Source organism: Dreissena polymorpha, chromosome 10, assembly GCF_020536995.1.
Source record: "Dreissena polymorpha isolate Duluth1 chromosome 10, UMN_Dpol_1.0, whole genome shotgun sequence".
Lineage (NCBI taxonomy): Eukaryota > Metazoa > Mollusca > Bivalvia > Myida > Dreissenidae > Dreissena > Dreissena polymorpha.
The window spans coordinates 80,731,094-80,789,757 of record NC_068364.1 but is presented as its reverse complement, the minus strand read 5'-3'; the positions used below and the strand labels follow the sequence as shown (position 1 = coordinate 80,789,757).

Genomic DNA, 58,664 nt, shown 5'->3' with positions numbered 1-58,664 from the left:
TTATTTAGATGACGAGTTTAATAAATTCAATACAAAATGACCACGAATCTAAGATTCTATTTATAACATGACCAACACATTTTCTCTTTATTTTATGCTAATTTCACCTTTTTATTCACATTGTAAAAGAGTTTAACTTAAGATATTTGCTGGAATAATGACGTCATTTCGTCACAAAATGACGTCATTTCACAGTTATATAACTAGTGTAATAACACCCGTGTTATAAACAAAATTGAGCATTACGTTATTTCACTCCTGGAGCGTAGGTCATGTTATCAAAACTGTTAAACAGACAACAGTAGCTAAAATAACAACTTAAACGAACACAAAAAGCACACTATATTTAGATATGAACTGTGGTTGTGCATTGAATTTTCCATTTTACAGTTGCTTTCGTATAAGACAAGTTTGAAATCACACGTACGCACACGTACAGGCACCAGCCACACACGCACGCACACGCGCAAACACGCACGACAGACACACATTCAGTAGAAGCTCACATCAGTTTAGGTGCATCATTGCACAAGTCTATAAGATTAAAGACTTATTCGATGCAGTACCCGATAATAATTATTCAATATTCAAAAGACATTGTATTGACAGTTCAACGGAAATTTATATACTATGTAGAGTCCCTAAACGCAGAAGAAAACCAAAGGTTAAAGTCCCAAAGTGTAATTTACAAATGTATTGCCATAAAATACAAGTGGTTGATCAATAAACAATAAGTTATGATTACTGTGAAACCATTTATTTTCGACAGTACAAAATTTCGTCATTTTTATAAAAATGACGATTTCGTCAGCACTTAAATTCGCCGATTTCCGATTTTGAATTTTAAAAAAATGCGTCAGTCAATATCTGATTTGTGTGTAATACATATTCGCGATCAATCGCAGTTGCGAAAAATCGTGATACGAATGCGGGAGCACACTTGAGAATCACTGCAGGAGGTGGGGCCTGTTTGTCACATGCCAATTAACTAGTTTTGTTTTCAAGGGACAGTCTTAATGTATGCCATTCACACGTTCATTGTTATGATTAGCGGACAAGTGGGATCGAATAACCGTTAACGAGTGTTTGTAACAACGAAGCCAATTGCCAATTAGTCTTATTCTATTATTATAATTGCCATACTGATAACAATCGTACCTTTATCGGCACCAAATAGGGAAGGTGCGAACAATATGGGTTATAACTAGTGTTAGGAAATTATTTTGTTACTTTTCAATAAAGTTTCAAGCGTTTTGCATCGTACTGTTTTGATAATTTTAAGAACAGTAATTGGTCTCAAATGTCACTGTTTTTTTGCAAATAAAATGCTTTTTTATTCTGATATCAACATTAAAATTATAAACTCTATGTGTGTGTTTGTTCCTAAAAAGTAAACTACCGGTATATAAATCAATAATGTCAATAATTTAAAAATAAATAAATTGATACATATAAAATAGTAATAAGTGTGGTTATGGGCAAACAATCAAACAACAAACAGCAATTAAAATATTCTTTATTAATTTGTGATAAATACGCATGTTGATCACACATCGTCATCTTTTCTTAGGTTTATTGTCTTTCATCGGCATTCGCTGCGTGATGGCTAATATGCAACACCCGTGAAAAACACAATGCACCTAATGGGTTATAAAGTTATAAACAATTAGCGCTAATTCATTACCATTCTACATAAACGAAGTCAACGCATTCGATACAGCTGTACTGCACACGCGTTTTAAAGAAGTGTAACGTGTCAGTTAAGTACCTTGTGTAATCTACATCCCTTTGTGTCAAAACCGGATTAATCTTGATTACGAAACAGCAGTGACTGTGTGCACGGATTATGTTGGAATTTAATGCCTAATGTATACGGTAAAGTTTTAAAATATTGTTCAACTTAGTGTTTGTTTTTGTTCAAACATAGAGCATGATTGTTCGCTAGGATCTTAAATTCGCCGATCGGTCGACTGACGAAATTTATGAAAATTAATGCCTGACGATTAACAATGGTTTCACAGTATTAAGGACACACACACTAACTTGTCGATTACTGAATCATTATGCCGCAGATAGTATTTTACCCAGATTTATAGTTTTTACATTTCGTTTGTTATTAAAAACTACTTTTCAACAATTTAAATGATTTTACAATATGCAAAAGGACAAAATTATATAGAATAAGAGACTATAAATGATAAAGAATAGAAATGTACTGTATAAAGTGTGAAACATGATAACACTCTAGATATAATTTTTGGCGTACGAATACAGCTTTTTATCAAATAATTTACTGGCAATAGAGTTTGTTTTCGTATTGTGAGATATGTTAAATTACAGATAACAGCAGTAAAACAAGATCTTTCATGATGAAGAGCTGAATAACGGGATTTACAGATTTACTCGGAGCTTAGAGAAAGAAATACCATGACCACCCCAGGAAACCAGAAACCTTGTGAGCACAGTTGTTTCAAATTTGACTTAGAACATTTTAATTTTTCCAATTTACTTACCCTATGTAAGTTTATGGTAAAATACCGAACACTGTTCCAATGGTTTTACACTGCTCACAAGGTTTCGGGTTTCCTGGGGTGATGACGAACAGCGTAACAGTAACGTTAATCCCGTGACATTCGAGCTGTTCAATTAGAACATTAAATGTTGGACATAAACTGCACAAAAAAGTTCAGTAACATTTATTTATAATTGTCTAACTCGAGTTCGCAGGTGATTCGTTTGATCTTCGACCGGGTGTTGTACAAGGAAAAGGAACTCGTTCGTAAACAGTGGAAAACTCTGAATGGCACACCACACTTTGTGAACGAGCAATTTCCTAAGGACATTGTCGACAAACGGAGGCAGCTCTTGCCGAAAATGAAAGAGGCCCGGCGCGATGGCAAGACGTCCTGGATATCGTTCGACACTCTCTATATCAACGGCAAACCTGTGCGAGACTAGGAATTCACCGGTGATGACCTGAAGATACTAGCATGGAAAGTTAATGGTTTAACGCGGAATAAACAAGACAATACTGACTTTGTAAATATTTTATCAAACCATGACATTATTTTTCTTTACGAAACATGGGCTTATAGTGACAGTAATATTGAACTTTCCGGCTATACCGTGCATAATTTATATAGAAAATTCCAGCATCGGAGATCAAGACGAGCCAGTGGTGGAGTTGCTCTGTATTATAGAGACGCACTTTCCAATGGTATTTCAATTATTAAAAATAGACATGATACTCTAATATGGATTAAATTAGAAAATGTATTTTTCAATTTAGACAATGATATCTATATATGCGGTGTTTATCTGTGGGGCGATGATTCCCCAGCATACAAAACAGTTAATATAGACTTGTTTGAATGCCTGGAATATGACATTACATATTATGAAAGTAAAGGTTCTGTCTATCTGATAGGCGACTTTAACAGTAGAATAGGTGATGAAAAAGATTTTGTTGTATTTGATAGTGTAAACCATTGTTTTAATGAATTTGATTATGTTCCCGATTATAATATGGAAAGGGCTTCAATGGATAAAAAATGTAACACTTTTGGAACAAAACTGCTTGATCTTTGTAGGTCAAACAATTTGCGAGTAGCTAACGGTAGATTAGGTAATGATTTTAATATTGGATCGTTTACTTATGTCGCCCAGCACGGAGCGTCTGTCATTGATTACCTACTCATAAAAGACACGAACTTCTCAAGTATACGTGACTTTACAATACATTCTGTAAATGAATAGAGCGATCATACCCCGATTAGTTCTCTCCTCTTTGCAATAATATTACACCTGTAGTGAATGAAAGCTCCCATGTTAGATATAATTGGAATAGTGATTATGTAAATACATTTCGAACCAGTCTGATCGCAAAATTGCCCGATTTTAATAGGATTACAGGGAATATTGATAGCACTAGTCGGTCGTCTATAAATGACGCACTGAATAGTTTTACCTTTATAATCCGGGGAGTAGCGGATCCGTTATTTTCAAAAAGAGTATATCACAAAAATGACAATACGTTATTCTCCGACATATCTCATGTGAAAGATGCAGACTGGTTCGACAATGAATGTGAAAATTTAAGAACAATATATTTAGATTCACTGAACGCTTATAATACATGTAAAAAGAAAGTTAGTAGAGAATATTTGTGTAAATATCACAAAAATGACAATACGTCATTCTCCGACATAACTCATGTGAAAGATGCAGACTGGTTCGACAATGAATGTAAAAATTTAAGAACAATATATTTAGATTCACTGTACGCTTATAATACATGTAAAACGAAAGTTAGTAGAGAATATTTGTGTAAATGTAAAAAAGAATACAACTTATTAGTACGAAAAAAGAAGAATTCTTACTTAAAAAAGAAATGCTCTGAAAAGGAAAAACTTAGGTTTTGTAAACCGAAACAATTTTGGAGTTATTTTAAAAAGAATAAGAAATCTGTTGGAAATGATGTTTCTGTAGATGACTTTTGTAACTACTTCTCAGCATTATGTAACGATGTATTTGTATGTAATAATGCAGAAGCAAATGTGTTTTGCCAAGAAAATAATTTTGATAATGATGATTGCCCCTTTGATGAGTTAAATATTCCTCTTACTGCTGATGAAGTTTTATGTGCTGTTAAATCTCTCAAAAAAGGCAAAGCTGTAGGGCCAGACTTCCTTTTAAATGAGTATTTTACTGAAAGTATAGACATCTTGTGTGCTCACCTGTGTGATTTATTTAATGCCATTTTAGAGTCTGATTTCTTTCCCGACAAATGGATAGAAGGAGTTATCGTTCCTGTACATAAGAAAGGCGATACAAAAATGCACAGAATTACAGGGGAATAACACTAGTTAGTTGTTTTTCTAAACTTTTCACAACTATTTTAAATAAAAGAATTGAAACGTTTTGTGAAAATAATAATGTTATATCTGATGCCCAATTCGGTTTTAGAAAACGGAAATCAACAGTTGATGCGATATTTATTCTCCACTCAGTAATACAACACTATATACTAGTAAATAATAACAAGCGTCTGTATGTTGGTTTTATTGATTTAAAATCTTGTTTTGATAGTATTAACAGAAATTGCCTTTGGCTTAAATTATACAAATGTGATATTCAAGGTAAATTATTACGTATTGTTAAGGATATGTATGAAAAGGTTAAGTCTTGCGTTCGCAGTTGTAATACGTACTCAGACTTTTTCAGCTACGCTGTTGGACTACGTCAAGGGGAGGTAATTTCGCCTCTGCTTTTTTCTTTATTCGTGGAAGACCTAGAACTACATTTACACAGTAATTTAGATTCAGGTTTATATTTTGAGGAGATGTTGTTAATATTATTGTTATTTGCTGATGATATGGCAATTTTGGGTAAAACACCAGAAGACTTACAAAATAGCTTAGATAGTTTATATGATTATTGTAACTGTTTGGGTCTTGAGGTAAACATCCAAAAAACCAAGGTTATGGTTTTTAGAAAAAGAGGCAGAGTACTTTCAAATGAGAAGTGGAGTTACCATGGGAACTTGTTACAAACTGTAGATAACTTCAACTATCTTGGTACAATTTTTAATTACACTGGCAATTTCGCTATGAATCAAGAGCATTTAATTGGTAAATCATTAAAAGCATTGAAATTACTTATGTATAATTGTAGAAAATATGATATTAAACCCAAATTACAATGCCAGCTCTTCGATTCCTTTATAGGTTCCATATTTAATTATTCTGCCGAGGTATGGGGCGAAACTAAATCTAAAGAAATAGAGCGTATACACCTCAAATTTTGTAAAAGTGTTTTAAAGGTCAGAATGAGTACTTGTAACGCTGGTGTATATGGTGACTTAGGAAGGTACCCGTTATATATTACTCGATATATTAGGATAATAAAGTATTGGTGTAAATTGTTAAATACTGATAATATTATTATGAAAACGATTTATCGACAAAGTATATCTGATTGTCAAAAGGTTATAATAATTGGGTATCAAATGTTAAACAATTGTTAGAAACATATGGCTTTGCTGACTGCTTTATAAATGGTGATAATCTTGGTTGTAAAACATGTCCACATTTATTTAAACAAAGATTGATTGATACTTATAAACAAGACTGGCATAGCTCTGTTGAAAATAGTAGTGTATTAGATTTGTTACAAAATTGTAAAGATTCTCTGTCATATGAACTTTATCTAAATGTATTGCCAAGTAGTTTAAGGTTCTTTGTCACTAGAATAAGATTATCTGCACATTCCGTAAGAGTTCAAACTGGTAGATTCGGTAGGAATAGAATACCAAGAAATGAGCGATACTGTCAATGTTGTAACTCCGTCGATATTGAAGACGAGTACCATTTCACTCTTATTTGTCCTTGTTTTAGCAATATACGAAGAAATATATTAAGAAACATTATTATGTACGACCATCAATGTTCAAATTTATTGAGCTATTGAAAACTGAAAACAAATCTGTATTGATTAAACTTGCAAAATATATTAAAGAAAGCTTGGAAATTAGAAACGAAATTACAAATGTTAACGAAAACTGATCATCCTCTTTACATGCTGTGTTATGTTATATTGAAATGTCCATTGATTCGTGTTTATATATTATACTGATATACGTGATGTTATAAATTATCATATAATAATATGTGTATATGATGATGTACTATGTACAAATCAAATAAAATATCTGTTCTGTTCTGTTTTCCAACACCCGAATGAGAACTGTACCATCAGCAGACCTGGCGCTTTCATTTTTTTTGCTTTTGCCAGCCCACGCGCGGCAAACAACAAATTTGCACGATACTGGGTAAGGTCATCATTTATGAAAACCCGAGAGTGTTCGCTGTTGGGAATACACTTTCTGTCTTGCTCGGAAACTGACCAATTTTACAATGATTCGACGAGGCCGCCGCCCTCCCGGTTTTACGGTTCTGTGGGAGCGATCGATTTTGTCTATAAAAACGTCAGCTCCCATAGACTTACATAGGTTCATAACGAAACCATCAGTACCTTAATTCGGGTTTTCAGTTTCCGGCATACCAAAGATACGCAAGCTGTTGCGTCGACTATACTGTTCGCTCGCATCCAACGTATTTTCTATCTTAACGGTATTTTAGAATGCATTTTTAACTTTCAAGGGATTTATTTTTAAGTTCAATTCATTCTACTAGTATACACTTGGAAAGCCCATCCACTACCTCAGAAATGATTGTTTCAATCATGCTTTTCATTTGGATAGAGAGAACTTTATTGATTGGACGGTTAGTTCGATGGCCTTCGTGGTTGTGTCACTAAGGACAGCATTACTAGGATGTTCAACTTCGGCCATACTTTCAAATATGTAGTTGAATTCACAATTTGAAACGTTTGCACTCGCAACTCGGTATTGCTCATCCTGGTCCTCTGGAGTTGACAACAACGAAATAGTCCTCTTGGTTTTTGTAGCAGTATTGCGGGTTGAGGAAGTGGAGCTCATTATAGGCGGCGCTTTTTCTATTTCGAACACTATAGATTTGGAAAATGGTGTGAGAGACAGCTGTATATGCTGCACGCTAGGTTTATTGTTTGTTTCACGAAACAAAGAAAGCTGTTACGTCTAGATATAGTTCGTAGCTATAGATATTTAAAAAAAAACAACAGGTTTACTCACTACGTTAATTGCTGGTTTCCATCCTTATATCCACTGTTTTCATCAAATTGAAATCATTAAAATAATTATAGGTAACACACTCAACCTTTTCACACCCAACACATATTGTAAAAACGTCACATCATTTGTGAAAATAATTAAAAGCCAACAGTCGATTTCAACACAACCAATATGTCCTCCACCGGAAGTATCTACTGTGGCTTGAATTAAAACCAAGTTTTAATGTCAACTAGTTACATTTCGGTACATTTGGAACATACATGTACTTAGTAATGGATCACCTAGTATCTGAATTATTAAACCTAATATAATCTAAATAAAAATGTGCTTTCAAAGATAAGAATTGTTGACGCTATTTTGAATGTAAGGTAAATGCAAAAATACCTTGAAGGAGTAACTTATTTTGACAAGAATGGCATGATTTGAGCAGACATAGTAGAGGGCAACTAGTAAATGATCATTTAATATTGCACGTCTGGCGTTTGGCGTCATTCATTTGAAGTGCTTTGACAATTCATATTGCGGTCTGTTTGTTATCAATTAAAACAAACTCTAGACAACTGACTCATCAAGAAAGACGACCAACGTCGACAGCCTTCCACCATATTAATAAATTATTTAGGAATAATATGTTTTAAAGCATAACAACCAGCTTCCTCCAAGCGTCTCGGTTTGGGCGAGTCACACCAGCTGCCCCCATGTTTGGCCTATCTGCTTAGCAAAGCATAATCCATGATAAGGTGTAAGAATGTGTGATAATGAATCTCTTTCACTGCACATGGATTTTACAACAGGTCTTTTTGCACGGCATTATTAATAGAAAGCGAGAACCTGTTCTCTTGCAATATCACAGAAATCCACTGTTAATAAGAAATTCACCGATGCTAAACAAGACATGCGGATATGTATTCCATTTAATATATTATCACAAAACAAATGCTAGCTTAGTATTCAATCAATTATTACGTCGCTAGTTTTATCTCCCGTTGATATGAGAAAGAAGATGTGGGAAAGAAGATATGTGTGTGAGTGTACAACGATGTATTCGAGATGATTCTGGGTCTTACCGAAAACTCGGGTAGTTGACTTGGATATATAAGCTCAACTTCTCAATTCGAAAGTTCCCAGTGGACTTAACAGAAAATTGTAAAGGCAGACGAGTGTTATACGCAGCATGCCGTCTCTTCATGGTAGTAATTTGTGGCAAATCATTTTTAAATTGCAATATGAATGATACAGTTTCAAGCTGGATAAGCCGTTAATTGGCCAATATGATAACCGACCTCTCCGTTTTATATAGACCTTTAATGTAAGAACATAGACACACGCGACACACTTCCTTATGATGATAGAAATTTGTAGTAAGTGATTTATAAAATTGCACGACGAATGAAAATTACAAAAAGTTACAATCCGGACACACTCGGATGCAAGCAAACACGCACGCTCACACGTAGGAACGCAAGTACACTTGACCTTTCCGCAAGCGGGTTCGACACAATAATGAAAGTGGTTATACGAATGTATTACCAGCAAAATTAGCAAACGTCTCCGAGCAGAGACCTTGTGGCCACTGTTGAAACAACGTTCAGATAGTGCATAATTCACCACCAAAATTATATATTCATTATGTGAATGACTTATTGATTCTATACTTTGAATTATTTTGACATGCGTTTTTTTCCTTTTGTTTTACCGACTATTCGTATTCATCGTTTTGTGTTGTACTTCCCAAATACATGTACCATGTATTTGCTATCTCACAAACACACACCACCGTGTATAGGCTATACATTTGCAATATGCTGTTGCATGCCTAATAAATGTTATGTTATGCTACAATAGCCTCACATTAAATAAATCAGCTTATTGCGACTGTGTTTTTATATCGTTTAATATCTGATGCACGAAATGCCATAAACCATCAGTCGTGGTAAACAAATCGCCAATATCAAGATACTCGCAAGTAACATGTATTGACGGCGCTGTGAGGATTAAATAAAACAATCACAGATCAATTAACATGTGTTTCCAATAAAAAACTACAATAAAACAGTATGGTCTTAACAGTGAAAGTTTCTCATAACCAGGCAACCGTAGAGTCACCATTCCTCCGTCACTTGGCCCACATGTTGTTTTTAATTATTATTTATTAACAGCTTTTGATATTCCGATAAAGTGTATGCTTGTAAACAGAAACCACATACCGATCACTTTTGTCGGTCGATAGTTTAATCGCGATCAGGTATTTTTACCTTAATTAATTATTAATTATCGCCATGGCCCATTTAGCTGTATTTCAGTGAACGTTGTTGATTTGAATTTATTATTTTTAGTCTTCCCAAAGTTAATAAGGTACTCCCAAATCGTTGTATTGCTCTGATCGAAAATGCGAAGTTAAAGGATAAATTATTTTTAAAGTCATTGTTTAATAATGACTATTACAACAATTTAGATGAGCAATGATCTATAAGCGTTTTAAAATAAAATGTTAAAGGCTTTTACCGTATGACCACATCCATATCAACCTAAGTATTTTCAGATTTAATGCGCTTTTTCAGGTTTCCGCATAAACTTGATATTTACCTTTTTTTAATTTATACTAATATTCGAACTATTAGTTAGAATAAAAACAATGGGAAACTTTGGTAGATAAAATTATATTGTCAGCGCGAGATCCTTCATTTACAGAAAAGAAAAGTGTCACACTTTTAACTTGATCGGATGCAAAATATGTATAGATGAAAAAGAATTCAACTGGTTAAAAAAAAATAGTTCTCTGAATCTGAAAGTATTGTATAGCTCCGTAATCAGAGAAAATAATCTCATAATGGACAATATCTTGCTTTTATCTGCTAAAACATATTATCTAGATGTAGATTCGGGCGTTTATGTTTAAACACAACTCATAAAAAAGATTGTGTAGCTGCATACGGTCAAATAGATGTTTTAACCCTTTGCATGCTGGGAAATTTGTCGTCTGACAAAATGTCGTCTGCTGAATTTCTAAAATTAGCATTTTCTTCCATTGTTTTCAAAGAATACTTTAAGAATAGCAAACAGTTTTGATCCTGATGAGACGCCACGTTCTTTGGCGTCTCATCTGGATCCAAACTGTTTACAAAGGCCTTTTAAATTCGGTTCCAGCGCTGAAATGGTTAAAATGCAGAATGATTTGATAAAAAATCTATACATGAAGGATTTTTTATGACTAGTTGTACGAAAATAGTAGTAATGTTTTTCAAACATGAACATGTTCGCTTTGCGATGTCAATCTCTGTTCAGTCTGAATTAATTACTACACAAAAGTCATATTTAAAACCTACATGTGGATGACTCGTAACTGTATGTACCTTATCTCATTTGCGCACTATCAAGTACCGTGTATAATAAACGCATGGGCATGGATATTTGCCGTTAAAAGAACTTCATCGCGCACCAGGTAAGCAATTTATTTCTTTTGAACCACACTTTCGCAGATTGTTTTTTTATTTATATTCCGTAACTTGTGTATTTTTGATATTAGTGTGTACATTCAATATCTATAAATTCTACTTAAGTTTTGTGTGCACAAAAATAATTTTAAATTGATTATTTTATATATAAAAATTTCATTAAATATTAAATTATTTATTTCAATTGCAAGATGCCGAACTCCGTTACATTGAAGTAATGTTTTACTGAAATTCTGTTCAAATTGTATTTGTTGAGTTGATCAATCGTTTGTTGATAATTACAGCAACAATGTATAATTGAAATATTGATAAATTTAATAGTTGATATTTAAAAAGAGACTCCTCTATGTATTTTGTTTCCCCAAAATACCCTGCATTTTGCGTTTTTTTGTTTTGTTTTGTCGTTGTTTTTTGTTGTTGCTGTTATATGTACTTTTCTGACGAGCAGAACATTAAAATTGCGCGTATTAAATTTCTTAATTGTTTGAACGTGATCATGTTGTCAACATTCTGAAAATCCTGTGCATGGTACCGTTTATCAGCTATACAATAGATGCGCGAACGTTCAAACTCCTCCAATAAATCAGTCAGAGGACACATTCTCTCATATGAAGCTGAAGTTCAAACAAACAAAAAATATGCAAAAAACATATTTATGCATTATGAGTCCGCCATAGTCACAAATAAAGAAAATTATTTTACATGTACTCTTCATTATTCTAAGCCAGCGAATTTTAAATGTACAAAATGAAAAAAAATGCACATAAAATCCCGGATCGAATTTTAAAATAATAGAAGGTGTTTTTGGATGTTTTCACGCGTATGCGTGTGCTTGTGTTTGCGTTTATGATCGAACTTAAGTATTTTTAGTGTAAACTAAAATCAAAGTTAAAATTTACCTTATCTGAATCAATTTAAATAAATGTTGAAGTGAAGTTGTTATTGGTAAGCAACTGTTCTTTGATCTTTATTCACAGAACTATCTTCTAACATTTACTTTCTTTCATGTTTGACGCATGTTTAAAGATACAAATATCCATAACAAATTAAGTTATACATACTTTATATACATGGCTGAATACCTGTTGCTAACTTTTTACGTGCATTTTACTTTTTGATCGTCCAAGTTGATTCGTTCAGGCTACACGTATATGTGTTGTCCGCCTGCAATAGTTTGAGACGCGATTAGATCTAAATGTGTTTCCCATTACATTTCAGACATGATTCGGAAACTGTTCATGTTGTTTCCAGTGTCTATCAACATTGATTTTTAGTTAAAAAAAGCCGTTTGTATTATAGCATTTTGTTTGCAAATTTTCTGTTACTTGTAATAATATATACTTAGTTTTATTGCAGTGTTACAGTAAGGTATGAACATGTACGTGTAATAATGTATACTTAGTTTCATTGGAGTGTTGAAGTTTAAATAAGAAACTAAAACTGTCATTATGGTATGCACTGTTTTAACTGAGAACTAGTACTTTTTAAGGTACACTTTCTGCAGAATAGAAAAACGTTTTTGGTCATTGATATCTATGTTTAAAAAACCTGATTTACCTCCTAATATATTTTAATCTGTTTCAACGACAAATAAAAAAAAATAAAATGTCAAATGTTGAACATATTCAAATTTCGTAATTAAGTAACAAACTCATTACTTTTAAGCGCATACTTCACAGACGGGAAATGTTTGTTATAAAAGTGGCATGCATTTACTCTTTATTACAAATTCGACAATTTGCTATGAAAATACGTCAACTAGCTTCAATTTCTTTTATAGACACATTGCTAGGTATCATCTGACTGTGTTAATAACGGGATGAAATATATGAAAAATAAAGGTCGTTAATTTATTTATTGTACACTTAAAGGGATCTTTTCACGCTTTGGTAAATTGACAAAATTGAAAAAAGTTGTTTCAGATTCGCAAATTTTCGTTTTAGTTATGATATTTGTGAGGAAACAGTAATACTGAACATTTACCGTGGTCTAATATAGCCATTATATGCCTCTTTTGACGATTTTAAAACCTAAAAATTATAAAGCGTTGCAACGCGATACGATTGAATAATTTGGAGAGTTCTGTTTTTGTCGTTAAATTTTGTGAAACTACGAAGATTGCTTATATAAGGTATAAAATACGTTAAGTTTGTGTACTCGGCGGAATAGCTCAGTAGGCTAAAGCGTTTTTACTTCAGGACTCTGGCAGGACTCCAGGGGTCACTGGTTCGAACCTGCTCCGGGCAATGTTCTTTTCCTTTTTTAAATTGTATTCTTGATTTTTTTCTGGAGCTTTTACGATCCAATGTTTACATTTATCAATATAAAGCATTTAATGAATAAGTTAAAAAATGCCAAAATCTGTGAAAAGGCCCCTTTAACTGACGAGAATTTACTTCAAAACATATTTCTTCTATTTGAATTTGAAAAGCGATCTATTTTGAAGCTTTTTCTTTGAAACTAACATGCATTTTATTTCAACATCGGTCATGATTTACCGTAAAAGTAAATCAAAAAGAATCCGGAGCTGAAATAACTAATAAACAGATACTGTTTTATTTCACAGGACGCTCCTTGGCTCACGAACATGTTTTGGATACCCTCGGTCTTGTTCCTCGTAATATTCGAAGCAAGTGCTACAAATGACACGTGTGGTTTGTGGTCTTACAGTTTTAAAAAGAATTCTGGTTTTGGAATGTGTCAAGCAGAAAAGGAAGTTTCTTCTTCGCCATCCACGCTTGATTGTTTACACAAATGCGGCGCGAAAGAGTCGTGTGGTTCTTTTGCGTTTACTACGTACGACAACACTTGTCATCTCTGTAGCTCCAAAAACTTATTGCAGAGCATAACACAGTCTGATGCATACATAAAGGTATATCTCAGAGTAGGGAGGGAGAGAGAGAGAGAGAGAGAGAGAGAGAGAGAGAGAGAGAGAGAGAGAGAGAGAGAGAGAGAGAGAGAGATAGAGAGAGAGAGAGAGAGAGAGAGAGAGAGAGAGAGAGAGAGAGTAGAGAGAGAGAGAGAGAGAGGAGAGAGAGAGAGAGAGATCTCTAGAGAGAGCTAGAGGAGAGAGAGACTAGAGAGAGAGATAGAGAAGAGAGAGACAGAGAGAGAGAGAGAGACACAGAGAGAGAGAGAGACAGAGAGAGACAGAGAGAGAGACAGAGAGAGAGAGAGAGAGACAGAGAGAGAGAGAGAGAGAGAGAGAGAGAGAGAGAGATAGAGAGAGAGAGAGAGAGAGAGAGAGAGAGCTCGAGATCTCTCTAGAGAGAGATCTCTGTCTCTTCTCTTTAGATCGATTCTCTCTTTCTGATTTGATTCTTCTCTTTCTTTCTTTCTATTTATCTAGCTCTATTTCTCTATCTTCTCCTCTATCTACTTCTAGCTATCTCTTAGATCTCTCTCTCTCTATCTTTCTTCTCTTTCCTCTTTTCTCTCTATATTTCTTTTTGTCTTTATTTTTTTTTTTCTTATTTTTCTTTTTTTTTTTGCTTTGCTTTTCTTTCTTTTCTTTCTTCTTTTTTTTTATTCTCTTTCTTTCTTTTTCTTTCTTAGGGAGGGAGGGGGGGTAATTGCTGTACAACTTATGTCCTGTATTAAATATGATATTGCAACATGTCATTTCATGGTATTTTCAGATATGTTCATATGTTCCTACGGAGTACGTCCTTGTTAACCAAAGTTTAACTTGGTCAAACGCACAGGTGTTCTGCGAAGAGCATCACAATGGTTTGGCCATAGTGATGAATGAGGCCGACTTTGAATCCCTCGTACAGATATATGAAGCGTATACGGCTTGGATTGGAGGACAAAAGATCATGGATACATGGCAATGGATAACTCGAGAGCGAACCCAAATTGAAATGGAATATCAGCACTGGAACCCTGGTAAACCTGTCAATTACACCGATGCTTGCATTGCAATGTGGACCTCAAGTGGTTGGCAGGACTATCCGTGCACAGGGAATATGTGGTTCATATGCAATTCAAAATGACAAACACTATGTGCATTACTTTGATATAAATATGGGTCTTGCTTTGTGAAAAGGGGGTTTCATGCACGTGCGTTTCCGCTTTTACACCAGTTTCCGTTAAAATAAAGTATCTTCTTAGCAATAATCCAGTTCAGGCGTAAAATGTAGTCCTTGACTAGTCTGGGACGACACTTTACGCACATGCATTAAACCCTTTTTTTCACAGAGCACGGTCCATATAATGTTCTTTACGTGTACATGTTAGAAAATTGCATATTTTTGTTTTGCGCATGGAGTAGGTAACGCACATTCGGTACCCCTCGCAGATTATCAATAATCGGTACTTATCCGATGTTTGACGGAAAGGGCCGAGAATGTGCGATTGGGTAACGCATTCGGAAGTCCTGAGCAAAGAACAGTTATATGTAAAGACAATATATAAGGAAAAAATTATGCAATTATTTTTAGTGATAAAATGTTTTTAAATGATTCCATATAAATTAAAAATAACAAAAAATTTAAGTAACTTGTGACCATCGTTGTAAGCAAGTGTATGCTTTTCAATCGTTCTCTTGAGGCTTTGGAAGTTATGAGAAAAAACAGCAAATGCGCCAATCAGAAGTCCATGTTGTAATTTTTCTATGGATAAAAACATGAAAAATGAAACAGACTTTTTATTGGTATTCTTGTTTGCGTTTTGATTGCATCTTAGCATGCACGATTTTTCAACAGAATGCACCAGTTGATATATATTATAATGTAAATATCCGTATGAATATTTATACATACATGTATATTTGAACTCAAAATACGTTGTGCACTCAGTACATTTATTAGTGTTGTAACACATTAAATACACATGTAGTCCTTTGTTGTTCGTACTGACCAGGAAACAATAGCGAGATATTCTCACCACACGTTCAAAACGTTATTATCTTAAAGGGGCCTTTTCACAGATTTTGACATGTATTGGAGTTTGTCATAAAATGCTTTATATTGATAAATGTAAATACTAGTACTGGATCTAAAAAGCTCTAGAAAAAACAAGAATAAAATTAAAGAAATAAAAACAGTAATCCTCAACTGGGCTCGAACCACTGACCCCTGGAGTAAAAGTCTAACACTTAGACCACTCGGCCATCCGTGCTCATACAATGAGGGATGTATTTTATACTTTATATAAGCAATCCTCGTAGTGTTACAAACTATAACGACAACAGCATAAGTCTCCCAATTAGTCAATCGTTTCGCGTTGAAATGCTTTATAATTTTCAAGAGGTCGATTTTTTAAATAGTAAAAAGTTGTATATAATCGATGTTTTATAGCATGGTAAATGTTTGAAGTATTACTTTTTCCTCACAAATATCATAACTACAACGAAAATTTGCGAATCTGAAACAATTTTTTTATTTCCTCAATTTACCAAATCGTGAAAAGGCCCATTTAAAGGGTCCGTCCAACAGATAAAGCGTCGTATCGACGCGATTCGATATTTTGGGAAACTACGAGGAAACAATACAAACGGTTTGAATATGAGCATGGAAGGTCGAGAGGTCTAGGCGAGAGGTTTTTTACTCCAGGAATCCAGGGGTCAGTGGTTCGAGCCCTGTTGAGGATGACTTTTTTTACTTTTTAGCACACCTGATTGCTCAGGTGAGCTTTTGTGACCGGTCTTTGTCCGTCGTCCGTCCGTCGTCCGTCCGTCCACATTTGTTCGTAAACACTCTAGAGGCCACATTTATTTCCGATCTTCATGAAACTTGGTCAGAACCTTTGTCCCAATCAAATCTCGGTCGAGTTCGAAACTGGGTCGTGCCGGGTCAAAAACTAGGTCACTAGGTCAAAAAAACGAAAAAACGTATAAACACTGTAGAAGTCACATTTCATGCCCAATCTTCATGTAACTTTGTCAAAATGTTTGTCTTAATGATGTGTTGGTTGAGTTCAAAAGTGGTTCCGGTCTGTTGAAAAACATGGCCGCCAGTGGGCGGGGCAGCTTTCCTTATTTGGCTATAGAGAAACCTTGTAAACACTCTTGAATTCACATGTTTGGCCCAATTTTCATGAAATTTGGTCAGAACATTTGTTTCCTTGATATGAGAGTTGAGTTCGAAAATGGTTCCGGTCAGTTGAATAACATGGCTGCCAGGGGGGGGGGGGGGGCAGTTTTCCTTATTTGGCTATAGAGAAACCTTGTAAACACTCTAGAAGTCACAATTTTTGCCCAATCATCATGAAAGTTGGTCAAAACATTGGTTTTATTGATATCTCGTACGAGTTCGAAAATGGTTCAGATCGGTGAAAAAACATGGCCGCCATTGGGCGGGGCATTTTTCTCTATATGTATATTGTGAAAACATGTGAACATTTAGAAGTAACATTTTTGGCCCAATTTTCATGAAATTTGGTCAGAACATTTGTTTCCTTGATATGAGAGTTGAGTTTGAAAATGGTTCCGGTCAACAACATGGCTGCCGGGGGGGTGGCAGTTTTCTCATATTTATATAGTAAAAAAAGCTTGTGAACACTCTAGAAGTCACATTTTTTGCCCAATCATCATGAAACTTGGTGAAAAGATTGGTTTTATATATATCACATAATTAATGCCATAATTATTGCCTTTACATTGTCGAAATATTCATTATATTATACAAAATCTTTGAAACACTCTAGAGGTCACAATTTTGTTTCAGATTTTATGAATCTTGGTCATAATATTTATTTTTGTAAGCAAAGTTTGATGTTTGGTAAGGGCGGTCAACTCAAAATATAGGTCACCAGGTCAAATCTTACAAAAACAAAATCACTCTATATGCCAGAGTTTTGGTTCAATAATGATGAAACTTTACCAGGATTTTGTCCAGACAATATCTAGGTCAAGTTTGACGTTTGGTAAAGATTGAATGAACCGACTCCTCTCTGGTGAGCGAACTAGGGCCATCTTGGCCCTCTTCTTTTTAAATTTTATTCTTGTTTTTTACTGGAGATATATAGTTCAAATGTTAAAATTTATCAATATAAAGCATAGCATTTAATGACAAGCTTCAATACATGCCAAAATCTGTTGGACGGCCTCTTTAAGATACTATAATATCATCTGCCGTCGGTCCAATACTACAAATAGTAAGTGGTAAATGCATATAGCGCATTAAACAACTGTTGCATGAGCTCAACAATATCTTGCCTAAAAATTATTTTAATGATCAATTCTGAGTTTATGTTAATTTAGTTTGTATGTTATTAGTGTGTTACTTGCAGTTAATAGTGTTCAAGAAATTCAATTGGCAGTGTAACGCCGTACAGTCGTCTATTCTATACATGTTATTGTCACCGTATGGACACGCCGGTTTAGTCTATGTAAAGAAACGCAAGTCACATACAGGTGGTTTTGTCCGAGGCCCAGTTCTTTTATTTTTGCCGCATAGACATGTCTTGCTAATAGAATTCTTCAAATTTTTAAAAACTAACGGAGTAAGTCCTAACTCCAAATTCGGAAAATACAGAAAAATACAATTTGGCTTACCGTATGACAAATGGCCTTTAATGACTTTTTTACACGGAAACACAATTTAGCAGAAAGAAATGAAGATTTTGATTTCTTGACCGATCTTATAACAAATTAGTGTGATAAGACTGTTTAAACAATTATGCATTTGAGACAATAATTCGGTATCACAAGGAGGGGATTTCGTTCTTTGCATAAGACAAGTGACTGATGGTCGAAACAACACTGCATAATCAGCACAAAAACAAAATAATGAGCAATTCTTGATCCGCGCATCATAACGTTTATTGTATTCCTGGTTTCAATTCATACCGTATCCAGGACTAAGTACAGATGAACAGTTTATAAAGGTCAATATAAATCAGCCTCATAACTCGTGTGGATTTTGGTCAGGAAAATATTTGATATGACATTATTATTCCATAAAATGTAATTAGCGTCCACCCGAGCCCATCGATATATTGATCGATTTCCTGTGGAATACTGTCTTAAAGTGCATGATTTCGCGTGTCGATACAGTGCATTAAGATATATCGGTGAATGTGTTTGAATAAAACGTGAATTAAGGCATGTTTACGTTTGATGTAGCCCGAACCCTTTATCTCTTTACTTTACTTCCGGTCAATTGTTAGCCGTATTTTTTATAGCGAAATAATTAATAATTCATCTTAGCTTTTGAAATCATTTCTTAGGTCACTCTTATGTCAAAGCAACCAGAGGTCTAAGTCTTCAGATATTTATTAGAAGTAATTAAAGCGAGCGAGAAATGAAATATACGTACAAGTTTATGAACTTTGTTTACAGTTTTGTTTCGAGAGGTTCATTTTTATTGGAGAGATAAACCCTATCGACCAATTTGATCGGTATTTTGCGGAATTTGTGCATATGAAAAAATGTAAAAACGACAAATGGCAAACGTAAAAACGACAATATTTCAGTGGTGTAGAAGTGTTAGCCTACCTTAAAAAACATTCCAATTTTATGTGACACGCAAAGCGCAACAAGTTAATGAACATAGCACAACAACAATCAGTACAACTGAACTGTTAAAAACTCGTTATATATGTACTTAATGCTTGGGGCGGTGTTCATCGGATAATCAATTGTCCAACCGAAAAAGCGCGCTGGAATTCTACTTGGAGTAGTGGAACATTTCGTGATTGCTATTTGAACTGCGAGTACACAACTTTCAATGCCATTAACCTATTTATGCCTGTAGACTCTCCCATCCTTCTAAATTGGATCATTTTATTTCCAAAATTAGGGATGTCTAGTATATATATTTCTTTATTTAGAATATTTCTTACAGAAATTCCTTTAAGCAAACAGCGCAGACCCTGATGAGACGCCGCATCATGCGTGTGCTTGTGTTTGTGTTTATGATCGAACTTTAGTGTTTTAGTATAAACTAAAATCAAAGTTAATATTTACCTTATCTCAATCAAGTTAAATACATGTTGAAGTGAAGGTGTTATTGGTAAGCAATAGTTTTTTGTTCTTCATTCACAGAACTATCTTCTATCATATACTTTCTTGCATGTTTGACGCATGTTAAAAGATCCATAGTATATGTTTTTCTATATTTAGAATATTTCTTACAGAAATTCCTTTAAGCAAACAGCGCAGACCCTGATAAAACGCCGCATCATGCGGCGTCTCATCTGGGTCTACACTGTTTGCCAAGCCCTTTTTTCTAGACGCTTGGCATAAATGAGTTAAAGATACAAATATCCATAACAAATTAAGTTATACATATTTATATACATGGATGAATACCTGTTGCTAACTTTTTATGTGCATTTTACTTTTAAATCGTCCAAGTTGATTCGTTCACGCTACACGCATATGTATTGTCCGCTTGCAATAGTTTTAGACGCGATTAGATCTAAATGTGTTTTCCCATTACATTTCAGACATGTATCGGAAACTGTTCTTGTTGTTACCAGTGTCTATTAACATCGATTAGTAGTTAAAAACAATAGCCATTATTATATTATATCATTTTTTTTGCAAATTTTCTGTTACTTGTAATAATATATACTTATTTTTATTGAAGTGTTGAGGTATAAACTTGTACGTGTAACAATGTTTCTAAGACTAATTAAAAAATAAAAATGTCAATTGTTGAACGTATACAAATTCCGTAATTAAGTAACAAACTCATGACTTTTAAGAGCATACTTCAAAGGAGGGAAAATGTGTATTATAATAGTGGCATGCATTCACTCTTTATTACAAATTCGACCATTTGCCATGAAAATACGTTAAATAGCTTCAATTTCTATCACAGACCCACTGATAGGTATCATCTGATCTGTGTTAATAACGGGACGAAATGTATGAACAACAAAGGTCGATAATTTATATATTGTACACTTAACTGATGAGAATTAACTTCAAAACACATTGCTTCTTTTTGAATATGAAAAGCGTTCTATTTTGAAGCTTCTTCTTGGAAACTAAAATGCATTTTGTTTTAACATCGATCACGACACAGAACGTTTGTTCCATATAGTGTTATACAATGGTGCCGAAATAGAACATTTGACAATATATTTTGCTGTATTATATCTAAAGGTAACAATTTGACATAAGTACAAGGATATCAAAAAGAATCCGGAGCTAAACGAAACAAATAAACAGATACAGTTTTATTGTTTTATTTCCCAGGACGCTCCTTGACTCACGAACATGTTTTGGATACCATCGGTCTTGTTCCTCGTAATATTGGAAGCCAGTGCTAAAAATGACACGTGTGGTTTGTGGTCTTACAGTTTTAAAAGAATTTTGGTTTTGGAATGTGTCAAACAGAAATGAAATTTCTTCTTCGAAATCCACGCTTGATTGTTTACACAAATGCGGCGCGAAAGTGTCGTGTGGTTCTTTTGCGTTTACTACGTACGACAACACGTGTCATCTCTGTAGCTCCAAACACTTATTGCAGAGCTTATTACAGTCTGAGACATACAGGAAGGTATATATCTCATATGAGTGAACTACGCTTTTAAAACCAATTCTTCATAAACCTTTTTTAGTCATATATTACATAAAATATGTTTTACTTTTCTTTCCACTTAAGTTAACTTTGTTTATGCCAATGCTAAAATTAATTTTTAATCGTTTTTAAATATTTATGACATGTATTTTGCTTTATATGTTATATATATATATATATATATATATATATATATATATATATATATATATATATATATATATATATATATATATATATATATATATATATATATATATATATATATATATATATTTGTATATGTGTATAACCAAATTTAATTTAAAACATAAACCTTTAACAGAAATTCACGTCACTTTGGAGACATGGAATTAATTATCATAATTTGTGTTAACCATTTAAGCTTTTTTGTTTGGTTGGTTGGATTCTTTACCGTTTAAACATTATTTCGTTCATATCACGGCGGTCGGTCACCAGTTTACATTTTTTGGGGGTAGCTGGTTACCAGCGCTAAGTGCACATACTGATGCCAGTAACTGACTATTTAGGAATGGAAAAATGGTCATAGAAAATAGTGCATGACCAATCACCACACACGTTAAGTAGCCGTGGTGAGAATCGAACTCGCGACAATCTGATTTGTAGTCCTGCGCTCTACCAACTACTGCCGACAGCAATCGGGAAATGGAAATATTGATATCAACACTCGACTTTAAACTGTTTAACTTGTATGTAGTACATTGTCACTCCAAACGTAGTAATCTGATACTTTAAATCAAAGTTAATCGCTTGACTAAAATTTGCACTTTTTTTTAAACAATTGCGGCCTAGATTTTGTTTATACATAAGCTAAAGATGTTAGTTTTTCGACCATTTTAAGGTGCGTTCATTATCTGTGGAAACATAGTTACAATTCAGATTATTTCATATTCAATTGGACAAAAAGATAAAATTTGATTTAAGAAGTACACTTATTTCTCAAATATCCTTATTCACCTTGTTTCATATAGTAAGAAAACAAAACTGTTGGAGCAAACAACAACAACAACAAAAATGGTTAAATTCATCTTACCTGTTATGGCGTGCAACGCGAACAAGACAACAAAGTTTGCTGTGTTCTTCACATAATAGCTTTATTTATCTTGTCGCTTTGCTCCGAACACTTCCTTAGCAAGTCTAACGTTGACTTGGCAATCGGCCATTTCTCCATTTGTTTTCTGCCAAACACAGGGTGAGTCTTGTAAAGTTGGTTGTGCAGTTTCAAACAGCTGTGGCAGAAACCCTTAAAGCATTTCTCACAATAAAACTGAGCCTCCTCTCCTGGCAGGCCGAGCAAGTATTGTCCCATATCGTATCTGATCCTTTTGGTACAAGCGAAGACTCCAAGCTGGAAGCCATTTTGTTCGCAGTTAAAGCAGAAAGTGTTTTTGTTTGGACACATATACATCTTCCCAATGCGTTGCTACAAACAAAGCTCTCTTTTCTTAGTGTTAAAGGCTTTTTTTACAGTCTTTTGCACAGACTTTTGATATGGGAAATACGATTTAATTAAAATAATGTTATGTTCCATATGGCTTCATACCATATTTTTAGGTTAAGATAAGATTGCTTGGGCAAAGTTTGTATTTTAAGGATTTATTTTTCTTTTTTATCTTAATGATATACTCAAAGATTAAATTCATTCTTTAAAAGTTGTCTGTAAATATTGTATGATAAATAATATGTTGTAAATGTTCGGCTGTTGAATACGTGTATCGTAACAAGCTGAAATTATACGCAAGAGAAAAGAAACACATTAAAACCGAATTATTAAACTTAAAGAAACAATGACAGTCAATGAATGCATCAATTTTGAGACAAACGGCGCGAAAACAAATAGTACAAACTAGGGTACCAAACATTTCTTAGCTTCAAAACAAACTTATACATATCATTTATACATTTCTATACTACCAAAGTATTTAAAGGTCATATTCAACTGTACAACGAAATACTTGAATAAGTGTTTACACGGTGAGGGGTAGAAAAAATAAAACTGTATTCTGTGTTAATGCTGGAAAAAAACTACGCTTCAAGTAAGTAATGTTTTAATATCGGAACGATAAGAAAAGCGATTCCAACGCAGGGCGTCTGCCATATACCCAAAGAACCCAATGTTTTGCATCTTAGACGATAAACTCTTTAAATACTCATCTCATGTATTTACATCAAGTGCTCTTAGGCTGTGATCCAAATACTTTTTCTTATATGTCACTTTTTCTTATATGTCAAATCGTCGTGTTGTTTTCCAAAACTTAATATACATCTGCTTATAAAAAAGATTTAATTTGAACGTGTTTATCTTTATAAATAAGAATACATTCTTAAAACGAAAACTAGGAATTAATCGTGATTATTGTAGCATATATCTTCAAACAGAAAAAACACACTGTCCAACTATTATTCAGCCTTTCACATAACTGTTTATTCTGCATTTTAAGCGTTTTCAGTTCTTCTATCAGCCCATTTACAGTACGTTAAGCCACAAGACGTCTGACAAAAGGCAAACGATGAATTGATCACAACTAACACACATTCTGGACTGCCATGTCGTGTTCGTGGACTGCTAAATGATTTTTTATTTCCTCATAATATAATGCGTGCGTCATCAGCATATATATAAGTCGGTAATAAGACCATGCGCGAAAATTTATTTTTTAATCATAAAGAACGAGGCTAATATCTTTAACGCGAAGAATATTTTTTTTCATTTATAAAATTCATTTTATCATCATCGTCATAAATGTGCTTGGCGGAGTACATTCAGAAAAATTTATTATTTTGTCGAAAAATAATTGTTGCAAATTTCATATATTTAAAGCAATAGTTTGATGTATAAGTGTTTTAATCGTGTGGAATTTCTCTCGTCACACAGGCAAAGAAACATTGATTTGCATAAACAAATCCACCATGTCACAACTTAATGTACTGACATTTTCAAACTGGTTGTGATTTTATGTGTGTCTACATTGGTTGAATAATACACTATAGTGGCCAATTTTTAAACTTATACGAAGCATGTTTAAAGAAATACCCAAATAAAACCACATCACCGTGTAGATTTCTGAATGTATTTTAAAAACGTATAGTCCTTTTTGCCACCTCGGAAGTATATTTGGCTCGTTTATTCATATAAAAACTAGTTGGCGCCATTGATTAAGGTCCGTGAATAAAGTGGTGTGTGCAATTAAAAATATCAAATCAAATATATGTATATGTAGAAATATTGGATACTGTCCAAAAATTATCGAGCCAATTAAACAAAAACCTTGCAGATGTTGCATTAATGTATAGAATGATATCGTAAACATAAACTGTATTTATTTAACTGCTAATAACATATAATAATAAATATGCATCTGAATAGTCGTGTTTTTGTATGTGTCGATAGACTCACTTATCGTTTAGTTTGGTTTGCTGCATATACACATATATAACTGGTACTAACGAAGAACTAATTACAAACTAACGAGCTTCTTAAATTGCGGTCCTAAGATGAGTATTTATATTTCATAATACCGATAGTACCATGTGTGTGGCTCAATTCATCAGCCAGCAATCGCCATTAAAACCAAAGTACCATAAAATTTGAAATAAAACAACGTGCGTTTCCAAATGTCTTAAAATATGCATAGGGGAATGACTATTAATCAGAAAGTTGCATGCATCAAAATAGATGAAAATTGTCTTTTTAACAGGGAAGCAACTTAAATAATAACACGACTAATGTTTGCCGAGTATTTAAAAATAGCGTGATTTATCGAACATATAAATTTCCTTATTCATATCAGTCAATCTTGTTATCTTTATCAATTATTTCCTCATGGAACGTCTGTCGCATGATACTTTTGATTCTGTTTTGCAAGAGAATAACTTGTAAAAGCCGCATATGCAATGTTGAACTGACGCTGCAGACAGGTATGTACCTAATGTATGTCTGTATATTATCTTAACAATGATAATGAATGAATAGTTGAAACATAAGGTCAATGCTTGAAGCCCGTTAAATTATTTTTCTTATTATTTTCCTCCTTATTGAGTATCTCTTGTCTCCATAACTGTTATCAAATAAACGGCTGTGTTGATTGAGATAATCACTGAAACGATGTGTATACTTTGCTAAAGTATAATATGTTATACATTCGCGAGTGTTTTGACACTTGCTTTACAATAGAACAAATTCGATCACTTAGTTTCGATAGAGTTCATTCCTAAGGTGTTAACATTTAATTTTTAACAATCATGTTAATTGCATAAAACGTAAAGCAATCGCTTGAATAAGGAAATGGTTACTTACTTTCAGACCATGTCGATTTTCATGCTGCTGATGATTGGGCTGCCCTTGACCCCTCTAGCCGAACGTATTGATGATATGTGTTTCCCGTGTGTGTGTGTTTCAAGCGATGAACGAGGTTTGTACAAAGTGGACTGTAGATCCAAGACAAATCTGGAAGGGAGATTGCCACAGTTCAGGACAATTAATGACAGTCAGATTAGATCCCTGAATATGTCTGGTACAAGCCTCTTTAATTTGGAGAAACAAACACAAACACCTTTTGAAAATTATCGTAGTTTACAAGAACTTGATTTGTACAATACTTCCATTAATTTGTTGAAGAACAACAATGCAACAGTTACTAGTGAGACTTTCAAAGGACTTGATACTTTGGAAGTTCTCAATATCGCGCATAACGATTTCCCAGTTACAAGTGAAACTGACAGTAACGTTTTCGTACGTTTAACTTCTCTGAAAAAACTGTTTATGTATCAAATAAATGTGATATCAAGCGGTAATACTAGTTATCCAGGGCAGATCTTGAAAAATATTTCAACATTGGAAGAAGTATGGATTGATGGATTTTCAGTTGTTCCCTTTGGAACGGAGTTTCAGAATATGCCAAACTTAAAAGTCATTCGAATATCAGGGGACTTAATCAGGCCAATATGGCAGTACAAAGATTACTGTGACATACAAATTGTCGATGAATCCACATTTGCAAACTTGTTGTATGTCAGAAATTTATCGATCCTTAATTGTGGCGTGACCGCAATTTTGAGTAACGCCTTTACAAAAATGGAGCATCTTCGAATGTTAGATTTGTCTATGAATTATGAGTTGGGCTTCGACAATCTCGACGGTTTGAGTAGTCTTAATTCAGAACTAGAAGTCCTCATTTTGGACAGTGTAAAAAACACGAACAAACTAGAATGTCCGACCCAAATTATGAAATCGACGGTAGAATTGATTCAGCATTTAAAAACTCTAAAAATGCTGTCATTAGATAATAATAAGATATCAGAAATCGACAAAGATGCTTTTGAAAAAACTCCAGCAATTCTAGAACATCTACGAGTAAGAAGTAATAAATTTGAGCTAGGATATTATATGCTCTATGCATGTCAAATGAAAAATTTAAGAAAACTCGAGGCATCATTTTCCCACATGGATCTCCAGTTCACTAGTTTAAATGACAACTTAGAGCTTTCCCATCCTCCAATACATCTATATTATAATAGCACATTTACTGGGATAACCCATAAACATGTTAATACTTTATTTCTTCCAAAGGAGAACACAACACATGCAGGACATACCAATGATGTAGACTGCCTCAAACGTCCATTATACTATATTCCACCTGTTGCAATTACAGCTTTTCTTCCACCAAAACTGGAATACATCGATATAAGTCACAGTAAAATAGGATTTCCAATATACGGTTTTTATATCGATTCAGAAAACTCACTTAAAACAGTTATTGCTTCTAATTCGCTTTTGTACTGCTGGGCTGGGCCGGTACATGGCGTACACAATATCGAAACTATTGATCTCAGTAACAACTTTTGTTCAAATGTTAATGAAAATTTCTTTACCAGCTTTCCAAAACTAAAACGTTTACATCTCCAACGAAATTACCTTTACATTGTTGTTGCATATAAGAAGATTTTTATGTTAAACAACGAACTTGAATACATTGACTTATCTATCAACAGAATCAATAAAATCCATCCAAAACTATTTACAAATCAGACCAAAATGAAATGGATAAATTTATCATCGAATAATTTAATGGGCTTTGATTATACTATACCTCAGATGAAATCGCTACACGTTTTAAATCTATCAGCTAATCATATAATGACACTCAGTAAAGAATTGCGTTCTGATCTTGAAGGAATTGTGTCATCCAGAAACAATATAAATTTGACGTTAGACCTTACTGATAATGTCTTAACCTGTTCATGTGACAACCTGGAAGTACTAGAGTGGATCCTTGAACACACACTTCCAACTTCAAATTCTTTGATCGTGATTATATCTATATGCTATTACACTCATAATGTCTCTTCGGAGCTTCCTTCACCTGTATTGATCAGTGGCAAAGAGGATTTGTACTTCCAAGTTGCCTTTCTTCAAAAGTTTTGTCTTTCATACACACCGCTTCTTATTTCATTAGTTGTCATACTCTTTGTCATCTTTAATATCATCATTGGGGCTATCATACATCGGTTTAGATGGAAGATTAGGTACTGGTATTATGTTGGAAACAACAAAGATGTTAGTTTCAATGACTACATATCTATCGAAGGTTCGTTACGATTTCAAAGATTCAAATACGATATATACCTGGCGTACGAGGAAGACGCTCGAGAATTTGTGTTGGAAATACTAAGACCCAAACTTGCAGAACTGGGATATGGTGTGTTTGTACATGACGACATACTGGAAGGACTACCGCTTTGCAACGTTCTGACAAAATCTATCCATGCGAGTCGCGTTGTTGTTTTTGTGCTTTCAAGGGGGTCCAGAGAAAGTTTGGAATGGAAGATCGCTGCACATATGACGAATGAAGAATCAAACCACAGAGGAAAACCGATATCATTGGCGATGTTCTACGATTCCAACTCAACACGAGGACTCCCGGAGGGTTTACAGCTCATGAGAAGGGATGCGTTTATCGATTACCCTGCCAACGGTAATGAAGATGAATGTACCGCCTTTTTTGAGGACTTCAAAGATAAAGTGAAGTTTATTATGAATACCAAAACAGTTAACTCATAAGTTGTGATGTTTTCCTTTAATACCAAATAAAGTTTCCATATGTTGATCTTGATAGAATGTTTGTAATATTCAGGATAGCCCATAAGATATTTTCTGTCGTAAAATTAGTAAGGTCGATATTAATGTCTACTTGTTATGATTGCCTAAGTTGCATTTAAAATATTGAGTTGTGTTACCTGTTTATAATTTCGTTTGTAGGAATACTGTGTAATAATGTAAATTGTACAGAAGCATATACTTGATTTACTTGGATTGTTTCAACCAGCACTATCTATGAATAACAGGTTTCGTATGATGATAGAGGCGCTGACTTGTTTCAAAACACGCATGTTTATTATTAAACTCGTAAACACATGACAATTGTCGCGATACAAATACTAATTGTAAGAGACCTTTTCACAGGTTTTGGAATGCTTTGAAGATTGTCATTAAATGTTTCAAATTGATAAATGTGAACAACGGAACTTAAGATTTCCATAAAAAAATATAATTAGAGAAAGAAAAAAAGTTATCCACAACTGGGCCCGAACCACTGACCCTTGGGGTAAAGGTCTAGCGCTCAAACACTGACCCTTGGTGTAAAGGTCTAGCGCTTAAACCATTGACCCTTGGAGTAAAGGTCTAGCGCTTAAACCACTGACCCTTGGAGTAAAGGTTTAGCGCTTAAACCACTTAGCCATCCGTGCTCACATTGCACTCGTGTAGTTAATATTTTATATAAGCGATCCTCGTAATGTCACAACATATAACTATAACTTTCTAAATTATGCAATCGTTTCGCGTTTGTAATGTTTTACAATTTTTATGTATTTTTATTGTCAAAAGAGGAATATAATGGATATTCAAGAGCATTGTTTATGTTCAGTATTACTGTTTCCTTGACAAAAAAAACCACAACAAACATTTGCAGGTCTGTAACAATGTTTACCAAACGTTAAGGGTCCCTTTAAAATGTTATTTGTAAAAGTGCATGCGCATAAAAATCGCGTTATATTAAGTTGAAATAGTATCGCATCACATTTACATTTGCCAGATCGTATAACGTGTTGCTAACCGTCCGGTTTCAGAAATATGATCGCTTATCTTTATTTGAATAATTCCCCTCACAGTAAATCATCCTTTCGTGTTCTTTCATAGCCGTTTGGCATTTTTCGCCAACGAAGTGAGTATAAACGGTAATAAATTGTGAAAAGTATATGAGAAACATCTTACCGATTCACAAATGTATGAGATGCATCATTAAATTGATGCGAGCAATATCCAGATAGGTATGCATTTGCGCGCCATATTCCTGGGTTAAATAAAATGTGACAATTGATTTGTCGAAGATATTTTCCTATGGTCGTCCATTTAGTAAACCCTCCTACCTCGTTCGTACCATGCGATGTAGTAGGAATTAAAGTTTTCAATTTCCAACTATTTACTTTTTGAACGACGTTATTACTTTTAAATGCAATTGAAGATTGTATATAAGCAATCCTCGTAATGTCAAAACATATAACTATAACTTTCTTAATTATGCAATTGTTTCGCGTTTGTAATGTTTTACAATTTTTATGTATTTTTATTGTAAAAAGAGGCATATAATGGATATTTAAGAGCATTGTTTATGTTCAGTATTACTGTTTCCTTGACAAAAAAACTACAACAAACATTTGCAGGTCTGTAACAATGTTTACCAAACATTTAAGGTCCCTTTAAAGTGTTATCTGTAAAAGTGCATGCGCATAAAAATCGCGTTATATTAAGTTGAAATAGTATCGCATCACATTTACATTTGCCAGATCGTATAACGTGTTGCTAACCGTCCGGTTTCGGAAATATGATCGCTTATCTTTATTTGAATAATTCCCCTCACAGTAAATCATCCTTTCGTGTTCTTTCGTAGCCGTTTTGCATTTTTTTTCGCCATCGAAGGTAGTATAAACGGTAATAAATTGTAGAAAGTATATGAGAAACATCTTACCGATTCACAAATGTATGAGATGCATCATTAAATTGATGCGAGCAATATCCCGATAGGTATGCATTAGGGCGCCATATTCCTGGGTGAAATAAAATGTGACAATTGATTTGTCGAAGATATTTTCCTATGGTCGTCCATTTAGTAAACCCTCGTACCTCGTTCGTACCATGCGATGTAGTTGGAATTAAAGTTTTCAATTTCCAACTATTTACTTTTTGAACGACGTCATTACTTTTAAATACAATTGAAGATGTAAACAGCATACGTTTTTGTAAAAAAAACTATACATTGAACAAGACTATTGCCAAGCAATATATGTTCCCTACCGGCTCCACCATTGTCATAAATAATTTTTTTTAATATATTTGTTGCCAAAGCAACCATAATTTGTGACGTAGAAACAAAATGAAATGACGCGCATAATGCCTTTATTGCCATCTATCCATGTTTCAAGTTTCATGAAAACATATTAAGAACGTTTAAAGTTATCGCAGGATCCAGAAAAGTGTGACAGACTCACAGACTGACAGACTCACAGACTCACGGACTCACAGACGGACGGACTCACGGACTCAAGGACACACAGAGCGCAAACCATAAATCCCCTCCGGTGAAACCGGTATGGCACAATTATAATGAACTTGATACAAATGATTATACGTGTGTTGTTGCTTTTCAAGCACACACCGTCAGTTCTAGTAGTCCTAGTATGAATTAATTCTGAATGGGAGGACGCACATGGCAATCCCGTTTAAGCTAATAACACAAGTCGTATCTGCAAATTACGATTGTAATGCTTCGACTATGCGGAATGCAAATGTATTAAAACCAAACCAAATTAAAGCCAAAACTAGCTTGTATTAAAACGCACACGATACCCATATACAAGGGCTAAGGATAAGGAAGTTATACTAAATATGTGATATCGTGTTCATATCAAAATAATACACATAACAGATATTCCACAAAAATGAATAAATTACTTTCAACCAAAAAAATAATCGCTTTAAGTTCTCACTGAGGTACACTATATCACAGCATATCCACCAAATTTAGCAAAGCAATTCGATTATTTACTATATTTGTCTTAAAGGCACGTATTAACCACTATGTTAAGTATTTGTCAACTCTAATACTTTAAGGAAGAGCTATTGGGAGCGCCTCATGTGCATATATATTAATTGGTATACAGTGCAGTTAAGTATAAAATTTCCTTCAAACTGAAAACCAAATTTGTCAGCCGGAAGTAATTATTTTGATAACAAGATTTTAATGACGAGATGAAGGAAGAAAATGATGATTAAAAAAAGCAGATATATGTAATATAAACGATAACACGCGGCAGAGCTGGGCCGATCGTCTATTATAGGCCCCAGCCGCAAAATGGCCATCGGGCCGTTATGCCGGCAGCGGGTCGATTATAGACGTTCGACCAAGCTCAGCCGTGTGTAATTGTCTAATTAGTATGATTAATTGTTGCCCATATAACTTATTTATTATGATGTACGTTTTCAAGTCCATGCATAGATTTCATATAAAATTAAGGACAATCGGCGTACAAATTAAAGAAGTTAATATAATATCTCTTATAGCTTAACATCATGAGCGGTTATATACATAATGTTTTAATGTGAATATGTGTCACTGTTATAAATATGTAATGTATGTATATTAATGAGAATAAAGAATGAACCCTATATAACTGGCACTTTGACATAAAACACAAAATGACCAAACTGATAGGGAACGTGAGTCATCGGCCCCCGAAACTTCGTTTCCAACTATGGTGATGTGTCGGCTACTTGATTTCACTATATTGACAACATAAGAACACGTATAAGAAAACTTGAAAAATTTCCGTACGTATTTTGGACGGAACAAGCGTTATCTATAATCCATTGTGTATTACCGTGTCGAATTCCTGTAAGAAATAAATATGATAATTATTCAATTGTGCTTCGATTATCTCTAAAATCATATATATATATATACTCGTTGTTATCCCATCTTCACCACGACATTGACGGTATATAACACCCCATGGAATAGACTAGCCTCTATCCAACCTTGTTGATTATACTTGTAAGATAAGTATTTGAATAGTTGAGCCTTCCTCTGGGAAAAGTGTGCATAATGTGCTTATTTGTTATTTTCATTGTTTACTAGAAATGCGAGGGGATAAATAGAATACTATGATAAGCGTTGAATAGAGAGAAGTAATTGATGCACGGCTCGAACACCGAAGCGCTCGCCAAGGCTCGCGCTCACGGCGTTATAAGCATCGTAACATAAACTTCTCTTTATTCAACGCTTACCTAGGTGGTCCGTGTATATACCGTCTTTTCCATTTCCATTTTGTATTTGACACAACGAAAAACAAAAATCAACGTATATTAGTTCATATTCCGATTTTCTTACAACCAGAACAAAAACACAAAAAAAAGTTGAGTTCTTTGTATCGTTTTTCGGTGAATTAATAACAAAACAAAACAAAACAAAAATCTTATTTCTCTATTCATATTTCGTTTCAATTTAAATTATACAAGAATCAATATATGAAAATTGAAACACAGTGCCTGTTTCCATTTACCGTTCTTGAATTGATAAAACGGTATACGAAAAACGAGGCGCGCTCCGCTGTTTTGGAGAGATAAGTCGTGATTGATCTTTTTGCGCAGTTTTCTCCCTTAGATTTTATTATTTTTGAATACAACATGTAGACAATTTTAGACGAAGAATAGTCGAGTCTTTGGACAGCTATTATTGGCTACTCTAATGGGAAAATAAATAGATCTAATAACATTATATTACAAGACAATTACAATATAATAATAGAAAAATCAACGCTAATTAAAGTCCATTATTCAAAATACCATATAAGTTACAACTTTGAAATTGTTACAAATAATTTAGTTTATAAATAACATTTTCTAGGTACGTTTTTTCCACTTTTTGAATGATTTTTTACATGAACTAGATGTGTATAAAAGGAATAAAATAATACATTTTTCGACTTTTCATGCACTTTAACAGATCACGCAAGCCAACGCTTGCTTGCATGCGCGTTTCTCTTGGCAAATCATACACGTATAGTTACAGATATACAAGCTTTCCTATAATGGTATTCGAGATCAATTTTAGGAGACAACCAGGGTCTAAAACGGAACATTTCAACGCGTGCAAGTAGTTTAATAGGCGTTACGCATGCTATTCGCCTTCTTTATGAACCGTAACGTCTAAAGTCATTTTAAGCGGCGTTATATCATTGGAAGGTAAATATTTTGTAAGCATTAACTTCATCTTGAGCGCTCTTTCCGGAACATTAGATATGTTGTATAATAAGATATTAAATAGGCACAGTTATTAATGTTATTAATAATATTAAATATAATTATTTCAAGCGCAAAACGGTTTCATATTAGGTGTTTGGTTATAACTCTTTCAGAGCTAAAATCACTAGACATATCACAGTTCGGTTGTGAAATGTAACATGTATTTGTACTAAATCGAACGAATTGGAATGCCGCCGCCGATTATTGTGCTTCTTAAAACATCATTTGGGTCTAAGGGGTAATAATTATTGGAAAACGGGACTCAGGGGGAAGGGATAATACAGCTTTTAAAATGTAAGGATCTCTCCTTGATTACAGGACTTAAACGAGCTTTTTTTGTAAAATTAGTACTGAATTTGCATAGTATAGGGGCAGAGAAAAAGAAGTGTCATAAGATGCTATAGCCTATCAATTCGGTTGGATCGACATGAAATACCGGAACGTCGGAAAACATATTATGATCATTAAATTTGGACAAATACATAAATGGGGAAAAAACAACTGAAAATATCCACGTCTTCTTCCCTTACTACGTGTCTTTCCCTCCCCAAAAAATGCATGTAAAAAGCCATCCTGATCGAAATAAGTGATGTATTCTTATGTAAAGAAAAAAAGCACGCGCAACAGCCACGAATGAGTTACCTCCCCAACACAGCAGCACAGAGCTAAGATCTATAAATACTTTTTTTATTTATAGATTTCTGAACAGCGCCACTCGTTTTTTTGTTTGTTTTTTTAAACCAAGAACGGTAAACGGGACCAAGTTTTAATCTTTGATTTTCGTTATTTGAAGATTGAAACGAAATTTGAAGAGGGAAATACATTTCGCATTACGTTTTGTATAATTATTACAACGAAAAACGATAAAAAGAAGTAAATTTTATTTTCGTACTTTGCTTTTGTTTCGGTTATTAGAAAATCGGAATATAAACTAATATGCCTTAATTCTCATGTTTCGTTGTGTCGAATTCAAAACGGAAAAGGAAAAGACGATATATACACGGACCCAGATAAAGATAAGGTTTATCTAACAGGTTAGCTTTATCCAACGGGTAGTACATTTACATAAGGACTACTTTTTTCGGCCTTTCACCTCTGGTTAAGGGTAAAACGCAGTGAAAACTTTTAGAAGATTTAGATCTAAGTAGATAAGGTGTGTCAAGAAATTTAATTTGCTCTTAAATTTTGATTTACATATGAATTGAATGTTTAATTGTCAAATGGATATACCGTATAATTCGAGTACTGCGTATCGGTGGGTACGACGTATCGATGTAATCTAAAACATGCCGAATATCTCTCCCTAAAACTGCTTATGTCCGGTACCGAATGTTTCCAAGTTTTTTTCTTACTTAATTAAAAACCAAAAATAACCGTTAAGTGGCCTGTCTTTGGTTAAGTATGTTCTCGTTTATAAAAAATACGATGTCAGTGTTAAAATCGTGCACAGTTGCATAAGTTTTTTTAAGGATTGAGAAAGTATTTCGATTGCTATTTTACCGAATAGAAACATCCCATAGTAAAATGACGTCACATGGTGATGCGCGTGTTAGACGGTGCTGTATTTCTACATATATGGGCATGCTGACACGATTTCTATTACTCGCTCAAACTTTATATCATTCAATTGAAATAAAATGTTGCTTTTTTTCTCGTATATTTTTTTTTGTGTTTCCAATAAATATTGTTTATTCCACTTTTACAGCGAATTCGGTTGATTAAAGCCCCGGTTTATTACATTTCTGCTTTAAACCACGGCACGAAATGACGTCATTTTTTCGATAAAATGACGTCATAATTTCAGCGAAATTATCAAGTTAAACTTAATGTTTAAATAAAAAAGTTTACTGAATAAAAAGTGGAATAATAAAGTAATTGATAAGTGGTGATTTTAGATCAGGTTCATCATGCTCGGAACGAAAACGAAAAAGCACTCGCCAAGTCTCGTGCTTTTTGTTGTGTAAGCCTCGCATGATGAACTTCATCTATAATAAACACTAACCTATTATTCTCTTTTTTTTTCTTTTCAATTGTACACTATCGTCAAATATTATCAGAAGAGAAGTCGACTAGAAAGTTTTAATTTATTGCTTATGTGTTGTTGTTTTTGAAATACACTTCAACACCGTTATTTCGAAGTCGTCGGGACCGTTAAAAAAACTTCGGATTAACGATAATTCGAAATAAACATTTGACAGAAGACTTCTTTGGTTCTGTAAAAAATGAAACGTTGTGGAATTCACATGGTTCGGTTACACGCTTACTGAAAAGCGTAAACTAGTCAGATAGCAATAGATTTCCACTTGTAACAAACGGAGGAATAAAATGATTATTGTTCTTGTTTTTATTTTTGTCTTATTACAGAACATATAAAATATAATGAATAGCACAAATTATCAGACATACATTCATATTAATACATTGTCGGAAATTAATTAATTTTTTAAAACTAATATGCGATGTCTCTCTGAACACCGGCGTTCGCGCAGACGACAAAGGTGTAATTATCGGCTTTTGACGAGCCACGACAAAGGTGTGAAATTACGCTCAGTATTTTGCAGTTTTGACTTCGGATTAAAGATTGTTAATAAGGTGCGAATTATAGTGTTGGGACCGACTGAATCACTTCGAATTAACGATTTCTTCGGTTTAACGAAGTTCGGATTAACAATGAAATTTTACATTAAACAAAGAAGAACCAATATCGGGACCCGAAAAATACTTCGAAATAACGGGGACTTCGGATTATCGGTGTTCGAAATAACGGTGTTGAAGTGTATGTAAAATGTTTACCAAATATTATAATACATGTATATCAGAATAAATTCAGCGTCAATTCATATTTAAATTATATTTATTGCGTATTTCTTTGCAGCATGTGCTTGCAACGCGTCATAGTTGATTATCTGAACGACTTCAACATGTTCAAAACATAATTACAAATTAATAAGCTTGTTAACACGCTAATTGCATTATAAATTATGTGAGTCACGTTCTGAGAAAACTGGGCATATTGCATGTGCGTAAAGTGTCGTCCCAGATTAGCCTGTGCAGTCCGCAAAGGCTAATCAGGGACGACACTTTCCGCTTTTATGATATTTTGTGTTTAAAGAAAGTTTCTTCTTAGCAAAAATCTAGATAAGGCGGAAAGTGCACAGGCTAATCTGGGACGACACTTTACGCACATGCATTATGCCCAGTTTTCTCAGAACACGACTCATGCTATAAATTACTAAAATAATTGGAAAATTTCGTTCCAGAGTGTTTTAAAACGTGAATCGTTTAAAAAGGTAATTGCGGTACAACTCGTGTATTAAACATGATAATTATTGTATCATCTCATTCCATGTTTTTTTTTTCAGATATGTCCATATCTTCCTACCGAGTATGTTCTTGTTAACCAAAGTTTATCTTGGCCAAACGCACAGGAGTTCTGCGAACAGCATCACAATGGTTTGGCCATAGTGATGAATGAGGCCGACTTTGAATCTCTCATACAGATATATGACGCGTATACGGCTTGGATTGGAGGAAAAAAGATTATGGATACATGGCAATGGATAAATCGGGAATGGGCCCAAATTGAAGCGGAATATCAGTACTAGAACCCAGGTTATCCTGTCAATAACGCCGACGCTTGCATTGCAATGTCGACCTCAAGTGGTTGGCAGGACTATCCGTGCACATGGGAGATTTGGTTCATATGCAATTCAAAATGACAAGCACTATGTGCATTACTTTGGTATAAATATAGGCCTTCCTTTGTGAAATGGGGGTTTAATGCATGTGCGTTTCCGCTTTTATAATATTTCCGTTAAAATAAAGTCTCTTCTTAGCAAAAATCCAGTTCATGCGGAAAGTGTTGTCCCTGCACATGCATTAAACCCTTTTTTCACAGAACATGGCCCATAGAATGTATTTTACGTGAACATGTTTGAAAACTGCATATTTTTGTTTTGCGCATGGAGTAGGTAACGTATTCGGAAGTCATGAGCAAGGAACAGTTATATGTAAGGACAATAATTATAAAAGGAAAATACAGTGAAATTGTAGTGATAAAACGCTTAAACGCTTGCATATAAATTGAAAATTACCAAAAATTTAAGTAACTTGTGACCATCGTTGTAAGCAAGTGTATGCTTTTCAATCGTTCTCTTGATGCAGTGGAAGTTATGAGCAAAAAACAGCAAATGCGCCAATCATAAGTCCATGTTGTCATTTTTCTATGCATAAAAACATGAATAATGAAACCAACTTTTTATAAGAATTCTTGTTCGTGTTTTGATTGCATCTTTGCATGCATTATTTTTCAAAAGAATGAACCAATTGATATACATTGTAAAGTAAATATTCTTATGAATATTTATACATACATGTATATTTTAACTCAAAATACGTTGTGCACTCAGTACATGTATCTGTGTTGTACCACATTAAATACACCTGTAGTCCTTTGTTGTACTTACAGAACATGAAACAATAGCGAGATATTCTCATTACACGTTTACGACTTAAATATTTTAAAGGGGCCTTTTCACAGATTTTGGCATTTTTTTAACTTATTCATTAAATGCTTTATATTGATAAATGTAAACATTGGATCGTAAAAGCTCCAGTAAAAAATCAAGAAAAAAAAATAAAAAAAGGAAAAGAACATTGCCCGGGGCAGGTTTCGAACCAGTGACCCCTGGAGTCCTGCCAGAGTCCTGAAGTAAAAACACTTCAGCCTACTGAGCTATTCCGCCGAGTATACAATGTTGACGTATTTTATACCTTATATAAGCAATCTTCGTAGTTTCACAAAATTTAACGACAAAAACAGAACTCTCCAAATTATTCAATCGTTTCGCGTTGCAACGCTTTATAATTTTTAGGTTTTAAAATCGTCAAAAGATGCATATACTGGCTATATTAGAGCATGGTTAATGTTCAGTATTACTGTTTCCTCACAAATATCATAACTAAAACGAAAACTTACGAATCTGAAACAACTTTTTTCAATTTTGTCAATTTACCAAAGCGTGAAAAGATCCCTTTAAGATACTTTAATATCTCATGCCACCGGTCCAGTACTACAAATACTAAGTGGTAAATGCAAATATCGCATAAAACAACAGTTGCATGAGCTAAACGATATCTTGCTTAAAAATTATTTTAATAATAACTGCTGAGTCTCAAAGTTTATGTTCATTTAGTTCGTATGTTATACGTGTGTTACTTGCAGTTAATACTGTTCATGAATTTAAGTTGGCAGTGTAACGCCGTACAGTCGTCTATTGTATACATGTCACCGTGTAGATACGCCGCTTTTGCCTATGTGAAGAAACGCAATTCACATACAGGTAGTTTTGTCTGAGGCACAATTTTTTATTTTTGCCGCATAGAAATGTCTTGCTGATAGAATTCTTCATATATTTAGAACTAACAGAGTAGGACCTAACTCCAAATTCGGAAAATACAAAAATGCAAATTGGATTAACGTGAGACACATGTCTTTTTATGACTTTTTTAATACGGAAACACTATTTAACAGAAACAAATGAAGATTTAGATTTGTTGGTCGAACTTATAATAAATTTGTGTGATACGACTATTTAACCAATGATGCATCTGAGACAATATTTCGGTCTCAAAAGGAGGGGATTTAGTTAACCACGGGTCCTTTGTATAAGAAAAGTGACTGATGGCCGAAACGACACTGCATAATCAGCACACAAACAAAATAAGGAGCGACACTGGAACAGCGCATCATAACGTGTATTGTATTCCTGGTTTCAATGCATACCGTATCCAGACTAAGTACAGAAATATTTTATATGATTCCATAAAATGTAATAGTCGTCCATCCGAGCCCATGGAGCCAATCGATACACTGATATATACTCTTAAAGTTCGTGATTTCGCGTGTCGATATGTTGCATTAAGATATATCGGTGAATGTGTATGAATAAAACGGGAGTAAAGGCATGTTTACGTTTGATCTAGCCCTAAGTCTCTTTATTTTACTTCCGGTAAATTGTAAGCCGTTTTTTATAGCGAAATAATTAATTATGCATCCAACCTTTTGAAATCATTATACACTGTTAGGCCAAAGAAACTTAAGGTCTTAGCCGTCAGATCTTTATTAGAAGTAATTGAACTAAAAAGCGAGCGAGAAATTAAATGTATAAGTACAAGTTTATGAACTTTGTTTACAGTTTTGTTTCGAGGCATTCATTTTTATTGGAGAGATAAACCCTATCGACCAACGTCATCGGTTATATGCGTTATATGTACATATGACAAACGTAACATGACAATATTGCAGTTGTGTAGAAGTGTTAGCCTACCTTTTAAAAACATTCCAATTGTATGTGGCAAGCAAAGCGCAACCAGTTAATGAACAAAGGACATTGATTATCTTTTTTTTTTCAATTATCGATATACCCAAATCCGCATACATCAACCGAAAACGTTTAGTATAGCTCGAACCACTGAGCCCTGCAGTAAAAGTTTATTGCTTAGACCATTCGACCATCCGTGCTCATTCAAAGAGTGATGTATTTTATAATTTATATAAGCAATCCTCGTAGTATCACAAAATATAACTACAACAACAGAACTCTCCAAATTATTCAATCGTTTCGCTTTGCAACGCTTTTTAATTTCCAAGTTTTTAAATCGTCAAAAGATGCATTTATGGAAAGTTTAGATCATGGTAAATGCTGAGCATTACTGTTTTCTAACAAATATCATAACTACAACGAAAATTTGCGAATCTGAAACATTTATCTTTTAATGTCAATTTACCAAAAATTTACCAATTTACTAAAAGGTCCCTTTAACAATACACGATATATTATGTTTGGCTGTAAATTTACATTTGTCATGTTAGTGTAATTGATGTTTGTGAAATTAGTTTTGTTTGGCATATTTCTATGATTGTGTTTGTCAAGTGCATGCGACTGTGTTTAACGGCATATATACATTTATAAGTATTGCGTAATGTTCAGTGAAGTATACAATTTTGGGCATAGAAAAGTATACATTTGAAATCGCGACCAAGCCAATACTGAAAACATTTTGTTTCTATAACCACTATTAGTTTTAAGATAGAGCGTCACTAGACTATGATTGACAGCCCACCAATCACATATTCAAACCGGTCGTTATGCAAGACAAATCATAATCTAGAAACCAACGATACTGCATTTGTTGCGAATCGACCGATATTTAAGATCAATTTCACTTTATTTGTATTTTCCCGGCGTTTGGGAACATAAGAAAAAAATACATAAAAACATGTTATTATAAATATCATGTATATATAAATGTTTATGTTTACTTCTATCGAATACGAAAAAAACATTTGTAAAAGCATACTTTTTGTAAATAAATCACTTACAGTACGAACATCTATACTAAATGCAAGTATGCGTTAATTGTTGATCCTCTGTTGTGTTGGCGTTATACATTATTCGTGCTTACATCACTTAACTCGCTAAATAAATGATTAATTAATCTGTATTACACTTTATTCCTATCACAGCTGACGAACTGTACGGTTTTCATTGTGTATTTTCGACGAAGTACATTTACATTGTACAAGTCGAAATAACTGTCTGTCTTATAGCGCATATCCAACCATCTGCCCGTCGACCGTGACGACATATACCCAGTCTTTGTGTTGGTAAGTTTGCCAACATTTTCGCATGTGTGTGTATAACTGATCAGATGAAGTCACTTATTATGAGCAAGAACCTCTGTACACTAGGAGATGTAAAAAACTTAATGACAGTTTACGCTAGGTAACACGTGTTTTCTTTTTCAAATAAAGAGTTGTTCTGTTCTGTTGTGTTCTTTTCTGCTTTCAATAATGTTAATGGTCGATTTAAAAACGATTCCTGCAAACGTATTAAAACCAACGCACATAATTGCTGACTGCATAAATATCACTAATTATTGCATTTAACGCTACGACTTTAAACAGAATATATTATATAAATATAGTTATGTTTTTTAATTCATCGCATATACAATGTATACTTATGTTTAAATAGTTAATATACGAATTTGTATAATCCATGCCACATTATGTTAACTAAATCTGCTTACATAATTTATGTAGCCCCCCCCCCTGCTTGAATGAAGAAATACATGAAACACAAGTCACATACATTTAGACATGTGAATTCAAACGAAACACACAAGTAACTAAACTATTATCCTCTTAACAAGGCATATTATAACTACCCCGTTGCTTTGTTTCTTGGTGCAAATAATATACGGCATTTGCCGCTATTTTTTCCATAGAATACACATTGATTATATATATGCAGAGTAATTTTGTTAAAAGCCCCTGTTTTATGTGCTTTTACGATCTGAAAAGGCGCACATGTGCACTTATAACTCGCCATGCATCTGATCAGGCATTGCCCCGGGGTTTGAGAGATCGGAGGCTCAGATATCGCGATACACAGTCACCATTAATGATGTTGATTTGTTATCTCGAGGCCCGTCGATAACGCCGATGTGTATGTTACACGATTACTGTTACAGTAAATTGATCCTTTAAACTATCATATATTATATTTTGTCATTTGTGGAGTTGATGATGGTGGTGGTGTGGTGACGGTTGTGATGTTGGTAGTGTTGGTGGTGTTGGTGGTTATGTTGTTGGCACTGGTGGTGGAGATGTTGACGGTGATGGTGGTGTTGATGGTTATGGTAGTTGTTTTGGTGGCGATGGTGCTGGTGGTGGAATGGTGGTGGCGATGGTTGTGGTGGGGTGGTCGCGATGGTTGTGGTGGGGTGGTGGCTGTAATGATGGTTGCGGTGGTGGAGGGCGGTGGTTGTGGCGGCTCTAATTGTGGTGGTTCCGATGACGTTGGTGGTATAGGTCTTAGTGGATGTGGTAATGATGATGATTATGTAAGTGGTGGTGATGGTGGTGATGGTGATGGTGGAGATGGTATTTGTGGTTGTGGTGGCGGCGGTGGTGGTGGCGGTGATGATGGTTGTTAAGATGGCGTTGATGGTGGTGATGATGTTTTTGGTTCTGGTTGTAATGGTTTGGATGGAAGTACTGTTGGTGGAAGTGGTTTTGTTTGTGGTTGTTGTAGTGGGGCACTTGGTTGTGGTAGTAATAGTGGTGTTGGTGGTTGTGGAGGTTTTGGAGGTTGTGTTGTCGTCCCATTTCCGTCTCTGATGCTAATGATGTCGTTTTTTATGTGTTAACGTTTATGCGAATGTGGATTTTGTGAAAGTCAACGCTAGAAGGTTAAACGTCATGTTTACGTTTTTATATACAATGTTGTCTACAAAATCATTAAAATGGCCTAAACGCAAACATTCTTGTTTTTCCTGTTGACTTTAAACTTGTAACTACTGCCCGAGCAGTTTCGGTTGAATCGGGCCTAGGTAAATGTGTATATTATTCAAACTAGAATTGTCTCCAGGCTAAAACGTGAACAAAGTATTTCTAGATAGCATCTTGCATATCTTTGAATGAAGATATGAATTCAGAGCACGTACAATCCGATCCCACACCAAAACCAGTGCAAATATCGTTCTTAATGCACGTAAATGGAAACACCCGAAACACCTAAAAATCGTTCACTAATTAAAGAATCTGTATACAGTTAACAGAGGATTTTACATGTAGTTCGATCAAAACAGGAATATTAACGCCGAAAATGGAAATTCTTTAACTTTCGGAGAATGAACTTATATTGTTTCATTCACAGTTGCCTTGTTTTTGTCTTTTTTCTACGCGCCAGTCCAGCGGGTGAGTGAGCATTTTTGTTGTTGTTGTTTTTTTCTTCTAAAAAAAACACACAACAAGAAATATTTATTTATTTATGTATTTATTTATTTTCTTTAAAGTATGTATATTAATAAGTCGGTCATTCATTCATTCATTCATTCATTCATTCATTCATTCATTCATTCATTCATTCATTCATTCATTCATTCATTTATTCATTCATTCACTCATTCATTTATGAACTAATTCATTCGTTCATATATTCATGTGTTCATTCATTCATTGGTTCATTCATTCATTCATTCATTCATTCATTCATTCATTCATTCATTCATTCATTCATTCATTCATTCATTCATTCATTCATTTATTCATTTATTCATTTATTCATTTATTCATTTATTCATTTATTCATTCAATCATTCATTCATTCAGCATTCCATCATACAGCGTTCATTAAACATTCATTAAATAATCCATTAATTAATTTAATCATATCTTTATTATTATTTAGCCAGGAACTTAATAATAACCTTATCGTATACTCGAGTGTGTTCGTTAAATCGTCTATTATTTACCGGTATCTATGATGTCAAAATCCAGGCTTTTCCATTACCGTAAATGTATATACTGAGAGGGGGTAATCAGGTGATAATCAAGATAGCGACGTCCATGACGAGTCAGATATTTCTTGCCGTTTAATACCATTTATTTCTTTTATTAGACGTTTAAATGCCGCTCACTTTCCAGTCATATCAGCAAGAAAATTATTAGCGTTTATTTCGTATTAATTTCCTGTTTATATGTAAAGGAAATAAAACGGCGAAAAAAAACTGTTTCGGTAGGGACGCCGCCATCTATGTTTTTCACGTGACTACCCCCTCTGATGCCCGGGGCTTTAAATCCGGCAAAATTTGAGGGAAGGCGATTTGCGCAAAGTAATTTCATAGAGTATTAGTTCACGAAAAACTTCGTGACAAAGGCTGCTTTCTGGTGTGTGTATTATCATTTTGGTGCACATTTTTAACATACTTTTTACGGAAATGCATTTTTTAATAGATCATTGAAGTTACAAATATAAGTTCCGTTTGATTAACTGCAATATGCAAGACTGTGAATAGGTCAATTACGGAATTCTAGTGTTAATGTTAGAGCTGAATTGTACGCGTACATCGCAAAAAAACAGAGGTTTTGAGAACGATTGCACTAACCAAAGAGCCACATTTGTGTTTGCGCATCGAACGTTGCTACCTAGCAAAAAATATATATAGGAGCTGGCACGAGCTGTCATATCATACCATATTTTATTAAACGAGTTCAGGAATTTGTAAGTAAGCGAGCCATTGGCGAGCTTACTTACGAATTTCCTGGAAGAGTTTAATAAAATTTGGTATGATATGACAACGAGTGTCAGATCTTTTTTATTACATGCTTTTAAATGAGGAAATTAAATAAATATTTACGCAAACATAATGATAAATCCCGAATGTTGTTTACATTTCGAGACGGCATTTGACGTTGCAACGTCATTTCAGCAAAATAACAAAATGCGATTGGTCAATAAACGAAAACTAAGTCAATGAAAACGCTTAAAGTGTATTACACATGTGTAAGATAAAAATAATTTATTATGTAAGGTATATAGTACAGGGGAAACAGGGTATGACATGTGGTAAAATTATGTAAAACAATTCTAAGTGTTGTTATACATGTAAATACATAGAGCTCTGCTTGTATACCAACAAAGTTTTGTAAAAAAAGGAACAATACTTATTACTTTTAAATATATCACAAAACACAATACACAGAATAATATTTAAAATACGTACCTTATGTAAACTTTAAAAATCAACGATTTCTATTTCGCCATAGATGCGGCAGAATGCGGTACCGGTCTTTGCGTGAACAACACAGTCTGCTGCCCTGGTGAACGGGAATGCTGCAGCGACATTGACCTTTGCTGCGGCCAGCACTGCTGTCTCCATGGTTACGAGTGTTGCCAAGGAAGTTCACGCTGTTGCCAATCATCAGAAAGCTGCTGTGGGGATTCCCTGTGTTGCCCAAATGGAACAAACTGCTGTTCAGATAAAAAACGCTGTTGCCCGGCCGGATATACATGTTGCACCGGAAGTGACGGGTGTTGCCCCGAGCAAGCGCAATGCTGCGGCGATTACTGCTGCTCCAGTGACATGCTGTGCTGTCCGGACGCCTCTGGGTGCTATAAGGAGGGGTTTCGTTGCTGTGGCAACGGACTGGCGTGCCTGGAAACCACGCAGTGCTGTGGGCTGGAATGCTGCGGGGACGGGTTCGAATGCTTTGATGGCGGTTGTTATGAAATGTAGGTGTTAAATGGATAGCCTTGTTTGTGTTGTTGATTGCTCCTGATATATTGTCGAATATTATGATCTTACGATTCGCATTCCCGTATTTTCAGTAGACAAACCTAGTTTTCCACTTAAGACCCATCAAGATTACTTGACAATAAGTATCGTATAATTGTTTCCTTCTTTATTCAAATTATTAATATGGGGTCAAAGTTTAAGACATGTTTCTGTAATAAAACCTAGATATTGTTGTTTATTGTAGAAACATAACGACATCAACAACAGCAGAAACAACACCAACATCGTTATCAACATTAACTACAACAAACGCGACGACAACAGCCAAGTCCTCCCCGTCACCGACAGTGTATCCATCAAGTACCGACTTTACGGAAAATCCCGGAAAATACCGAACGCCAATTGCAGAGACGATGATTGCTACGGCCGTGACGGAAATTAACGTTACATGGGCTTACGTCGTCTTCCCATTGGTTGCGATTGGAGTCATTCTTATTCTACTTGCCGTCTGTAAGTCATGGGATCTCGGCTCCTTTTCATGTTCTTCTATTTGATTAGATAATCCACTAGAAATTTATCATTTATGTTCTTAACCTTTCAGTTCAATACACGTGCTTCATGAGAGTTAGGAGTACTTGTTCAATATAGGTTATGAACATTTAAAAACGATCATAGATTAAACAACGATGTATATTTTATATTCATACAACCCGAAGCACACTCATTACTAAGCGGATTACACAAAATCGTTATCCTTTTGTTTACGGAAGGTTCAATCGAAATTATTAGTTTAAATAGCATCAATAACAACATAACACTTTAGAGAACGCAGTGTTATTTTTTGTAGCGCAATAGTTGTTTTTACCCCAACATTAAAATGTAGACAACCATAGGATTTTTCGTTATTCTATTACTATTTTTAATTTTCCGAATAGCTCTATTACCGTTTTGAATAATACGTACATAAAATGTTTGAAACATTTACGTAAATCTCTCAATCAATACCTCTAAAAAAAATACATTATTAACCCATTTAAGCCTAGTGGACTCTCACATCCTTCTTAATTTAATCAATTTATTTCCAAAATTAGGGATGTCTAGTATATTTATTTCTATATTTAGAAATTCCTTTAAGCAAACAGCGCAGACCCATGATGAGACGCCGCATCATGCGTAAATTTTAAATTTCTCCGGAAAAAATCACACGTTATCGCGTGTATATCCTACCTAATACACTGTCTTTATTATTCGACCGATTTCAATGCGGGATTGTTATATAGTCGGTATGATGTTCATCAGATTTACTTTCTTAAAGTTTTTTTCAAATGTTCGTGCGACAGGACTTTCAATTTTTTTTTTATTCAAGTTATACTCCACATCAACGTTGCGGAAGTCTTTTGCAAAATAATGGAAATATATTATTTTATATAGAAAACGATAAGTATGGAAAATGTCCTTTCTGTTTTTCTAGGTTTTGTTATTTCATCAAGGACCGGGTCATACTCGCCAAACGGCTTCAGTAGTAAGGTGAGCGCCTACGTGATCAAGATGAAGACACTTGTGTACGGACCTGCCAAGGAATAGTATGGGAATCGTATGGCATGGAAACATCCGAGTGCTAATAAAAAACGCTATTTAACTATGATTAATTGTGTCTCTTTCTGTTAAAAGTGGGCTTTATTCATAAGCGTAAAGTGTCGTCCCATATAAGCCTGTGTAGTTCACAGAGGCTAGTCTCTGATGACACTTTCCACATAAGCTGGATTTTTGTTTAGAAGAGACTTCCTTTAAACGATAAATTTTAAGGTCGCCGTGGTGTAATGGATATGGTGTCCGCCTAGCGACCGGGAGGTCACGGGTTCGATCCCCGCTGTGGGAGCGTTCTTTCGATCTCCCATATAGACACCAAGTACTGGTTCTAGGCCCAGGAAACGGACTCGAGAGCATTTCAAATAAGTAGGAACTACTTTCTATGCAATCGAGCTAAAATAAATAGGTTTAAACTAAACGATAAATTCCATTACAGCGGAAAGTATTGTCCATGATTAGCTTGTGCGGACAGCACAGGCTAATTTTAAACGATACTTTACGCACATGCATCATTTCCCGTTTTCCCATGGAGAGGCGCCATCCTGTATTCTTTACAAGCACTGCTGGACCACGTAAAAGTACCCACGATTACAGTTTGCAGACAAAATTGGATCTCGTTTCAATAATAAATTTATTAAGGATGGATAAATTCTTAGTTTATAGTTTGTGCTGCTTTTTAGTTGGAAATTCACAAAATTTTATCAAAATGCATGTGTTTTGGAAAATGAATCATGGTTATCAAAAACAAATGGCGAATTCGTTGGGATGGGAACATGCAAATCTAGTATTGAAATAATGATCATAAAACTAGTGCTGCATTTAGTACGAACATGCGGTATTTAAAGTAAAGCCAATATTTAACAGCTAAGTAGCTTCATGATTAATTAAAAGCGCCGGCTTCATAGACATGTAATCAAAATCATTAATTAAAAATGATAACTTTGTTTGGAACTTACATATAAACGGTGTGCTAGGTTTTTCACTTTCGAGTTCAGTTTTGAGAAATGGTGCGTCTTAAAATTCTAGTTATCGCTGGATATACATATAAATGCTCTGCTAAATGCAAACAACATTATATTTTCTTATATATCTTTTGTTGTTGTTAAATATATATGTATACATAAGGTTTCTCACATGTGTAATCATTTCAAAAATAATTATATGTTGTAGAAAAATTAATTGTATTCTTCGGTGGATCACTCTGAATTCCAATATGTACAGTTGCCCAATATAATGGGACCTATTATACTTACGAATGTAAATTGTTAACTCTTTGAATGTAATGAAAGTAACCACACATTAATTAAAGTGACAAATGTTTTGTTTGTGAGAAATGAATGGTTGCGTTAGTCTAGATGGTTTTGTTGTGAAAGTTTCAAATATCATTTTAAAACAAAACAAGCATTTGAGGAAATTAGCTTACACGTCCTTTTATATTATTTGTGTGAATAGGTAAAACTGATTGCGTTATTTTTTATACAACCATCCTTGATAAAAATGGTCTTATCTAAGACGTATCTATGACGAAATATTTCACTATTGTTTTTATCGCATTTCTGTGTCAGTGTTTTTTGTTTGTTAACATAACTGTGTGTCAATAATGCTTAAATATTGTTTCACAACTGATATAATTGTATTAGTGATTAAAAAAAATATCAATTTGCCCATGTTCTGTTTATAGTATATAGGCAGTGTGCTATGTATAACGCTTACAATATAATAAAATAAGCTGATATGAATACCGTGCGTAATTGCGTTGCAGCTGCGTTTGTTGGGGAAAACCCTACAACAACATCAAGATTTTTGTATGTGCATACATACGACGCATTTATTAAATGTTTATCATATCTGACATTTGTATGTGTACAACAAAAAGTTCTTCTCAAGTCAATTATATATTTGGTATCATGAAATATGTGCTCCTAAAATTAGCATTATTACGTTTGGAATCATGTCTTTATCAAACCTTAGCAACGTGTCAACTTTTCGTAGATGGAATGGATTTCACATCCATTTTGTCACAAGTCTTTCACATAAGACAAATGTGACGTGCTCTGTGAACTGTGGGTTTAATTTAAACCTATTTATTTTAGCTCGGTTGCATAGAAAGCCTCAGGGTTATTTGAAACCCTCTCGAGTCCGTTTCCTGGGACTAGAACCAGCACTAAAGAACGCTTCCGCAGTGGGGATTGAACCCGAAACCCCCCGATCGCTAGGCGGACACCATATCCACTACGCTACGGCGACCATAACAAAACAGTGGGCTTAATGCATGTGCGTAAGTGCCGTCCCAGATTAGCCTGTGCAGTCCGCACAGGCTAATCAGGGACGACACTTTCCGCTTTTATGATAGTTTTCGTTTCAAGAAAATCTATTTTTGGCAAAAATCTAGTTGTTGCTGAAAGTGTCGTCCCTGATTAGCACATGCATTAAACCCCCTTTTCACAGAGCACGGTTCAAAATGTATGACGTCAACCAAAATGTCTAACGATGTATATGTTACTAACAGAAGTTGTGTATGGTTCACTATATTTAAGTAAATAATGTAAATTGTATATCCATACATTGCAGTCGACAAATATTAATATTTCAAATAAAACAACACAACAACAGTTTTTACTTCAAATATTTACAATGTTTGCACAACTGGAACGTCTAACGCGACTATAAGTTGTACACGGCTGTAACCGTCTTTGAAGAGTCAATAAAGAGATGACAAGTAAACGTGTGAATACAAATAGCCGATAATATAAAAGAAACACCAGATTAAATGAAGGGCACAATTTTAACTAAATATTTTATATTAATATATTAAAATTATATAATGATAATTATCATGTATGCATATATATGATGCATATTTGAATCCATGGATTAATATTTAGCGGAATCTCAAATACCGTACGATATTATTGCAACATTTCTTACACAGGATGAGTAGTTTTACGATACCAAAATAACTATATTCAGTGAAATAGTATTTGAATAATTGTTTAAGTAATACAAATATGTCATAATATTTTAACACTGGTTCGATTTAAACCGAAAGAGAAAATATCACTATCATAAATAGCCTCTGTATCAATGCGTTTCTCAGCGCCACGGCTGATACAGCTGCAACATCTGTGAAAAGAGGCAGTAGACTCAAAAGTAAACATCGCAGTGGTAGATGATTGGTTAACATATTGGTGTTTTATTATCTAATGTGTTTTCCCCTTCAAAATTTCTCAATGTGTTACGGTATAACCAACCGTGTGTCATAAACAAAAACATTGTGTTATAATATAGTCGCCCTCAGGTATGTTGTGGGGTAATTCGCAACTAAATCGTTAGCAAGTTAATTCCGCTTTAATGATATTAGTGTATACGTATAAACCGTGTTTGTGCAGCGTAATTTAAACACAAATTCGTTAAGTAATATAACTGCATTATACGTTTATTAACCGTATCATTATACGTTTATATTTATTAAATCACAATTTTCTGAAAACAATATTTTCGAATTTACGAGTCACGCCGTTATATATCACCATCAATAAGTGAATAGGTAAAAAGCATTCACATTATTGCAAATTAAACTGGCACTGTTATGTTATGATACAAGAACTATCCGTCAGTTTATACATTTATACAGTACCAATTTGCCTGGTTCCGAGGTTGCTCGCTATCAAATCTCTGTCGTTAAAACCAACCACGTGATGATAGCCGAGCCAAGCGGTATAATATTTTTCCCGTTGATATTTTTATGTCCCCCACCACTATAGTGGGGGACATATTGTTTTTGCCCTGTCTGTTGGTTGGTTTGTGTGTTTGTGTGTTTGTTTGCCCCAACTTTAACATTTTGCCATTTAATACTTTTGCAATATTGAAGATAGCAACGTCATATTTGGCATGCATGTGTATCTCATGGAGCTGCACATTTTAAACGGTGAAAGGTCAATGTCATCCTTCAGGGTCCAAGGTCAAATATATAGTTTCAAAGCGGCGCAGAAGGGGACATTGTGTTTCTGACAAACAAATATCTTGTTCATTATGAAACTTAACATATAAACTTTGTCAAAATATAACAGAAAATGCTACTAGTTTTCATAATGTTATACTTAAAAACAAGAATGAAATCCTTCCAAATCTGGATGGGCTTTCTTGTGATGGCAGTGGTAATCGCCAGTAACCGGAGGGAGATAACTGCTACGTGGAGTTTGAACAAGTACATGGCGGAAACATCAAAGTAAGTTAAATAAATACAGTAGTAGCCCATGGATATGTATGGAGTACGAATGAATCAACTGATGCAATATATGTATATTTCCTTAATTGAAGCAATAGCTTAAGTTTATGCAGTGTGACTAAGTCACACATTGCTCACTCCATTAAAGAAGATTTTATATTTTTAGAAATATGCATTTAACATATATAATACTGCTCAATTAATGTGCGAATATCCTTGATATAAATCATTTGCTAACGGTTGTACGAAACATACTACATCTACAATACATACAACACAAACAAATGACATAACACAAAAAATACTTCTAACACGATAATATCACTATAAATTTTAAAAGCCAATGTCCATCGAACAGTTCACTCGTAGTATGGAACTAATAAAATCCACATCAACGCTATATGCAAATGTCTGTTAAAAAGTCTCCTCATCGTATGGTACTTATTATGGTTATAGACTCGGATCTACGTCGCTGATGTTGAATTGACGTTGATGTTGTTGTCGTTCCGTCATCATCATCTTCAAAAATGTGTTATGGTCTTGGTAAGTGACGATATATAATGACCACAATGGGAACATGAATCTTTTATTGAATATGCTGTAGTAGAGATAAAATGAATAATTGATCAGTTGCACACAAAAGTGAAATTGAAATTTCTAAGTACAGCTATAGGCATAATTGTGCTGGACTGCAGGTCGGATAAATGGGCAGATGATAACAACACACGATGATCGAACGACATGTGTGAAATTTTAGTTGTATATCCATAGAAGTTACAAAGATATTTGTTGTATGCAGAGATTTACAGATATCTGAACTTCTTGCATGCAAACCTTTACAGTAAGTGCAAAAAGGGCATAATACTATCAAAAGGCTGATCACATTACTAGGTCTTGGTCATTGACTGATTATAAAGATGTTTTAACAAATATGTAAATATATAATTCATTCTATGTGGTAGATAAACACACAATACGCCTTTTTTGTTGGATCTTCCATAATATTTAGACGTTATTCCTTTCTGCGTCTCAATTTCTTAAAGCATACAGTGCAGACCCTGATGAGACGCCGCATCATGCGGCGTCTCATCTGGGTCTACGCTGTTTGCCAAGGCCTTTTTTCTAGACGCTAGGCATAAATGGGTTTAAAAGGAAAACATCGTTTCAGAACTAGTCAATGTAGCCATATTGCATCGCAAACACATATTTTTTATTTCCCATGCATTTATAGATATTTCTGTTATTAAACAACAAAGAACTTTTCATGTTCATAATAAAAATACATTACTATAGTTGACCTTTCGACAGCGAGAGTGAAGCCACGCCCCCCGATTTCAAGGGAGGTCACTCCGCCGAAGTCCGTCATAAAACTGGCTACGCGAATCGGTACGTTGGAAGATATTCACAGAGATTTCGGTCCAAATTACATGAAATGTTTCTATTGCTATCATGTTTTATTTAAAATGTGTTAAATGTAATGTATCAAATAGGTGTTTAGCTCCCCTCAAAGATATAGTACCAGAAAGGCCGTTTACCAAAAAGGCTTCCCAAAAAGTCCGCATCAGTGAACCAAAAACGCCTCATGGTATACCAGAAAGGCCATACAATATTTTTATTATCATTGAATAGTTATGCTGAATATAATTATCATATCTATGAAATAGTCATAACTTTTTTATAAGTCTACTTAAAAGTCGTTAATCTATAGTCAAAGTCGGCCAATTATCGCAAATTATCACATACAGTATGCATTGTCGTTTGTCACAATACTTTTCATTGAGTAATAGATGTTTTTTTTTTAATTAAAAGCCGTTAATTTTGCAACCGATGGCAATATTGCAAATGTGGCAAAGGTAAGTAAATTTATTATATAAGAAGACAAAGAACGTTATATTGAAATCCGATATAACACATATCTATAATGCGTTTGGTCAAAATGACCCATGAGCATTGTTATAATCGTGTAACATAGTCAATGTCGTCAAAAAAGTAACATACACAATATATTATTAATTTCCTCTTAAACTATTTTTTGCAATGTTTAAAATATAAGAAGTTGAAAGAATTTTCATGTACAAAAAAAAACTCGCTAATCAGACTGGCTATCAAAGTGTCAAGGGTCATTCACAGTTTGCGGCATCTGTTTTGATAACGGATTAGTAGAAAGCCCACATATGGTGTAAAATGACATTTATTGGCAACTATTGATAATTACATGCGCATTTTAAAATAGTTCCTTAACTTTTAACGATATACAACTAGCTACATTAAATTCGGAAGATTTAAACCGAAAAAAATAAAAATGCTCTATTTTATGTGATATTATTAAAAATTATAACTGATTGTCTTTATTATTACGCATTTCATTAGCATTAATAATCTAGTTAGCAAAGTTTAGAATATTTTTTTATTAGCCGACTGCATTAGAATGTCAAATTTATTTAACGTTAGCCACCTTTGAAAATATGGTTTTAAATGTTCCTTTCTAATTTCTCTATATAGAGGAAAAACAAGTAAAAAGTGATACTCGTTTTCTATAGCGTGTCCGGTGCAAAACTTACATATTCTATTTTCGCGTAGTATCTTATTATGACGACCTTAGAACAAACGTCGAGGTGTTTTGCTTTCGGGCGATAGCTTAATATGTTGAGATTAAGCTGTTCGTTGAGACGACTACAAAGACGAATCCAACGTTTGCATTTTTTAAGATTAGTACCCGGTTAATGGAACGGAAAAACGTAGTTCCATCTTTTAACCGTTCTGGATACATTGTGTCTGAATAACAAGTGCCATAACAGCACCTTTTAACCATTGTCTTTGTTTAAAACACAGCATTACGTATAAGCTTATGTGACGAACAACGGCGAGTTTGACGGACAAAATGGCGGATAGAAACGGGCCTAATCTATGCAGTAATCTGATTGGTTAATAAGCCTGTCAATCAATCGGCTGTCGAAAGGTCAGTTGTTATCCCATCCATGACTAAATACTGAAGCACTTTTGTCAAAGCGTGTAATAAAGCTTCACTAGTTATCAAACATATTGCTATTATCAATGTGTATGATTATAAGTTATTACAACTGAAGTCAAGCATCAACATTTAAGTATTGATTTTATTTTGGCTCCTTTTTCTTGTGAATATATAAGGACCAGTGTAAGTTTCAGGCACCTTAAACCCGATGTTAATCCAGTGTAACTTTCAAGATTGTGTAGATGTGCTATTTAAGTCGTTTTTTTCTGTGCTAAGTGTAAGGTTTTAATTAAATAAACAAGTTTAAATGCCCAAACAATGCTTTTCATTGACCTTTCTATGAGCATATATTGTCAATCGTAACATGATTGCAATAATGGCTTTGTAGTGATAATTAGAGGGACCTTCTGCTGATGCGACTGGAGTTTCACTGAGTGCATGCCATGGCTGTGGATGATTTACTGCGTAAAATCTGTGTTTATAATCACAGTTTTCTGTAGGCCTAAGTTTATTATGTTATGAATCTCAATAAGGATTGGTTACATGTGCATGGTAAAGTTATATGTCGGGAACAAATTAGTTAAGTATAACTTTACAAGTTATGCTTTAATTGAAAGACAACTTATTAAAAAAAAAATTAAGGTTATGAAAGTTATGGATCGGAGCTTTGTTGTTTCGGTAAGAGATGAACCTAAATCGTCTGTACGTAAATAATGCCAAGGCAATCGATTTTATTTTTTGACGTATACTATAATCAAATATTTTATTTTCTTCTGTTCAAAAGCGGTGACACGTACTTTCAATGCCCTGTATTCGATTTTCGAAAGAATATATTAATATGGTATTATACAACACACTGAATATATAGATACTGACATGGGTTGTGTTGTGTACTTTAAACAATTTCAGATCACATCTGCGATAAATATTCCAGCTTGAAATAAACAGTTTCAACTTCGGTAAGTACAACTGTATACGTGCAAAAACTCTCATCATTAAGATGAAAGTTTGGAACTGTTTGATTGAGGGATGCAGTTTAAAATTCAAAAATTCAAAACACAGTCATCCTTGACTTTTATTGGGCTAAATTAAATGAAACAAAGTATTTTTGCAAATAGATACATAATAACTTTTTATATTGTCAGCATACAATAAGAATGGTTATTAAACAAGTCCACCGTAGTCTTTAATCATACTCGTTCACTTCTTCCAGACACTTCACGTCATAATTTCCTATGTACCAGACACGCTTGCAACCGCCACAGTCGTTGATTCTAAGACATGAACAACACAGATTGTTTAGCAATATAAGTATTTCATTAAAAAGATTCCATAACTAGATTCAACTTAAATACTATATGTATAAACATTGAGATGAATTTGAATGTTAAACAACCGTTGACGTTAGTAATGTAATTATAACCATATACTGCTTTGGAAGCAATTATACCTGCCCGATAACCTAAACAGCCTGGTGAATCACTCACTTCAATAAATATTAAAAAGAGCGCAATTGATGCAAATAATCAAGGGAGCTTTGAGTTTATACTGTGACAAACGTAATACAATATGAGGCATGGTCTGCAAATAAATTAATCAATCAAAATTTTACTCACTTAAGTTACTAAGCTTTGCAAAATTTGCTTAGCCCGTATATGAAAAAAAAGTGCTGACCTGCAACCAACAAAAGTAACATACCTGAGCTTTCTTTACCGTCAGAAATTATCAAAATATAATTTCGATGTAATAAAAACAACTATCACACAAACATAAGTAAAGGTCAACCAATCAACCCCTTTCTTCAAATAATGGGCTTATATTTTATAATTTTTATCGTATCGTATCTCTAACAAATCAAATGGAAACCACACATGGAATTGAATGTTGAAATCCAATCAACTGAAAACAGCAATTAACTTAAATCGATAACAATTAACAAGCAGTATATGTGAACATAAATCTCATTATGTGTCGGGAGTGATTCTTTATATGCCAAGATTGCTGTTTTACTATACTTTTTGTAATAACCCTTTGCATACTGGGAAATTTGTCGACTGTTAACATGTCGTCTGCTGAATTTCTAAAAGTAACATTTTCTTCTATTTTTTCAAAGAATACTATTAGAATAGCAAACAGTTTGGATCCTGATGAGACGCCACGTTGTGTTGCGTCTCATCTGGATCCAAACTGTTTGCAAAGGCCTTCAAAATTCGGTTCCAGCAATGAAAGAGTTAAAAAGCTGGAACGGCAGCTGATACTGGTTGCAACGTCTTGAAAAAGCGTGATGTATTTTGTGATCGTCTTATAATCAGACATTACGAGCATTTACAAGTATACGCTTGCAAAAACATGAAATTAAAAGAAATATATAATTCGATAACATAATTTACATTATTGTAAAAATAACAAAGTACAATTAAACATCTATGACACATTTTTTTAACAATAACACTGTTTATTGCTAAAAATATTTTTTATCTAGACCATCACATTTCTATGCAGCGTGCAATAGTGTTAAGCTTTGATTCCAATAACATTTTAGGTCATTTCATGTATGGCACTTTCATTTCAGCCATTGCCAAACTTCATCAAATCAATTAGTTGAACTGATAAATGCCGCTCACGTTCATTTCGGTAAGAGCTATCTCACGATCTAGTATTACATATACAACCTCATTCCACAGAATCTGAGCGCTATACTTGTAGCATCCTAAAAGATAATGATAGTATCCAAATGTTCAGCTGAGTCTAAGTAGTTTCAAACATATCTAAACATTGACCTTATAACCTTGTGTTTGCTAAAGTGTCGAACTTTTTTTTCGGCATGGCCAAGACAAAACATCATGACTAAATAAATGTTGCTTGTCATTATTTGACGGAAAAGGTACACATCTTAGATTTGTAACCTAAATGCCAATAACTCCCTTATAACGCATTTATAAATATGTCCGAGTATGTGTCCGAGAGCGACGAGACCTGGCAGTTTTTTGTGTCCCGGCGGGCCACGCATGCGCCAAGTTCGAGAAATGCCCAGATGTCATTATATTAATAAGATAAATATACTGGCCCTGTTTCTTTATGATTGATACAAACCATTGGCATCTAAAGTATTTGAAGTTTTTTTTGTCAATAATGAAGTGACCTGATCTTACATCACTTGTCAAAAACATAATATTTTCGTTGGTACAAAAATGCCATCAACATTAAGGCACAACTCAAAACCTCAAAATTCAACATAGTTAAGCTATTGTCACGAAAAACATTCTGACCAAATTATTGCCATCATTAATAATGTATATGGGTTAACATGGTTATATGTTTTCACTAATAATTGACTTATGGTCTGATTCCATTCGACCCAAAATCGAACTTAAGCTACACTGTGCCACTATAAACGTGATTAATAAAGTTAATGTTATTTCTAAATGCATATCAAAGTTAATTTAAATAAAAATATGTTTTAACGATCGCATAAATTTTGGCTGGAGAGGACTAGCCAATGGCAGCCTTACAATGTTTCTTTAGATTAAGTGAAAAGATAACAATTTACCATTACACCCTGATTCGCTTATCTTTTCACGTTCATATACATATGTATATATATATATTTTTTTTTTTAACAATTAATGTATCAAGCTACTTTTACCTGCACTTAAGATTCAGATCCGACGGTTTGTTACACGTGTATCCACCACACAGATCGTCGGGACAGGCGTAGTTTGGCTCATCATAACATTCGTCTGCTTTGCAACATGGCGTCTCATCAGGATCCAAACTGTTTGCTATTCTGATAGTATTCTTTGA

At 34.2% G+C, this 58,664-nt stretch overlaps 2 protein-coding genes and 1 long non-coding RNA gene across 4 annotated transcripts; all 3 read left to right on the top strand.

Moving 5' to 3' along the window:
- Positions 1 to 15,056: 15,056 nt before the first annotated feature.
- On the top strand, positions 15,057 to 38,251 carry LOC127848570 (uncharacterized). The gene is made up of 2 exons (XR_008034587.1): positions 15,057 to 15,157; positions 37,739 to 38,251. It is a non-coding gene; the product is annotated as an uncharacterized LOC127848570 (long non-coding RNA).
- On the top strand, positions 25,429 to 29,532 carry LOC127848569 (toll-like receptor 4). 2 transcript variants are annotated; one of them, XM_052381101.1, is made up of 2 exons: positions 25,429 to 25,541; positions 25,927 to 29,532. In XM_052381101.1, exon 2 carries the CDS (start codon positions 25,930 to 25,932, stop codon positions 28,684 to 28,686), a length of 2,757 nt encoding a protein of 918 aa, XP_052237061.1. In that variant the 5' UTR covers positions 25,429 to 25,541; positions 25,927 to 25,929; the 3' UTR covers positions 28,687 to 29,532. The 2 variants fall into 2 exon arrangements, with proteins under 2 accessions (XP_052237061.1, XP_052237063.1); XM_052381103.1 differs by having other exon boundaries at positions 25,504 to 25,554.
- A 7,349-nt stretch (positions 38,252 to 45,600) lies between the features above and the next one.
- LOC127848544 (uncharacterized) lies at positions 45,601 to 49,249 on the top strand. Its single transcript, XM_052381058.1, has 3 exons — positions 45,601 to 46,067; positions 46,316 to 46,581; positions 47,543 to 49,249. Exons 1-3 carry the CDS (start codon positions 45,919 to 45,921, stop codon positions 47,653 to 47,655), a joined length of 528 nt encoding a protein of 175 aa, XP_052237018.1. The 5' UTR covers positions 45,601 to 45,918; the 3' UTR covers positions 47,656 to 49,249.
- The last annotated feature ends 9,415 nt before the right edge of the window (positions 49,250 to 58,664 follow it).

Coding starts and splice junctions, on each gene's coding strand:
- LOC127848544 (XM_052381058.1), top strand. CDS start 45,919: ATGCTGTGCTGTCCGGACGCCTCTGGGTGCTATAAGGAGGGGTTTCGT. Junction 46,068..46,315: donor GATGGCGGTTGTTATGAAAT/GTAGGTGTTAAA, acceptor TGTTTATTGTAG/AAACATAACGACATCAACAA. Junction 46,582..47,542: donor TCTTATTCTACTTGCCGTCT/GTAAGTCATGGG, acceptor CTGTTTTTCTAG/GTTTTGTTATTTCATCAAGG.
- LOC127848569 (XM_052381101.1), top strand. CDS start 25,930: ATGTCGATTTTCATGCTGCTGATGATTGGGCTGCCCTTGACCCCTCTA.